The sequence below is a fragment of the Aegilops tauschii genome, chromosome 2 (genome assembly GCF_002575655.3).
Source record: "Aegilops tauschii subsp. strangulata cultivar AL8/78 chromosome 2, Aet v6.0, whole genome shotgun sequence".
Lineage (NCBI taxonomy): Eukaryota > Viridiplantae > Streptophyta > Magnoliopsida > Poales > Poaceae > Aegilops > Aegilops tauschii.
Window position 1 is genome coordinate 287,957,995 of NC_053036.3, and position 72,089 is coordinate 288,030,083.

Genomic DNA, 72,089 nt, shown 5'->3' on the forward strand with positions numbered 1-72,089 from the left:
GCTGACGTGGTCGTTGACCGGACCCACCTGTCCGTGAAACTAATGACGCCGGGTCACTGACCAGTGGACCCCACTGGTCAGGTTTGACCCTGGTCAGCCCCAGTTGACCCACTGACGTCAACGTGATGTCATGCTGATGCAGTAAATCATTTACTGGATTTTTTATTTCTAAATAACCAGAAAAATCCAGAAAATGATTTGAACTTCAAAAAATCATAGAAAATAATCTATAGCTCAGAATGAAATAATTTATATATGAAAAATGATCAGAAAAATCCAATCTATCCATCTGTACCATTTTCATGCATCTCAGAACTTATGGCTGCTGTTTAGGACAAATCATATAAAGGGCATCTAAACCTTCACATATGGAGTTTGAATTTGAAACTAGGGTTCAGACCAACTTCATTTAACTTGTTGCTAGTTGCATTAGCCCAATCAACAACATATTGCCATGTCACATTCATGCATCATATTGTAGCATTGCATTGATTGTTTTCTTTCTTGTTTGCCGATATTTGTCCCCTCTCGGTAGACGTGGTTTCGACGATATGATCGATGACACCGATGAAGAGCTATACTATCTTCAGAAGTGCCAGGCAAGCAAAACCCCCTTGTTCATTCTGATACAATCCCACTCTCTCGCTTCTGCTCTCTTTTACTGCATTAGGACAACAACGATTCAACTGTTACATGCTGTGGTAGTTGAACCCCTTTCCTCTGCATGACCTGTCATTGCCACAGTAAATAGACGAAACCCACTAGCATGAGTAGGAGTTGTTTGAGCCCTGATGTGCCTACTCATTCATGCTTGTTGTCATGCCTGCTACTGCTTAGAGTTGAGTCAGGTCTGATTCATCGGGGATGAATTTGTCGGATTTCGGGTTCCGGCAAAACCCTTGAGGTTCGAACACTGGGGTGTGCACGAAGATCTCTCCTCCCCCTTTGCACTCTCCCTCACCGCGATCTCAAGGCTCAGCGCGTCCAACTCGCAGAGCAAAGGGACACAAGGTTTATACTAGTTCGGGCCACCGATGTGGTGTAATACCCTACTCTAGTGTGGTGTGGTGGATTGCCTCTTGGGCTGAGGATGAACAGTTACAAGGGAAGAACAGCCTCCTGACGAGAGGTGCTCTTGTGCTTGGTGAGTTGGTGTGGTTGAGGATGATCTGAATGGCCTCGGATCCGTTGCCTTCTACTGTGGTGGCTAGCCCTATTTATAGAGGCCCTAGTCCTCTTCCCAAATGCTGGTGGGAAGGGATGCCACAACGGCCAAATTTGAAGGGGGGCAACTAGTACAAGCTAGCCTGACTAAACGTGGTGTTCTCCTGCCAAAGGCTCTGTTGGTGACGCCGTCTTGGGCTCCACGGTGACCTTCGTCCTGCCGTCCTACTGGTCTTGGTCTCGTTGCACCGATATGGAAACCTTTGCCTGATGCCTCGGGACTCCTCGCCTGCGCTTGCCTCTTTAGCACCAAAGAGGAAACAAGGACACTGCGCGCTGGCGCCCGCTTGGCCCCGGTCGTCATGGCTTGCGTCACAGGAACCTCGCGAGATGCCCCTTGCCTTGATCTCTCTGCCCCTCGCGAGCCAGCCTGGTGAGGCCGCCCCCGAGGAGGTCTTGCGTCGTCCGCCTTGCGAGGCTTGGCCCCTCACGAGGGTCTTGAGTGTTTGCTAGTGAAGATGGGTCGTACAGGGCCGCTGATGGGGCCATGCCATGGGCCGCAGGCAGGCAAGTCTGGGGACCCCCGTTCCCAGGACGCCGACAGTAGCCCCCGGGCCCAAGGCGCGCTCGGACTTAGCTTCGAGGCGAAGCCAAGGGGCAAGTGCGGAGCACCGCGGGCCCCAATAGCCTGCGGCCTCGGTTGACGCATGGAGATTGATGGGACATGGGCGTCTCCGCTTCCCCACGCTGCCTCGGCAACTGCCCGACTGACAAAAGACTGGTGCGGACTGTATTTGCCTTCATTGCCTTCCTTCGCCTTGCTCCAGATCCCCTTCCTTGCCCTTCGCTTCCAGAGACTCCAGATCCGCCCAGATCCTCCTTCGAGCTTGCCGTCGATGGCGCCCAAGAAAGCTCGGGCTACTCCTCCGCCATCCTGGTATGAGCCCGCGCTCGACGCACCAAGCGTGTCGGAGAAGAACCTTTCCGCCATGCACCTCATGACGGCGAAGGGCGACGAGAAGAGGAAGACTGTGCTCCGGGTCGGCTTCGCCGAGCCTGAGGCTTCTGGCAGTACTTTCTACCCCTTCTTCATGAGTAGCATCATCGCCGGGTTGGTTCCCCCTTCTCCGACTTCTTCTACTCCGTCCTCAGTCACTATAAGATCCACGCTCTCCATCTTCACCCCAACTCCATCCTCCTCCTGTCGATCTTCGCATTCTACTGCGAGGCATATGTTGGAGTGATGCCATCCATGGCGCTGCTGCGCCACTTCTTCTTCCTTCAGATCAAGGAGGGCTACCGCTCTGGGTGCGTTGGCTTCCTCGCGGCCAACAAGACCAATGCCATCTCAAAGGCCGTGAAGAAGGCCGAGGGCTTCAGGAGCAAGTGGGTCCTGATGGACGCAAAGTGCTCCGACCCCCGGCTGGTGCTACCGACAGAGATGCCTGTGTCCCAAGAGGGATGGATTCGCGCAAAGCTTACCGACCCTCGGGCGACGCAGGTGCTGGAGAGGATGACTGCCGACCTAAAGCCCAGAGACTCGAGGACGGCGAGGCTGACGGGGGCCATGATCGCCAAATAATTCATGGCGCAGCGCGTGGCTCCCCTCCATGCGCGTGACTAGATCTATTGTATACCCTACCACTGAGTTTGGCAAGGGAGTACAATAGTGATCTAAGAGTAGATCACTGGACAACGGTCAAAGTTATCCTTAGTGAAATAAGGATATGTTTCTCGATTATGGAGGTGAAAAAAGGATTCGTCATGAAGATTTACGTCGATGCAAGCTTTGACACAAATCTGGATGACTCTAGGTCTCGATCTAGATACATATTAAAAGTGGGAGCAATTAGCTAGAGTAGCTCTGTGCAAGAGGATTGTTGACATAGAAATTTGCAAAATACATACGAATCTGAATGTGGCAGACCCGTTGACTAAACTTCTCTCACAAGCAAAACATGATCACACATTAGTACTCTTTGGGTGTTAATCACATAGCGATGTGAACTAGATTATTGACTCTAGTAAACCCTTTGGGTGTTGGTCACATGACGATGTGAACTATGGGTGTTAATCACATGGTGATGTGAACTAGATTATTGACTCTAGTGCAAGTGGGAGACTGAAGGAAATATGCCCTAGAGGCAATAATAAAGTTATTATTTATTTCCTTATATCATGATAAATGTTTATTATTCATGCTAGAATTGTATTAACCGGAAACATGATACATGTGTGAATACATAGACAAACAGAGTGTCACTAGTATGCCTCTACTTGACTAGCTCATTGATCTAAGATGGTTATGTTTCCTAGCCATAGACAAAGAGTTGTCATTTGATTAACGGGATCACATCATTAGGAGAATGATGTGATTGACTTGACCCATTCCGTTAGCTTAGCACTTGATCGTCTAGTATGTTACTATTGCTTTCTTCATGACTTATACATGTTCCTATGACTATGAGATTATGCAACTCCCGTTTACCGGAGGAACACTTTGTGTGCTACCAAACGTCACAATGTAACTGGGTGATTATAAAGGTGCTCTACAGGTGTCTCCGAAGGTACTTGTTGGGTTGGCGTATTTCGAGATTAGAATTTGTCACTCCGATTGTCGGAGAGGTATCTCTGGGCCCTCTCGGTAATGCACATCACTTAAGCCTTGCAAGCATTGCAACTAATGAGTTAGTTGTGGGATGATGTATTACGAAACGAGTAAAGAGACTTGCCGGTAACGAGATTGAACTAGGTATTGAGATACCGACGATCGAATCTCGGGCAAGTAACATACCGATGACAAAGGGAACAACGTATGTTGTTATGCGGTCTGACCGATAAAGATCTTCGTAGAATATGTGGGAGCCAATATGAGCATCCAGGTTCCGCTATTGGTTATTGACCGTAGACGTGTCTCGGTCATGTCTACATAGTTCTCGAACCCGTAGGGTCCGCACGCTTAACGTTTCGATGATAGTTATATTATGAGTTTATACGTTTTGATGTACCGAAGGTTGTTCGGAGTCCCGGATGTGATCACGGACATGAAGAGGAGTCTCTAAATGGTCGAGACATGAAGATTGATATACTGGAAGCCTATGTTTGATATCGGAAGTGTTCCGGGTGAAATCGGGATTTTACCAGAGTACCGAGGGGTTACCGGAACCCCGCGGGGGCTTAATGGGCCGTAGTGGGCCTTTGTGGAGAAGAGGAGAGGCGGCCAGGGCAGGGCCGCGCGCCCCTTCCCCCTAGTCCGAATAGGACAAGGAGAGGGGGGCGGCGCCCTCCCCTTTCCTTCCTCTCTCCCTCCTCTTTCCCCCTCCACTCCTAATCCAACTAGGAAAAGGGAGGGAGTCCTACTCCCGGTGGGAGTAGGAATCCACCGGGCGCGCCCCTCCTGGCTGGCCGCACCTCCCCCCTTGCTCCTTTATATACGGGGGCAGGGGGGCACCCCTTGGACACAACAATTGATCGCTTGATCTTTTAGCCGTGTGCGGTGCCCCCTCCACCATAGTCCACCTCGATAATACTGTAGCGGTGCTTAGGCGAAGCCCTACGTCGGTAGAACATCATCATCGTCACCACGCCGTCGTGCTGACGAAACTCTCCCTCAACACTCGGCTGGATCGGAGTTCGAGGGACGTCATCGGGCTGAACGTGTGCTGAACTCGGAGGTGTCGTGTGTTCGGTACTTGATCGGTCGGATCGTGAAGACATACGACTACATCAACCGCGTTGTGCTAACACTTCCGCTTTCGGTCTACGAGGGTACGTGGACAACACTCTCCCCTCTCGTTGCTATGCATCACCATGATCTTGCGTGTGCGTAGGAAAATTTTGAAATTACTACGTTCCCCAACAAGATTACACTACGGTGGACCAGTAAGTACTCTTGTCCTGTCTTGTATCTGCTTCAGCTACTGACTCTTGATGCTTCTTTGCTGCGCCAACAGGCCTACACCCGCGGCGAAGAGGAGGAAGGAGGAAGCGGTGGTATTGCTCGGGACCCCATCGCCTGCGGCGGCTGCGCCCCCCTCCACGGGGAAGGGTAGTGACAGCGCTCGCGTTTCTCTGGCCCGATTGTCCTCGTGAGGCTTGGGGGAGCGTCCTCAAGAGGAGGTGGCCCCTGGTGCCCCACTGGCTCCGGAGGTGCTAACGCCCAGCTCGGTTGCTGGGGTCCCCAAGGCTCAGGAGCCCCTAGCCTCCCAGGCCATGGTGGCGACGCTGCCTCCTCCTCCTCCTGCCGCACTGTTGACATCAGATCCTTCTGCCTCCCCTGACGTTCTGGAGCGCACTCTTTCTGCGATGACCCTGCTGCGAGAAGATCTTTAGGGCGCCGACCCCCGCCTGGCAGCCGAGCGCCTGGAGCTGGTCTCTGGCTGGCTTCACTCAGACGTGTCCGTTCGGGCGGCGCTGAGCCGGGCGGCAGCAACCTCCGAGATGGACAAGCAGGCCGCCGCCCAGGCCGCAGCTGTGATAGCCTGGCTTAATAGGGATGATAGACTACTCATATCAATAAGGAATTCCTTCTTTTCCAGAAGCCCATTCGGACAGAACTCCAAAGTTAAGCGTGCTCAGCTTGGAGTAATTTTAGGATGGGTGACCGACCGGGAGGTTGCTCCCGGGTGCGCACGAGTGAGGACAGAGTGCGCAGAAAAGACTAGTATTGATCTGTGAGGCCAGTCTAGATCCCGCCATGAGTAACGATCACCGGCGGGTGTGTCTGGGGCGTTACAAGTTGGTATCAGAGCCGACCCTCGCGGTTACACGGATGTTTGCGGACAGGTGCGCGGTCATGTTGTTCATGCCGTTTGTGACCTGTCGTGGCACACGGCATGGCACATGTACCGGACTCAATGCACAGACGTATGTGCCAATAGGGAACGTTCCTGTGGCCCGACGAGGATGTCGGTTCCTTTGAGTGGGGGTGTATGTGATAGCCTGGCTTAATAGGGATGATAGACTACTCATATCAATAAGGAATTCCTTCTTTTCTGGAAGCCCATTCAGACAGAACTCCAAAGTTAAGCGTGCTCAGCTTGGAGTAATTTCAGGATGGGTGACCGACCGGGAAGTTGCTCCCGGGTGCGCACGAGTGAGGACAAAGTGCGCAGAAAAGACTAGTATTGATCTGTGGGGCCAGTCTAGATCCCGCCATGAGTAACGACCACCGGCGGGTGTGTTTGGGGCGTTACAGCAGCCGCTCGCGAGGTGGTGCTATAAGATGCTGGGGCCGCCCAGGATCGCTGTCAGTCGCTGGAGGCCGAGCTGGAGACAATGCGCAACGAGCGTGCGGCCGAGGCGCGAGGCCGCAAGGCGGAGGAGGAGAAGATGAAGGCCCGAGAGGACGCCGTCAGGGGTCGCGACGCCGAGCTGGAGCAGTTAGGGAAGGCGCAGGCCACAGAGCGCAGCTGGCTGGAGAAGCTGAAGCGGAGGATGGAAGCAGAGAGAGCCGAGCTTGACGCCAAGGCGAAGGTCCTGGCCGAGGACCGCGCGGCCTTCAAGTCCCTCGAGGAGAGGTCCCACGTGGCGCTACGGGCACTCTACGAGAAGGGCTTGGAGGAGCCGCTAGCCATCGTCGATGAGGGCCCCACCCAGCTGCTTCCTCATCTGGTCGGGGCGCTTGAGGAAGTCGTAGGCAGAATCGGCCCCTTGGTGGAAGGAGAAGCTCGCACACTTTCCTCGGCCCCGCTGACGCGCGTCTTCAGCCACCTCTATCTTCGTGATCCTACCACCAACCTCGACGTGCTACTAGAGCATGTGGACGACGAGCACTGTGTAGCCGCTGCCGACGCCGTGAAGGGCCAGGTGGAAGCTTTGCTGAAGAAGTTTCGCGCCTTCGACCCTGCACCCCCGACAGGTGGTGCTGCTGAACCTACAACTCCGGCAGGCGGCGTAGGTCAGGGCAACATTGCCGTCGAAGGGGCATCTCCTGCACGCGACGGCGACGTCCAGGGATGATTTGCTAGCGACTTCTTTCCTGCTTTGCATCTGCAACACGTACCATGCCTCATGGGGGCATATAAACTTATGCTTGGTTAAACTTATGCTTGGTATTTGGAGAACAATATGTTTTGTAATATTTATTTGAGTTCCGCGATTTCCTTCCTGTCTGCTTTACGTTCTACGTCCGTAGCGCCCGACCCCGCGCATACCTCAACCGCCGTCGGGTCGTCCGGATCACCAGGACGAGACCAAGGGGTGAGGGGCTACGTGGCCAGTTAGGCTCCTGAGTCGCGATGCTCAGGAGTCCCCCTTGACGCGCAAACAGCTTACAGGAAGGAGACGCAGGAGTAGGTCTAGTGTTCTACGCTGGCAGAGCCTGACCCCGCGCATACCTCAGCCGCCGTCGGGTCATCCGGATCACTAGGACGAGACCAAGGGGTGAGGGGCTACGTGGCCAGTTAGGCTCCTGAGTCACGATGCTCAGGAGTCCCCCTTGATGCTCAAACGACCTTCATACCTTTTCCCTCGCCAAGGCTCGGCTCGGGAGGGGCGTGCAACGACCAGGTCCGGGGGACCTGGTAGGGTGGCGTACGCTTGGGCGTGACCCGAGCATCGCCCCCGTGCCCAGCCCCCTCGCGCGACTCTCCCGAGGGGAGGCGTTGCGATGAGGCCAGACACTGAGCCCTGAGGCTCCCCGAGGTTGACACGGCCATGGGGCTGCACTCAGTTGTTTATCACCAACGTGGAGCATAGTGCTTCCGCACTTGCACAGGCATAACCGCTCCTCGGCCATGTCGACTGCCAGCGCTGAGCATGGTGCTTCCACTGGTGCGTGGGTGAGGGCTCCCTCTGAGTGGAGCCCCCGGGGCGTGTACAGCCCCGCCCTGACACGTGGCTTCCACGGCAGGGCTAGACGAGGTGTGCCTGGGAACTCGTGAGCCAGCGCGGGACTCACGAGGCCCTACCTCAAGGCGGGTTGCGCCTGGTCTTGGTTCTTGCGGATTGCGGTAGTCCTGCGAGATGGTCAGGCAACCTGCGCCGAATGAATCTCCTGAGGTTATCGCATGAGAAGGCCAAGCACCAACGACTTCAGGAGGTGACATGAATGTGGCTGGCCCGCCAGACAGAGCTCAACCGTTGGGTTTATTGACACTGCAGGGACGGGCTCGAGCACAGGCGTCGTGCCTAGCCTCCTCATGCGAGGGATCCTGAAGAAAGATAATCGGCGCGCGGCTCCCGTGGTGGGTGATAATTAAGCAAGTGATAACCATAGATAGATTATGCAAGGGACAAACTAGCTTAGATAAATGCAAGAACGATACATGCCACTGGGTCGGACCCTAGCAGCCTGGGGATGATGCGGCCCGAGGGGCGCCCCCCAGCAGAGTAAGCTAAAGACGTAAAAAGGATACATGCCGCAGGGACAGGCCCACGCGGCCTGGGAATGATGCAGCCCGGGGGGCGCTCCCAGATAAGTAAACTTGGAAAATGTCACCTGGTTCCATTGTTGAAGGGATGTTGGGGTAGCTGAAGATGCGTGCCGAAGGGGTTGCTCCTCATGAGCCTCCGAGACCCTGAGCCTCGGGAGGTTCTGGGGGTCCAGGCGCTTCCTTGAGGACCGTCTCCATCTCCGCCAGGACTACGTAATGCTGGGCCTCCTGGGTCGCCAGGACGCCCTGCAAGTTGCACTGGAAGGCGGCCGCCACGCTCGGCAGGCCGAATGGCATGCGAACATAGCTGTGAGGTGGGCCCTCGCAATGTCCCATGCGCGAAGGCCAGAAGCGCTCCTGAGATGCGGCCCTGTTGAGCCCTGGGATGTCGATGCAGACGCGCAGCCCGCCATCCTCGCCTGGATGGGGAGCTGTGCCAGGTGGGCGGTGGTCGCCGTGCATGGCTCTTGCATTCTGTAGCTCCTGAGTGGTCTTGGCGATGAACTCCTGAGCGCCGGGCGCTCCTCGCCCGTTGTCCTCCTGAGGGAAACGTGGCGCAAAGCACACCTCCACATGGTGCCCGAGCGCCTCCCTCATGATGTTGGCTAGGTCTGAGGCCCTCTAGAAGAGAGCCCCCGAGCCCTGCCCGAGGAGGGCGCCGGGTGCGCCTTCCTATGCGAGGGAGGGAGGCGCCCCAGGTGCTGGCGCCGATCCTGATGTGGCACCGCTAGAGGCGCCGTTCCCCTGAGGCCCTGCGCGGAGTAGTTGCTTCTTCTTCTTGGGGTGGCCTCAGGAGGGTACGCGCCCTTGCTGTCAGGGTCTTTGATTGCTGCGGCTTGGAAGGCACGCTCGAGGGAGCACACCACATCTCTTTCTTCGCAGGGGACTGTGATGATCCCGCCGCTTCCTGGCATCTTGAGGACATTGTAGCCGTGGTGGGTCACTGCCATGAACTTGGCCAGGGCCAGATATCCGAGGATGGCATTGTACGGCAGACGGATGTGAGCAACGTCAAAGTCGATGAGCTCGGTGCGGTAGTTGTCGCGCTGTCCGAAGGTGACCGGGAGGAGGACCTGCCCTATCGGGGTGGTGGAGCCGTCAGCCACTCCTGAGAATGGCTTGGTGGGCTGAAGCTGATCGTATGGCACTTGGAGGTTGTCGAATGTCTCGACGGACATGATGTTAAGCCCTGCGCCGCCGTCGATGAGGGTCTTGGTGACTTGTACGTTGCTGATGATGGGTGAGTAGAGCATCGGGAGGGCGCCAGCTGTGGCCGCACACTTGAGCTGGTCCGCCGAGCTGAAAGTGATGGCGCACTTGGACCACCTGAGCGGGCGCGTGGCCTCAAGCCTAGGGAGGGCTGCATTCACCTCGCGAGCAAACTGCTTGAAGATACGTTGAGATGCTGGGGCCTAAGCTCCGCCCAAGATGCAGGCGATAGCACGCGGTTCCTGGAAGCCCCCGGCCGCCTCGTCCTGATGGTGGTCGTCGTTCCTTCTTGGTGGCGGCGGTAGTGGAGGAAGACCGGCATTGCCCTGAGGGCGGTCCTCGCGGGGCTGATCCCTCCAGGCGCCCTCACGAGGTTGGTCCTGCCAGCGGTCCTTGTGAGGCCGGTCGCACCACTCCTGGCGGGGGCCGCGATCGTCCCCGCGTCCTCCGCCTCCTCCTCCTCCTCGACCGTAGCCCCGGTCGTTGCGCTCGGGGCGTCGACCGAAGCGTCCATCTCGAATGGCCCTGAGCACTTGACAGTCATTGGTGTTGTGGCTGTGTACGTTGTGGAAGGCGCAGAAAGGTCGGTTGCTTTTGGACGACTCGGGAGGGTCCCAGCCGCGCTTTGTATCTGGCTTCGCTACGAGCACGGCCACTCCCTTGCGCTTCACGTCCTTGGCCTTGGCTTTCTTCTCCTCCGGGTCGGTAGCAGGGAGCTCGAGGAGGGAAAGGCGCTCCTCCTCAGCTCTTGCGCACTTGGTTGCCATGTTGAACAGCTCCAGAGCCGTGCATAACTCCTCGTGGATGGCGAGCTCCTCCTTCATCTTGACGTCGCGGACGCAATCAGAAAACGCGGAAATGATGGCCTCATCCGTCACCTTGGGGATCTTGAGACGAACGCTGTTGAAGCGCCGGATGTCAAGGTCTCTCCTGGCTGCTGCTTGATGCGGCGCAGGTCACCCGCGACCGAAGGGTGGTCGCGAGTGCCCTGGAAGTTGGCAACGAAGCGGTCGTGCATCTCATCCCAAGAGGAGATCGAGCCTGGAGGCAGGTTCAGGAGCCACGAGCGAGCTCCATCCTTAAGAGCCATAGGGAACCAGTTCGCCATGACTTTGTCGTCGCCGTTGGCCACCTCAATGCTCAGCTTGTAGAGCTGCAAGAACTCCACAGGGTCGGGGGTGCCGTCGTAGCGAGGAGGCAGGTCCGGCTTGAACTTGCCCGGCCAGACGACGCTACGCAGTTCGGAAGTGAAGGCGCGGCAGCCTGCCGTGGCCACCGGAACCCTTTGCTGATGCGGGGCCTGGCCTGGATGCCCGTGCACCGCCACCGCAGGCGGCACCCGGTCTTGTGGCGGTGGCGCTGGGAGCGCGGGAGCGTTTTCCCACGGCCAAGAATCTCTTGGCAGCTTCCTTCTTCTCGCGCGGGCGCCCGGCCCGGTAGGTCACACCAGGGGCCGCGCGCCTTGGCGTCAGAGCGCCGTCTTGGTGCAGAGGTGGGGGAGGCGCTCCGTGAGCTACGTCGCCCGCAGCTGGCGGAGGGCGAGGCAGCGAGAGGGATGGTGCGGGGGAGCCCCCTGCGGCGCTGAAAGCTTGGCGATGCGGTCTAGCCAGTCCTCATAGAGATTGTCAACCGGGCGGTAGCGCAGGAGCTCGCGTGCCATGAGCAGCATGGCCATGGGCGCACGGCGAGCATGAGACAATGAGCCCGCCGGGGTCAGCGATGGAGTGGCGGTGCGGCCGTCCCGCCACACAGAAGGGTGTAGTGAGGACGCTTGCTGCTCGTTTCCCGCTGAACCGGTCGCGGCGTTGGCGGTGGGTGACGGGGAACGACGGGGAGGCCCGCCGACAAGGGCTGTCTGAGCGACACGGGCGGCGAGGGTGGCCTGGCGCTCAGCGCGGGCTCGACGCGCGTCAGCCATCGATACGGTGGAGCGGTGGGACGTGGATCGGCGGGAGGAAGGCTTCAGCGCACCCCTACCTGGTGCACCAAATGTCGGATTTCGGGTTCCGTCAAAACCCTTGAGGTTCGAACACTGGGGTGTGCACGAAGATCTCTCCTCCCCCTTTGCACTCTCCCTCACCGCGATCTCAAGGCTCAGCGCGTCCAACTCGTAGAGCAAAGGGACACAAGGTTTATACTGGTTCAGGCCACCGATGTGGTGTAATACCCTACTCCAGTGTGGTGTGGTGGATTGCCTCTTGGGCTGAGGATGAACAGTTACAAGGGAAGAACAGCCTCCTGAGGAGAGGTGCTCTTGTGCTTGGTGAGTTGGTGTGGTTGAGGATGATCTGAATGGCCTGATCCGTTGCCTCCTACTGGGTGGTTAGCCCTATTTATAGAGGCCCTGGTCCTCTTCCCAAATGCTGGCGGGAACTGATGCCACAATGGCCAAATTTGAAGGGAGACAAATTGTACAAGCTATCCTGACTAAAGGTGGTCTTCGCCTGCCAAAGGCTCTGGTGGTGACGCTGTCTTGGGCTTCACGGTGACCTCCGTCCTGCCGTCCTGCTGGTCTTGGTCTCGTTGCACTGATATGGAAACCTTTGTCTGATGCCTCGGGACTCCTCGCCTGCACTTGCCTCTTTAGCCCAAAGAGGAAACGAGGACACTGCGCGCGCTGGCACCCGCCTGGCCCCGGTCGTCATGGCTTGCATCACATGAACCTCGCGAGATGCCCCTTGCCTTGATCTCTCCGCCCCTCGCGAGCCAGCCTGGTGAGGCCACCCCCAAGGAGGTCTTGCATCGTCTGCCTCGCGAGGCTTGGCCCCTCGCGAGGGTCTTGAGTGTTTGCTTGTGAAGATGGGCCGTACAGGGCCGCTGATGGGGCCACGCCGTGGGCCGCAGGCAGGCAAGTCTGGGGACCCCCGTTCCCAGGACGCCGACAGAATTGGAATGTGGTGAACATGTCTTACTGTTGAGAGCTAAGTGTGTGATCACGATTTGGTAAAGGTAGCGGTGAGAGGCCATGTAGGAGTACATGGTGGGTTGTCTCATTGAAACCGTCCTTAGGAACTGAGTTCTGTGTCTGTGATCCATGAATAGCTACTACCACACATTGGGCTCCGGACACTTCAAGCTCTCTCGACTTATTAATCAACCTGATCTCTGTCCAGGAGTTGCAACTAGTTTCTGGTGTTGGTAGGTAGTGCTAGTAGTCTACCAAGTGGCACCCGGTACAGGTGGGCTTGGGACAGACTAGGTGCAGTGGCACAGTGTACCAAGCGTCACCCGTTTGGTGGGCTTGGGAACCCTGCTCACATCGTTTGGGGCCGTGAGCGACACCCCGGCCGGATCTCCTTCCGGATGGAACCCGAATAGGCGATAAACCTGGACTAGAGACTTGCGTGGTTAGTCAGGTCGTGGCCGACACCCTCGCCAGGCTTCCACTTGAAGGTTACCGAGATACATGACGTGTACATGGCGGTAAGTGGCGAGAGCGTGTGTGAAGAAGTACACCCCTGCAGGGTTATAAATGATCTATTCGAATAGCCGCGTCCGTGGTAAAGGACCTCTAGGTTGCTTATACAGTTCATAGACAAGTGAAACTGGATACTCTAAAATGCGCAAGATAAGCATGTGTGCTATGGATGGCCTTCTCATAGGGAGACGGGAGCGGATCCATAGTGGTGTATTGATATGGTGAATATGTGGACTCGTGTGCGCCACCTCAAAGAGTTACCAGCAGTCGTAGTACATGATAGCCACTGAGTCAAAGCTGGCTTGCTGCAGTTAAACTCCACCACCCCTTTGTTGATACTGATGCATATATATGTAGTTAGTTCTGATGTAGGTCTTGTTGGGTACATTTGTACTCACATTTTCTTAATTTATGTTTTTTCAGAGAGACTTCAGTCTCACTAGTAGTTTCGCATGGACTTCGACGTTCAGCCTGTTACCTCAGCTACGATCTTGTGCCCTCGGCAGGGTCTTGTAGATAGTCAGGCTTCTCAGCCTTTTTCATTTGTAGTTGTCTGTACTCAGACAAGTTAAGCTTCCGCATGTGCTTATTGCTTGCATGACTTGAATGCTGGGTCATCAGACCCATGTTTGTAATATCTGGCTCCTCGGAGCCTAATGAATAAATACTTTGAGTCATAGAGTTTTGTTGTGATGCCATGTTGTATTTGCACATATCGAGCATATTGTGTGTATGTTAATGAAATGCTTGGTATGTGTGGGATCCGACAACCTAGTTGTTTATTCTTGGTTTCCTCTCTTACCAGGAAATGTCTCCTAGTGCTTCCACTGAGCCATGGTAGCTTGCTACTACTCTGGAACACTTAGGTTGGCCGGCATGTGTCCTTCTTCATTCCTGTGTCTGTCCCTTCGGGGAAATGTCACGCATTGTTCCTTTAAGTCCTTGTAGCTTGCTACGACTTGGGTTCATACGTTGATGACCGACACGTTCGTTGTGGGGTCATGTATGCCTGTCCCTATAAGTTAATGCCACTTTGGATTCACGACTAGTCATGTCGGCCCGGGTTCTCTATCATATGGATGCTAGCGACACTATCATATACGTGAGACAAAAGGCGCAAACGGTCCCGGGCCAGGTAAGGTGGCACCCGCGGGAATACCGTGCGTGAGGCCGCAAATTGATATGATGTGTTACATGCTAGATCGGTGTGACTTAGGATCGGGGTCCTGACGGGTTTGACCGATAAAGATCTTCGTAGAATATGTAGGAACCAATATGAGCATCCAGGTTCCGATGTTGGTTATTGATCGGAGATGTGTCTCAGTCATGTCTACATAGTTCTCGAACCCGTAGGGTTCGCACGCTTAACGTTCGATGACGATTTGTATTATGAGTTATGTGTTTTGGTGACTAAAGATTGTTCAGAGTCCCGGATGAGATCACAGACATGACGAGGAGTCTCGAAATGGTTGATAGCTAAAGATTGATATACAGGAGAAGACAGAAATTTATAGTTGCCCATCTTGATGGAAACATCCGGAACCATGGAGCTTGCATTCATGAATTTACCCAGAGAGACAACTGATAACGGTCTAGGCAAATCTTGATAAACTAACTCATGCTTAAATGCAAATGGTCTTGATATGAAAGAAAGCGATGCACCAGTATCAAAAAGAACTTTTGCAGGAATGTCATTAACAGGAAGATTACCCATTATCACATCAGTAGATTCCTCCGCTTGAGCTGCATTCATCATGTTCACCTTTGCAGACTTTGGATTATGCTTGACCACTGCATTGCTGGAAGATCTGACAGGAGGAGGAGGAGGAAGGCGCCTTTGGTTGAAGCACTTGTTAGCATAGTGACCTTTCTGCTGACATTTGTTGCAAGTCACCTCTGAGAGTGGACGGTGATAAGGAGCATTGGACTTTGGAGCTTGATTCTGAGACTTTGTTCTGATAGCCAGAGTTGGAAGAACCATGGCCACCTTTGTTCTTCTGCTGATAAGGCTGACGAAACGGAGGAGGAGGCAACCAGAACTTCTGTTGCTAAGCTGTCACAAGTGAGGAAGAAGAAGACTGAACTGCGTCTCTGACTCTTTTCTTAGAAGCCTCACACTTGAGCTGAGCAGCCTCTTGCTTCAGTGCCATATTGTAGAATTGATCAAACTGAGTAGGCTCAACAAGAACGAGAGCTAACTGCAGATCCTCTTTAAGGCCACCTCTGAAGTGATAGATCATGCTCTTCTCATCATGAACGTCTTGTTTAGCGAAGCGAGCAAGTTTCTGAAACTGAATGTTGTATTGATACACAGACATGTTGCCTTGCTTGAGATTGCGGAACTCCTCACGCTTGCTCTCAACAACACTTTGTGGAATGTGGTGCGCTTTGAAGTCCCAACAGAAGTCAGTCCAAGTGATCACACGACCTCCTCTGGAATCTTTGTATTGTTGATACCAATCAGCAGCTTGGTCCTTGAGCTGGAAAGAAGCGAACTTGACATAGTCCTCAGGCCTGACGTTGCTACATTCAAAATGCTTGTTGATGTCCACGAGCCAATCATCGGCATCCGTGGCCTCAGCACAGTAGCTGAAAGACTTGGGCTGATTTGCGAGAAACTGGTTGAGTGTAGCAAAGTTAGGCTGATTGTTGCCTTGACCTTGATTGCCTTGATTGCCTTGCCCTTGAGTACGTTCTTGCAAGAGTTGCAGAATCATCTGAGCATTGGCGTTGGTGGCTGCCATGATAGCTTGCCATGCCTCCGGAGGCGGAGGTGGAGGCGGAGGGTTCGCTTGACTCCCTTCATTACGATCCGGATTCTGACGCGTTGGCGGAGCCATCCTGAAGAGGGTGACATCCGTTAGCGTCTTGATAGACAAATAGATAAGTAGAATCAACGGACAGAAATTGCAACATATAGTCTTCACAATAAACATTCGAACGAACATGAACGAATGAATTTCATAGTAAATCATCACACTTCCATAAGTTGAGAAGCCACTTAGAAAAAGATATGGAATCAACGTATGACTTCGAAGCAACTCGAATACCACAATACAAAATAAAACAAAGTATTGGCTTGCAGAATAAGCCGGAACACACATATGATAGAGATTTCGTCCGAAGTTTTCGTGGTGGGGCCCACACAGGCTCAATCGTACAGCACCATCATGTACAAGGCTGTGCACATGACATACGAAGCGTCCCCGAGTCGGCATAGCCAAGGACTCTTTAAGACACTACGAGACCACTGTAAAACCAACCGTGTACAGGCGGACCACTAGACGTCGAACCCCAATCTCATATCATGCGTCTGTCGGAAAGATATCCTAAGGCTACTAGAATTCCCACTTATAAACTCCAGAAACTTTCTGGTTATGCAATCTGGTGTAGGGGATACATGGGACACAAAATATATCACCCAAACTAGCAATCCCTAGATCCAGCTGTATCCATCCGTCAACACATAACCAAGAAACCTTCGGAAATCGTTTACCTCAACCTTCGAAAAGCATCCGTTATACAAGTTATGGCAATACTCCCGAACTCCCGCCCCAGTACTGGGTGGCGTCGAGGTGATCTCACCAACAACTGCATTAAAAGAGATTTCGATGTCGGCGAAACTCAGGTATTCCAGAACTGCAACGATAAAATTGTGACGACAACACCTCGGAGCTCAACTCCCCGGGACACTGCCACAACCCCTAAATGTCAGGAGGCACCAAGAACAATGTTATCGTCACAAAACCATCGGAACGATTCCAAGATACCCGCGTGATCCTAAAAAAAATTTAGTGAAATTTGAGGAGAGAAGAGTCAAAACTTCTACGTCAGGAGACCTCACCAGAGCGACGAAGGGACTGAGGAGTAAAAAGAATCCTACTCTCCGATATATATAATCCTAAGACTCAAAACATTTTTGTTCTAGACTCAACAACGCCAGCGATTCGATCAAGCAGTGGGCTCCTAAGTCGGGGATGGCTCTGATACCAACTTGTAACGCCCACGATATGGCTATATCTCCCACGTGTCGAGGCACGACTTAGAGGCATAACCGCATAGTGGTTTTGTCGCAAGAAGGGTCATCTTCACACAATCCCATGTAATGAACAAGAATGGGATAAAGAGTTGGCTTACAATCGCCACTTCACACAATACATAAATATAATTCATACATCATCCAAAATACAAACATATAGACCGGCTACAGTCAAGATCCAGATGAAAATAAGACAACCCCAAATGCTAGATCCCCGATCGTCCCAACTGGGCTCCACTACTGATCATCAGGAAAAGACACATAGTAACGACCACGTTCCTCGTCGAACTCCCACTTGAGATCGACCCCATCATCTGCACTGGCATCATCGGCACCTGCAACTGTTTTGGTAGAATCTGTGAGTCACGGGGACTCAGCAATCTCACACCCGCAAGATCAAGACTATTTAAGCTTATAGGAAAGGATGGTGTGATAAGGTGGAGCCGCAGCGGCAATAAGCATAATGGTGGCTAACTTGCGCAAATGAGAGCGAGAAGAGAAGCAACGGAACGGTCGTCATCTAGCAATGACCAAGAAGTGATCCTGAACTCCTACTTACGTCATACATAACTCAGACCGTGTTCACTTCCCGGACTCCGCCGAGAAGAGACCATCACGGCTACACACGCAGTTGATGTATTTTAATTGGGTCAAGTGACAAGTTCTCTACAACCCGACATTAACAAATTCCCATCTGCCTCATAACCGCGGGCACGGCTTTTGAAAGATAATACCCTGCAGGGGTGTCCCAACTTAGCCCATCATAAGCTCTCACGGTCAACGAAGGATAAACCTTCTCCCGGAAAGACCCGATCAGTCTCGGAGTCCCGGTTTACAAGACATTTCGACAATGGTAAAACAAGACCAGCAAAGCCCCCGAATGTGCCGACAAATCCCGATAGGAGCCGCACATATCTCGGTCTCAGGGCACAACGGATGAGCCAGACGTTGGGTTGGCATAGACCCTGGTTGCCCAGGGGGCGCCAGACATCGCTCGGTTTGGGCCAGCACTCGAAGGAGCACTGGTCCGGGGGTTTAAAATATAGATAACCCTCGGGCTCGCGAAAACCCGGGGGAAAAGGCTTAGGCGGCAAATGGTAAAACCAAAGTTGGGCCTTGCTGGAGGAGTTTTATTCAAGGCGAACTGTCAAGGGGGTCCCATAAATCACCCGACCGCATAAGGAACGCAAACTCAAGGAACATAATCCCGGTATCTCAGTAACTAGGGCGGCAAGAGTGGAACAAAACACCAGGCATAAGGCCGAGCCTTCCACCCTTTACCAAAATATATAGATGCATTAATTAAATAAGAGATATTGTGATAACCCAACATATCCATGTTCCAACATGGAACAAACTTCAACTTCACCTGCAACTAGCAACGCTATAAGAGGGGCTGAGCAAAAGCGGTAACTTAGCCAAACAACGGTTTGCTAGGAAAGGATGGTTAGAGGCTGACATGGCAATATGGGAGACATGATATAGCAAGTGATAGGTAGTGTAGCATGGCAATAGAGCGAACAACTAGCAAAGCAAAGATAGAAGTGATTTCGAGGGGTGGTCATCTTGCCTGCAAGGTTCTCAGAGTTGTCGAAAGCTTGATCCTCGTAAGCGTACTCAACAGGTTCCTCATTCACGAACTCGTCTCCCGGCTCTACCCAAGACAAGAACACAAACAAACGGAACCACAATCAACCACGAGAAATGCACAAGCAACATGATGCAGAACATGTATGATATGCAAGATATGATATGCGATGCATATGCGTGCTCCGGAAGGTAAATGATGAACAAGACAGTAACTTGGCAAACCAAGCATGCCGCTGGAAAGATGAGATGATTTCGGTCGAAATCGATATAAAGATCACCAGAATCGGATGCACGGTTTGCAAATGGCAAGCAAAACAAGAATGACACGAATCTGCGATTAACAGCATGATAGCACTTAAAATGCAACGAGTAAGAATGCTACAGCACCCCAACATAGCAACAAAGCATATGACAGTAATCTACATGAGATGCTTGACAAAAGATCAACACTGAGCTACGACTAGATCACAACATATCAAGCTCAAACAAGCATGGCAAAAGAGCAAAAGATAACAGGATCACAGACTTAGTGAAAAACTGGACATGGCAGAAAACAGCATCAGGTAGCAATGTTCAGAGCACGAAATCAACATGCTACAGGAACTTAACATAGCAAAACAAGGCATGGCAGTGTTCTACTAAATGCATATGACAAAAATCCCTTACTGACCATAAGCCAAAAAGGACCAGAAGATATGATGGCAAGCATGTGAATATAGCAAGTTTCGTTATCAGGTTTCAGACTTAGCAGAAAACAGAGCATGGCAGAAACAATAATATGTAGGCCACTTTGTGAGCTTGATTTACTCACTGCAGAGCAGCGCATGACAAAACAAGCATACCTACAGAAAGATGGCATGTTTATGAATCTAACCATGGCAAGAGCAAATACATAGCATGCATGGATCAACTACAATAAGCTTGGCAAAATTGCATATCATGTTAAGAATCTGCCAGAAATATTTCATAGCAAAAGTAGAGCAAGATTGAGTCATACTATGCTACTCCATAATTGCAAACAAGGGAAGGAATGGATCAATTACAACTATAGCTACAAAACATCCTTACTGAACATCACCAAAATATGCATGGATCTCTCTGTAGCATCAAGTTTACATGGCAACAAAATAACAGCAGGCAAAGACTTAGAGAAATTACTAAGTCCCTGAAATCAGAAATATTACGGGGCCTACTTTGCATGCTTGTGCTAGTCACCACAGAGATCACAAAAATACATGGCATACACCCTTGGAGATATGGCATGGCATACAAGCTCATGCTCATAAGATGCACAGAATAAATGATACAAAAATGACAAATTTCCAAGTTCTGATAAGAACCAGGAGATAACAGCAACTAGCCCTCTTCCAACAGAGATTTGGGCATCAAGATGACCTCTAATGAACATGGTTCAATTGAACGAAATGTAGAGCATCACGAGACGAACAATTTGACATATTACACGCGCGAATCGGAGCTACGTGCAAGGAGTTATGCAATGAGAAACAGGGGCATATAATATGAAGAATGCAAAAACTTAGGAAAAAGAGGGGGCTCGAGGTCAACCGCTACAGTGGCCCGATCGGATCTGGCCGGGCTCCTCGAGCTCGTGCTCGTCGCCGGCGGTGGAAGAGAAGAAGGAGACGGCGGGCCGGCGGGAGGAGGAGGACGCGGCGGCGCCGGAGGGAGAGGACGCGGCGGCGGCGGTGCGGTGCGGCGACGGCGGCGAGGTCCGGCGGCGGGGCCGGCCGCGGCGGGGCGAGGACGGCGGGGCCGGCCGGCGAGCACGGCGGCGCCGGCGGCAGCGAGGCGAGGCGCGCGGCTCGGGCGGAGCCAGGCGGCGGGGCTCGGGCGCGCAGGCCGGGAGGGCTTGCCCCGGGCCCGGGCGGGCTGCGGCGGCGGCGGCGGACGGGTGCCACGTGGCGGCTCGCCACTGGCTCGGGGCGGCGGCGCGGTTCGTCCGGCCGACGGCGGACGCGTCCGGCGGCGCGGAGGGAAGTTTTTTAGGGTTTCGTCTGCGATTCGTATACGGGAGGGGATGGAGTTTTATAGGTAGAGGGAGCTAGGAGAGTCCAAAAGAGGTGCGGTTTTCGCCCACACGATCGTAATCGAACGACCTAGAGCATGGAAGAGAGTTTGATGGGTTTTGGGCTGGTTTTTAGGGGGGGTTTTGCTGGACACTCAAATGGACTTTGCGGATGCCCGGTTAACCGTTGGAGTACCAAACGACCTCCAAATGGAACGAAACTTGACCGGTGGTCTCCGGGTGGTATAATAAGGCCACTTGACAAGCCTCGGTCCATTCCGAGAATGTTTAACACCCGCTCACAAAAGAAAACAAGAGGGGTGCACCAGAGGAGATAGGAGCGCCGGATTGCAAAACGGACAACGGGGAAAATGCTCGGATGCATGAGACGAACACGTATGCAAATACAATGCACATGATGACATGATATGAAATGCATGACATGAACAAAATACAAAACGAAAAAACAAAACCCGACCACGAAGGGAATATCATAGCACATAGCCGAAAATGGCAAGAGTCGGAGTTACAAATATGGAAAGTAACATGCGGGGTGTTACAAGAAACTAACTCTAACCTCTAGCTAATTTAGAGTATCCAAACAGTGCCATTGTTAAATCAAATGGAAAGGCGTGTTCAATACTCCCTCCGGTCCTTTTTACTCTGCATATAAGAATTGTCTGAAGTCAAACTTCATATAGTTTAAGCTTATTTATATGAAAAAATATCAACGTCTACCATGCTAAAGTTATGCAATATGAAATTTTAAGTCATGACACATGTACTGATATTTATTTCATATTTTGAATGTTGGTATTTTGTTCTATAAAGTTGGTCAAACTTTATGAGGCTTGACTTTAGACAAATCTTATATGTGAACTAAAAAGATTCGGAGGAAGTACAACATGCTTAACAACAACCAAATATAGTCATTCATAGAGCTATTGTTAAATTTGGTATTGTTGAAATTTAACTGCACAGTTCATACTAGCACATATAGAACACACACTGTTAATAGCTGAAATAAACAAGGCATACTACGAACAACCAAAGATGGCAATTGAAACTGGACATATGCTAACTACAAACAGCCGCACAGCCATAAACCGTAGAAATAAACAAGGCGTAATGCAAACAACCAAATATAGCAATAAATACTGGACAGGTTCTCACTACAAAAGGGGTTCGAGAAAACAAATCATGGGTTCCCTCACTTGTCACAGATTGGCTCCTCCTCGTGGTTGCCGTCGATGAGGTCTGACTTGCCAGCTGAGGATCCCAAGCCAGTGTCGCAGAACGTGTCCTTCAGAAATGACAAAAGGGGCTCCATGGCGATGAAGGATGGCAAATTGTTCATAACGACCCGCAGGAGATCAGCGGTAGGGCCATCGATGAGATAGACGACTGTCGAACCTGAAGGGTTGGGGTTGGGAAACTTAACTTGTGACATAACCCGCGTCAAGCCGTTGGTGTCGACGACCTCGATGTCATAGCCGGCATCCGCGACATGCCAGAATACTCTAGCCCACTGATTGAAATGCTCAATCCAGGTCCAGTCATCGTCGTTAGCTTCCTCGGCGGCCACCTCGCCGACGCCGGGCGAAGAGCCCACGGTAAAGCTCTTTTGGGCCATTCGCTCCTCGAGCTCCCCGGGAAGCGTAGCCGGGCTTAGGCTGCGATGCTCTAGAGTGGGGTGATACGTCTCCAACGTATCTATAATTTTTTATTGTTCCATGCTATTATATTATCCATCTCGGATGTTTTATATGCTATTTTATATGATTTTTGGGACTAACCTATTAACCTAGAGCCCAGTGCCAGTTTCTGTTTTTTCCTTGTTTTTGAGTTTTACAGAAAAGGAATACCAAACGGAGTCCAATTGACGTGCCAATTTTTGATGATTTTTTATGGACCAAAAGAAGCCCCTGAAGTAAAATAGTTGGGCCAGAAGAGCCCCGGGCCATCCATGAGGGTGGAGGGCGTGCCCTACACCCCTGGGCGCGCCCCCTACCTCGTGGATGACTCGGAGACCCCCCTGACGTGAGACCGACGCCAAAAATTCCTATAAATAAAGAAACCCCCTAAAAGAAACCTAGATCGGGAGTTCCGCCGCAGCAAGCCTCTGTAGCCAACAAAAACCAATCGGGACCCTGTTCCGGCACCCTGCCGGAGGGGAGAATCATCAACAGTGGCGATCTTCATCATCCCGGCACTCTCCATGACGAGGAGGGAGTAGTTCACCCTCGGGGCTGAGGGTATGTACCAGTAGCTATGTGTTTGATCTCTCTCTCTCTCTCGTGTTCTTGATTTGGAACGACCTTGATGTACCGTGAGCTTTGCTACTATAGTTGGATCTTATGATGTTTCTCCCCCTCTATCTCTTGTAATGGATTGAGTTTTCCCTTTGAAGTTATCTTATCGGATTGAGTCTTTAAGGATTTGAGAACACTTGATGTATGTCTTGCGTGGGATACACGTGGTGACAATGGGGTATTCTATTGATTCACTTGATGTATGTTTTGGTGATCGACTTGCGGGTTCCGTGACCTCGGGAATCTATGCATAGGGGTTGGCACACGTTTTCGTCTTGACTCTCCGGTAGAAACTTTGGGGCACTCTTTGAAGTTCTTTGTGTTGGTTGAATAGATGAATCTAAGATTGTGTGATGCATATCATATAATCATCCCCGCGGATACTTGTAGTGACATTGGAGTATCTAGGTGACATTAGGGTTTTGGTTGATTTGTGTCTTAAGGTGTTATTTTACTACGAACTCTAGGGCTATTTGTGACACTTATAGGAATAGCCCAATGGATTGATCAAAAAGAATAACTTTGAGGTGGTTTCGTACCCTACAATAATCTCTGCGTTTGTTCTCCGCTATTAGTGACTTTGGAGTGACTCTTTGTTGCATGTTGAGGGATAGTTATATAATCTAATTATGTTATCCTTGTTGAGAGAACTTGCACTAGTGAAAGTATGAACCCTAGGCCTTGTTTCAACGCATTGCAATACCGTTTTCACTCACCTTTATCATTAGTTACCTTGCTGTTTTTATAATTTCAGATTATAAAAACCAATATCTACCATCCATATTGCACTTGTATCACCATCTCTTTGCCGAACTAGTGCACCTATACAATTTACCATTGTATTGGGTGTTTTGGGGACATAAGAGACTCTTTGTTATTTGGTTGCAGGGTTGTTTGAGAGAGACCATCTTCATCCTACTTCTCCCACGGATTGATAAACCTTAGGTCATCCACTTGAGAGAAATGTGCTACTGTCCTACAAACCACTTCATTTGGAAGCCCAACAACGTCTACAAGAAGAAGGTTGTGTAGTAGACATAATGGGGGAGGGGCGTGGGGATAGGGATCTCTGGGAAAGGGGGCGTTTCACAGGCGTCATCTAAGAAACTCAGGGCGGCGAGGGTATGTATATCGGTGGGTAAACTACACGGGAAGACCGGCAGATGTTGACGATGGAGGCGGCGCGGCGGCGGCTGCGACCTAGCTAGGTTTGGAGCGAGGGAGGGGTGGTGTGTATGTGCGTGAGCAGGGGATTTGGGATATGTGTGGAGGGGGTTCAAGGTGGTGTTTGAGGAAATGCCGCGGGTACTGAAAATCTTATATTTACTAATTGGAGGCACCATACGAAACACCACATTAAACTGTGAAATTAAAGAAAATGAACGTCTAATTAATATATAATGCGTGTATAGCCGTTGGATGAAACATGCAGAGGCGAGACGACGTGCTCTCCTATCCCATGAGTATTTCTCCACTTGGAGTCCCCTATCCCACGTACACGAGCCTTCCTCCACTTGGACTCTTTCCTTTTCCCTTTAATAATCAGAAAGAAAAAAGAAGAAAATATGTGATTTGTTATGCACAAGACATCCTTCCATCGGTACCTGTCCATGTCGTGTCTCTCACGTTAATCCTAGGGAAAAAGCTGTAGAATAAAAATGTTGGCCATGCAATGTAAGATTACAACAGTGCTCACCGTGCCCCCACCTAACCAGCCACTTGCACCGAAGTAAGGAATCCTTGCATGCAACGTAAAATTACTACATTAGCAACTGTGCTTCACGTGCGTTTTGTGACTCCTGCATGAGCGATGTAAAAAAAGAAATTCCATGCTAGCCTATGCGTGTGTGCCTCGAGTTCAGCAAACTGCTGGCCAACTTAAGAAAATTAGGAGATTATGGACACGTTGTCCTAGTGACAACCACCCATGAAAGGATCTTGGCCGCTCGTGTAAGAAAATGGTAACCAGCGGAAGAAAAACAAGACTTGCAGGAAACCACTAATTGAACCAGCCAACATGAAAAAGATTGGGACCCGTTGTGAGAAATTGAGAGCTCACGTAAGAAGAATATCAGTAACACGCCGTATAATACTAAACTTTATCAACGCAATTATTTTATGGAAGATCTTCAACAAGGTGGAAATTCTCGTATTTCTTGTGTACATGTTCCTGAACACATAATGCATTTGTACGTTAATTAAGACGACCGATGTCTTGGCATGAGTAAATATAAGAATTCATTTTTATCATAATGCTTGACAATTCTAAAAAAATCATGATGCTTTACATCAAGAAGATGGAAGAATAAACAGATTCGGAAAGCAAATAACTATGATTCATTTGTTTCTTCCAAGAAAGTACTTCCACTGACCACTTGGCTTTGTTTCCATGGGCTTTTAACTATTGTGTCCAGAGAAGATGGCATACCATCAAACCACGCATGAATTCACAGCCAAAAAAGAAAGAAAACAATTCACACTGCAGCCACAATCTAGTGGACATCCAGCCAGATCAAGTGTTGTAGCCAGCTGAATCAGGATGGAGTCACTAAACAGGGATGCCTTAAATCTGGGACATAATGAGTTGGTATGTTTTGCTCATTTACCATCCACGACATCAAAAGCCTACAAGCGAAGTAACCATGTTAAACTTACAAATCCTAAACTGACAGTGATAAGAAGGGTTGGAAACATAAGGAAAGCAAGATCACATTATAAGTTTACCAACTACATTAATGGTATAGTCCACACAAAAAAACTACATTAACGGTAATATATTTCTGATTCACATTAGACAAGGTAGCGGTTCAATCAGCTCTAGAACAAATGTGTTAAGTATGAAAGTATTTTTCATAGTATTTGCATGTGCTACATTCTAATTTTTCTAGTGCAGGTGGCTCACTTCCCACCAAGACTAAATAGTAAGATAGATACTAAATATTCAGATCTAAATTTGTAGAGTGAGTAGCATGCCACAATAGGACATACAGATTACATTAAATCTCAAGTATTTATGCTCGTTTCAAGAGTCAGGGCCGTCTGCAGAAATTCGGGGCCCCGGTGCGAAATGTAATATGGGGCCCAAAAGTTTGCAAAACAAATGTATAACTAATATTACTAGACATAATTTCAATTAATTACATAGCTTCGATATGTGTTATTTAGTAAAGTATTTAGAAATAGATCATATAGTAATGCCAAAGAGTAAACATAGTACTAATTTTATTTTATTGGCGAATTGTACTGAAACAGTAAAATGACTATGTTGTACTGAAAAGCATCTTCCGTCTAGTATTTCTTGAAACAAATCTGTAAATCCATTGAGTCTATTCTCATAAAATAAAAATCGATGGAGTGTTTCTTGTAATGAAATATACTAGTAATGTACCAGAAGAGCCAAAGACGAAGAATTAGTACTAGAATTAAAAATTAGATCAGAGGTAATGTGTTTATCATATTAATTTTGATTAAAATCGAGTACGTGCCTAATTGAGCAGCACTACTGTACAAGTAGGGATTGCAGTGGATATGATATGGCAACAGCAAAAGAGAACCAGAATTTGTATCAGAAAATAGATTACCCAACCCTAAACAAAAGAGATTACCCTAACAAGTTTTTCGTCCATCTATTTTGATTCCCAGCTTATGGTTTACGGCTTACCTAGGAAGATATTCGGGGATGACCAAATGAGGCTGCCGCAGCAGGGATACATCCGGCGACGGAGGGCAGTACAGCGGACTCGCCGTGGCGTTCCGCCATCCATTGGCGGCTCGTCCGTTCTTAGAAGCAGGTAGACGGGTCTCCCTATTCGTGAAGTTGTTTTTTCCCAAGACAGAGACATATCTATTTGATCTCGTACATCCGGCTGGGCCCTATTGGCTGCGATTAGTGGAACTAGGGGCCTCAACGTAATGAGTTTCCGCTTCTGGTGCATCCGTCTGCAGTTTTGTTGCGATAGGATAACACGAGCCAGCTAAAAAACCAGCCATCCAGCGCATGAACCGGATCGTATATGTTTTTTTCACCGATCGGGGCCCCTACGATTTTGGGACCTGTGCGGTCGCACCGCTCGCACACCCTTCTCAACGGGCCTGTCAAGAGTGTGCCAAAACATAAGTTAAATCTTGGTAGTGACTGAAGCAGACTATTGGAATATAAATTCAAGAAGTAGGATTCTTCTGCTTTTAGTAATAAATGGCTGGCATGAATATCTTCGTAGCGACTATTGCATCACGTACTATGTCACATCCCTAGCCTTGCTATGCACTAGGCTAGCTTCATGTGTGCATCATGTTTAAATTTTGCCTAAACTTGAAATGGGGATGTTCAAACCCTAGCACCAAATGAAATCCAACTAGGATCACAATGAAATATTTTCAATGATCCCAAAATGCTTGGTAATGTTCATCATTTCTGATAAAGGTAAAAACCTCTGCCAAAAATGATAAACATATTTCTAGGTCATTTCTGGATTTTTGAATTAAATCATAAGTATTTGAATTTGGACTTTTGAATTCTATAAAATATCTTAACTGTCCAAATAGTCTTGAAAGCATTTGAGGGCTATTGGAGATATTTTCAAAAGTGCCCACAATTATTTTCAGGATCTTACAAAACGAATTAGTATTTCTTTTACTAATTCAAAACAGAGAAATAAAATAGGAAACAGAACAATTAAGAAAAGAGAGAGAAAGGAGTCTTACCTGGCGCTTACCTGGCCTGGCCCAGCACGGCCCAGCCCACTGGCCTGGTGCCAGTCATCGCCTACCTCTGCCAGTAGGTAGAGGAGGGACACCGCGACGCCGCCGCGCGCGCCACGGCGTCACCTGCTTGCCGCCCGCGCCTCTGGAGGATCCGGACGACGCCCACGTCGCCCGCTCGACCCCCTCGCTCTCTCCCTGGACCCCCTCCCCCTCCTCTGCTCCCTCTCGCGCGCACTCACCCGAGCGCAGCCGCAGCCGCCGCTCGCCGTAGCCATGGCCACCGGCCACCCCTCGCCCTGCCGATGAGTCCACGAGCTCCGCCTCGATGCCTTGAAGCTCCCCCTCAACGAGAGCATCGCCGGACGCCCTGTCGCCTCGCCATCGACCCGTCGTCTCCGCGCACGGCCGTGCATCGCCGCCGTCAAATCCGTCGCCGTCCGTGCCTTCCGAGCTCGGCGAGAAGCTCTTCGTGACCGCGGTGAGCCCCGGGTCATTTCCCCCCTAACCATGCCCCCGTTCGGCCGCCGTAGCCGTCGCCCCCTTGCTTACCATAGCCATCGCCGCACGGGCTCGTCGTCGGCGAAGCCCCGGGGACCAAATGGCCCCGCGTGTGCGTCCGTTGCACTCGCAACGCCCCGTGGAGCAACACTAGCGCGACAGCCAGCTCGTTTGCATGCCGCAGCGCTAACCCCGCATGTTCCCGAACTCCGGCCGCCGCCGCGAGCTCGTCTCCGGCGAGTACAGCGCACCCCAGTCGCTGCTGCCTACTCCGTTGGATGCGGACGAGCATGGGCTCCCTCCTGGTGCCCTCAGCGCAACCAGCCGCTGCCCCTAGCGCCACTCAGCGAGTCGCCGCCGCACTGGATGGTCGCCGGCGACCTAACTCCGGCTGTGCCAACGTGGCACGGCCATTAGGCGCTAACCCCGCTCCTTAAAACTGCCCACAACCACTGACAGTGGGGCCCAGGCCTGGTCAAACCTCAGTCAGCGCTGGGTTTGACCGGGATTAGCCCTGTGTCGCTGACGTGTGGCCCCCACACGTCAGGTTTGACCTGGGTCAACCCAGTTGACTGCTGACACAGGCATGACGCAGTGCTGACGCAATTAATCCTTTTCTGGATTTTCAGGAAATTCCAGAAAATCCTATAAACTTCTAAAAATCATAGAAAATCAACCATAACTCCAAATGAAATAATTTATATATGAAAAATGATCAGAAAAATCCAATCTATCCATCTGTACCATCTCCATGCATGTTAGAACAACTTATGACTACTGTTTAGGACAATTCAATTAAATGGCATTTAAGAAATCACATATGGAGTTTGAATTTGAATCTTTGATTCAAGCCAACTCCATTTAACTTGCTGCTAGTTGCATTAGCCCAAACCACAGCATATTGCCATGTCATGATCATGCATCATATTGTGCATTGCATTGATCGTGTTTCTTCTCTGTTTGCCGGTATTTGTCCCCTCTCGGTAGACGATGTTCCGGCGTTGTGATCGTTGACACTAATGAAGACTCAATGCTATCTTCAGAAGTGCCAGGCAAGCAAAACCCCCTTGCTCATTCCGATACAATCCCACTCTCTCGCTCATGCTCTCTTTTACTGCATTAGGACAACAACGATTCATCTGTTACTTGCTGCGGTAGCTGAACCCCTTTATCCTCTGCATGACCTGTCATTGCCACAGTAAATAGATGAAACCCACTAGCATGAGTAGGAGTTGTTTGAGCCCTGATGTGCCTACTCATTCATGCTTGTTTGTCACGCCTGCTATTGCTTAGAGTTGTGTCAGGTCTGGTTCATCGGGAATGAATTGGAAAGTGGTGAACATGTCCTACTGTGTGAGAGCTAAGTGTGTGAACACGATTTGGTAAAGGTAGCGGTGAGAGGCCATGTAGGAGTACATGGTGGGTTGTCTCATTGAAGCCGTCCTCAGGAACTGAGTTCTGTGTTTGTGATCCATGAACAGTTACTACCACGCATTGGAATGCTTAAGTGCCCCTCTCGACTTATTAATCAACCTGATCTCTGTCCAGGAGTTGCAACTAGTTTCTGGTGTTTGTAGGTAGTGTTAGTAGTCTACCAAGTGGCACCCGGTACAGGTGGGCTTGGGACAGACTAGGCACCGTGGCACGGTGTACCAAGCGTAGATCCATCTGTCGAGGTGGGCTTGGGAACCCTGTTCACATCGTTTGGGGCCGTGAGCGACACCCCGGCCGGATCTCCTTGCGGATGGAACCCGAATAGGCGATAAACCTGGACTAGAGACTTGTGTGGTTAGTCAGGTCGTGGCCGACTCCCTCGCCAGGCTTCCGCTTGAAGGTTGCCGAGGTACACGACGTGTACATGGTGGTAAGTGGCGAGAGCGTGTGTGACGAAGTACACCCCTGCAGGGTTAATATGATCTATTCGAATAGCCGTGTCCGCGGTAAAGGACTTCTGGGTTGCCTATAACAGTTCATAGACAAGTGAAAGTGGATACCCTAAAATGCGCAAGATAAGCGTGAGTGCTATGGATAGCGTTCTCGTAGGGAGACGGGAGCGGATCCATAGTGGAGTATTGATATGGTGAATATGTGGACTCGTGTGCGCCACCTCGAAAGAGTTTCTTGCAGTCGTGGTTCAGGATAGCCACCGAGTCAAAGCTGGCTTGCTGCAGTTAAACTCCACCACCCCCCCCCCCTTGTTGATACCGATGCATATGTAGATAGTTCTGATGTAATTCTTGCTGGGTACATTTGTACTCACGTTTGCTTATTTTATGTTTTGCAGAGAGACGACAGTCTCGCTAGTAGTTCCGTGTGGACTTCGACGTTTAGCTTGTTACCTCAGCTACGATCTTGTGCCCTCGGCAGGATCTGGTAGATAGTCAGGCTTCTCAGCCTTTTTCATTTGTAGATGTCTGTACTCAGACATGTTAAGCTTCCGCATGTGCTTTGATTTGTATGCTCTGAATGTTGGGTCATGAGACCCATGTTTGTAATACCTGGCTCTTCGGAGCCTAATGAATAAATACTCTGAGTCGTAGAGTCTTGTTGTGATGCCATGTTGTATTTGCACATATCGAGCATATTGTGTGTATGATTGAAATGCTTGGTATGTGTGGGATCCGACAATCTAGTTGTCTATCCTTAGCAGCCTCTCTTATGGGGAAATGTAGTCTAGTGCCTCCTTGAGCCATAGTAGTCCGCTACAGCCCGGTTCACCGGAGTCCTGCTAGCCCAGCACTACTGCTCTGGACACTTGACTGGCCGGCATGTGTTTCATATCGTTCCTGTGTCTGTCCCTTCGGGGAAATGTCACGCGGTGACATCCGGAGTCCTGCCTAGCCTGCTACAGCCCGGGTTCCCGGAGTCCTGTTAGCCCAGTGCTACAGTCCGGATTCGCACGCTGCTGACCGATACGTTCGATGTTGATTCATGTATGCCTGTCCCCATACGTTAGTGCCGCTTTGGGTTCACGACTAGCCATGTCGGCCCGGGTTCTCTGTCATATGGATGCTAGCGACATTGTCATATACGCGAGCCAAAAGGCGCAAACGGTCCCGGGCCATGGTAAGGCAACACCCGTGGGAGTACCGTGCGTGAGGCCGCAAAGTGATATGAGGTGTTACAGGCTAGATCGGTGTGACTTGGAATCGGGGTCCCGACATACTAAGAATAAAAAATTCAAAAATTCCATGTTGGATTTACCTTGATGGCTCAAATATGATGAGGGAACTTGGATTTTCAAAAAGAATTGCAAGTGAACTATAAAACACTAACATCGTTTAGCTCACAAAAACATAGATGAAAAACACTACAGAACCTAAACTATGAAAAGGTTTGGTGGATTCAACATTTAGCTCACCTTAGGCCATACGAGGCTACAGTTTTGAGACAGGCAGTCAAAACGCAGGCTGGGACTGCACCATATGATCATTTTAAGAAGTATTTCTTTCTTATGAAGGCAGACAATCTTTAGGCTACAATTCATTTTACTATGCAATAATAATAAAATCTAACTAGATAGAAGTATATTTCACCATTTCAGGTTCTGGCACCTACAAAGGTTAATGTAATTGAATGGCTATCTTAATAGCTAAAAAACTAAAATACAACAATCAATGAGCGACTCAATGTAACATCACATTCATTCAGGATATAAGCATGCTTGTACAGAGATAACCAGATAGCTCCTCAAACCAAGTAGAACATCACATAGTAGCCAGCCAATTGATTGTACTATATCTATAAGATAGTAGCCCTGAAACATCAATTCAGCTCCAATTCTTAACAAAGTTATCTAAAGTGAATATTAAAAAAATGGAATTGTTGACAAGAAGATTATTTCCTTGACAACACCTAATTTCCTGGCAGAGAAATATCAAAAGAAAACACAATATGTGCACGTAATCTGACATATATGCAGCAGCCAATGTTTATTTTCTAGTTTAGTTAGATACTAAATGTAAGGTGAAACGTCCCATTATACAAGGAAGGATTAATGAACCAGGCAAAGTAAAGAAGCAAAAAAGAAATTTCTCAAAATGCTTCTGAATAGTTTTTTTAGACTATCCTTGCTCAACAACTAAACACTGATGTTGACTTATTTAGTGAAGCTTGTAGCTTCTTTTTCAAGTGTATCTCTTCAGCAACTGAGCTCTTTTTCCTGCAGGCCATGATTCTTTTTAACAAAACACAGGAGGGCTGCCCTTCCAACAATAGAAAAACATTATATCATACAAAAACTTGCCAAGAGCAAGCGCAAGAGAAAAAAACACTAAGCCAATTACTCCAAGAGGAAAAAAGAACTACTCAAATAGTCAAACCTGTCCTCAACCAACACACCAGCTGCCTAATGGAAACAGCAGAACTGTGCATTGATCATTGCCAAACTACAGTTAAAAGTTATTACTCGGTCAAGTAGAAAGAATAAAGAATAAGAGACTGGAAAGATTATACAGTTTTTCGAGCTATCAAAAGACTTCATGTTTACAATGATCACAAATTGTCAGAAAACTCACAAGCAGCTCAAAAAGAATTGACAGGGTCGTAAGAGGAGGGGCTATTGTATTTCACAAAAACTCACCTGTTCCACTCAGGCACTCAGACCATACAACATTGTCAGAAAATCATTAAGGGGTATAAAACTGCTATGGTACTATATACTGTTATGTTGCACCGGTAGCTATATAGATTGAAAGGTGGCACGCCTAGGGATGGCTCTAGCGATATAATTTCTACTGCAAAACTAATGACATAATTATCCTAGTTTTTATGTGAAAATTAATGATGACACACAAGCAGCTCAAAATTGATAGGATTCCTACAAGTACGTGAGTTATTTAGTTCCAACTCCCACATGAGGTATATCTACTTTAAATCAAAACATAGATGACAGGGAAGACAAATGCAATGTAAGCAGAAATCAATCACATCACTGTAGCCCACACATCATTTTTTTATCTCTAGAAGGAAATGTTAGCAGCACCTCCAGAATCATTATTGAGTACATAGTAACAGACTAATGATGTTTGGAGTAGCTAATAGATACAGTAAGTATGGCCTTCAGTGATAGGGCAAAAGCTTTTCTGAATAGTAGCATATGGTGCATCTGATGAAACAAAAGTACAACCAAACGGTAAACTTGAAATAACACTCTGCAAGCTCTGAAAATTAGAAATCCGACAAATAGGACTATTTGTTCTAGAAACAAATGGTGATGTGTGTACGACAAGAATGATTTTTTTTCAATAATTCAGTGCACGAATGATGAGAAAATGGTTTGATGACGTGAAGCAGCACATGAATCGACCAAAAATTCAACAACCGGGGGGGAGGGGGGCAAGATTCTACTACATGTACGACTGCTACGAACCAGATTGGGGACTGAAGCAAATGAAAATGATTGGGGCAGGCAAGTATGGCTACATAGTAGTACATACCCATGTAACCCACGTGATGACCGAATGATTAGTAGTAGAGCTCGAGGACGGTGGTTCTGGTTGCCTCTCGCTTGCCGGTCACGTTGTTAGCCACTCGGGTCCCTTCAACACCACCATCCGGAGAACCCAGATCCATCGGACATTAGACATTAGTCCAATTGGGAGCTCGTGGGGCACCTGAGCGAGAAGATTCGGGTCTGTCTCGACTGATTTAGCGGCATGCAACTGAATATGGAAGGATGGATCTGGGGACGAGGAGGACGGATCCGAGGAGGCCGTGCTCGAGGAAGCTGTCGACCATGACGGCGGCACATCTCACCAGCGGTGCACACCAGGCCGCCCCAATCGCCCAGCGACCACCCCAGCGTCGACACCACGCCGCCGAGCAGCACGGCGCTCCGCGAGCAAAATCGCGCCGTGCCAAATCGCGGAGCACCACACCGCCGTATCCCTGCATGTTGTTCGCCGTCGATAATCTCGAACCGTTGGCAGCCTTTTTTTTAACTCAAGAAAAGAAAAGGACGTGGATGGGAGGTGGACGGGAACGTGGGCATATAAACGTAAAATTAGATAGATACCGGTGTAATTTTACAGCCTGGACGCTGGCCGGTGCGGCTTAGTGCGTGGCCTCCGGCTCGGTAGATGGACTAGGGTGAGAAATAAGTAATTCCTCACCCAGGGTGTCTAATAGAGTATCTATATATATATCTATATATATATATGTATATATATATATATATACACACATCACGTGCGCATTGGGTGATTTTTATTCTCCAGGTCATCTCCTTGACGTGAGGCCATCCCATAGATCGTAATTCCTCTCGCACGCGTCTCCATAGATCGTAATTCTTCTCGCACGCGTCCCCAGCTTCATGCTGCCAACAGCCTATACAACATATCTCATTGTCCGCAGCGGATAGCCCCTTCCATCGCTTCCGTCAGGAACGGGTTGCCGTCGTTTCCGACCAGCTCTAATCACACAGGTTTGGACAAATAGCTCCCCTGTAAAAGTAACAATCTCATAAGCATCGTCATACGTATTCCTAACTATCTTTTTGATTTTGCAGTTCGATGACGAAGTCTTTCATGGCATACAAAACCTTTTGTCAGATCAATACTACCACTAGAGGAAAGGAAATAACAATCAAGGCAAGAGTATCAAGACTATGGGATTCCATACTGGTCAGTAATGGTGAAATACTTAGTCTAGACATGGTCCTTATTGATGAAGAGTTATTATGGTTCTCTCATAGAAATTGCATCCTTTCTTGAATTATTTTGATAATTTAGCTTCAATCTACATGCTAATTACAAATACAATTGAAGGGGACAATGTTGCATGGAGTTATCAATAAGGCATATATCGAAAAGTTAAGGTCATTTATTCAAGAAGGCAATGTGTACCTCGTTAAAAATGTGAGAGTCATTCCAGCAGCAGCAAAATTTCGACCTGTACAAAATGATATGATGATCAACTTCTTTCCCACAACAAATATAGAGGAAATTGAAGATAATGAAGACATTCCAAAGTATGGTTTCAACTTTTCAAGCATGAAGGTACTCTCCCCAAAAGTAAGCATTGACACTTTTCTCTCAGGTATGATATCATTGAACTTTTTATATACAGTATGCCATATTTTTTCATGTCATGTATAGAATGCCATCTAAATTCATGTGCTAACAGATGTTATTGGAGTTGCAACACACATAGGACCAATTGAAGAAACTAAAACATATCTTGGGGTCTCTAGAATCCGTGATATTTTCCTTCTAATCGAGTAAGCCAAAAAATACATCTTATTTGCAGCCAAGATGCTCATGTCATGTCTTCACAATTGTTTTACTCTTTGTTGACAGAGACCAGGAAGTGAAAGTTAGATTATGGGGTGACAAAGCTGATCTAATTGATGTGAAGTCAATAGGGAATGTCATTATAATTACATCAACAACATTGAGGAAATTTGGCAGTATGTCTTCTTTCAAATTTTAATCACTTATTTTATTATCTCTCTGCTTGGTTTTACATAGAAAAATTATTATTTGAACCACTATGCAGGATATTCTCTATCGTCAAATAGTGCAACTCAAGTTTTTATAAATTTAGATATTCCTGAGACTATGGATGTACAAAACAGGTAAGTGAAATTCCTACAAACATTGCCCTTTTAATGTCAATGTGAGTACTACCTACCCTGGCTCATATCTTTGTCTCCAAATAGCATTTGTTCCAAGGAAAAAATTATCAAAGAACTACATGTTGAGGAGAACCATCTAAAAGGTACACTGGAAGAGCAAATGCGCTACAATAGAAAAACTTTAGAAGAGTTAAATGGCATTCTGTTAGATTCATCAAATCAGGTTCGTAATCCAGCGATAATAATGAATTGTTTTCTCCCACTCATAAGCATAGATATATTTATATTTACTCTACAGGGAAGGATATTTACCGTGAAAGCAGTAATTAATGATGTTTATACAAGATATGGTTGGTACTACATATCATGCAGCGAAAATAATTGCAGGAAGCTACTTCAAAAGAGAATTGATTGCTACTATTGTACCGAATGCGATAGGAAAGCTCAACCCAAACCACGGTAAAGAGTTTAACAGATATCTACCTTAATAGTTTTAATAGAATTTTTTTAAATAAATTCATTACATATTTTGCAGATATAAGATTAAGCTTCAAATCAGTGATTCGACTGCATCTGCATCTTGCGTACTTTTTGAAAAAGAAGCTCAACAATTAATTCATGAGTCGGCAGAAAACATGGTTGCATCAATTTGTAACGAAAGTGACAAGCTTCCAAAACCAATCCAAGAGATTTGTGGTCAGACTGTAATTTTTCAGTTTAGATTGACAGACTACAATTTCACCAGTTGTAGACCAGACTACACAGTCTCAAGACTATTCTTTCTAGACACCGGTAGTTCATCTTTGAAGAGTGACAACAATGAAACGATATGATATTTACTGATTTTCCTGCATTCCATTATATTTCTCAAAGTTAATATTTGCGTCAAAAATTGAAACAAAATGAAAAATAACAACATTCCTAATTATCTGTAGATTACACTCCCTTATACATCATCTATTTCATAATATACCATATTTTAGACACAATGGAACTGACCTGATCTTTTGATGCTTTTGTAGAGTAAGCCGAAGAATTTTTCAAAAGCTGGTGTCATTAAACCTGGGGTAGATGAAGAGAGTCAATCTGTTCAAATACATGATAAAAACAATGATGAAATATGCAAAAATAAAAGCACAAGGTGGAGAAAGCTGAAACGCTATGAAGATTCTAACGAGAAGATAACTATTGTCACTTGATCCTCCAAAAGATGAAGGTATTCAAAAAATATATGGAGTTCCTCATTCAAAAAATCATATTTCAAGACAAACAAATTGGACTAACTCTCTTATTATATCTAGGGTAACTTGAAGAAATTTCCAAAAGGTGTCATCATTAAAAAGGAACCAAAAGAAAATATTTTAGATGATATACACGAAGACAGTGGTGATGAAGAAGAAGAAGAATACAGAGTGATAAGAAGGAGTACAAGAATTAAGAGACAAGTTGTTGTTCTTGAGGACGATGAAGACTCAGAAGAGCAATTCAACACCCAAAAAAAAAGCGCGAAAGCATGCACAATGCCTTGATGATAAACAACAACCTTGCAGATCACGACGGGGCAGGAAGAAATAATTTGTAATATTTAGAATTCGATTGTTAGAATACGAACTATAGATCTTTAGTACTTGATGACTATGTAAAATTTTCATATTTTTTCTATCATGTTATATAACCGAATATTCATTCATATACTCCCTGGCCATGCATGAATCAAGTTGAGATAGTTATCAACCATTAATTAATTTCAGTTCGAATAGTTTCTTACTGAACTCATGTATGAAAATGGTAACCACTATATATTGTTGTACTCACTGATGGGGTAGTGTAAAGAAGAGGAAGGGCAATGTCAGGTTTTGCCGTCCGGTGTAAAAATGGCTACCTACAAAGGCGATGGCGACACAACATGATGATGTGCGAGGCAGGACGAGACCGCTGCCTACTCGATTCTTAATGCACCCAACTTATTTTAGCATAAATTCCTTCAGTTAGACCCATGTTTGCAACCCCAAGAGTGGCCAAACAATAAAGACACAGGCCACTTTCCCAATTTCCTACTTGCATTACCCTTTTGACTATGTGTGAAGACAAGTTTACTACTAAAAGTTTGCTTTTTCATACCACTGATTTCATTTTTCCGAAAGTTTCTTCAAATGAATGTTTACAATCATGACAAATAGTCAAACATGAATACTTTTTATTTAAAAAAGGCATATATGACATTTCCCAATCGAAGAGACACCATCGTCGACAGAAGCATGACTAATTATAGACATTTTGATCTAACAAAAGGTAGTAACATTTTCCCCCAAAAAAAGAAAAGGTAGTAAAAATGAAAAAAAAAAACCAAAGCCACACGGACAAATTAACATATTAATTTTTTTTACCAAAATAAGCAACTTCATTTTGTGCGGCCGGCTAATCAAACTATAAAAATAATATAATCGTGTGCCACCAGAATATATCTAAAAAGGAACGAGCAGGTTGTTTCTATTATTAGGAATGACCATGGGACACGGCTTGGTATTATATTATTTAATACAGTCCAGAATAAACAAGACCTGCAAAGTCCAACTCGAACACAACTTCCTTTATATAAGGGCATGCATACACACGATTTACACATAAACGATCCGGAGCTTCCGCGTCTTCAAACGATCCAGGGCTTGCAAAGACACGGAATAAAGAGAAAAAAGAGGTATGATCGGCTTTTTAACATATTACTTCATGCCTACTCTCGATGATGTTGTTTCTATTAAGTATTAATTTCTATGATTTTACTAAAACCTTCACTAGGTGCGAAGAAGACACATAAGTCATCTGTTGTTTCAGAGGGTCGATCTGAAATTGACAAACCCATAAGCACTAGCCTCGCCCACCATGTCAAATAATCATGTGCCTGTGATCCAAAAGGGGGATAAAAACGCCAAAAGGTAGAATAGATAATAGTGACCATGTCTATTGCAAATAATGGTGTTCGACATATGATTTTTAGCAATATTCGAGCTATTTCCTTTCCATATTTGAAGTAAAGAGTTCAGATAGTGCCTTGCAGCAAAACCAATTTGAGTTTATATTTAAACTATTTCTAATAAGACTACATACCATTTGCAGGGATATCATCTTGGGGAAAAAAGACAAATTACCTGACGAAAATAAGGTACAAACTTTACTACAACACTTCTATCCTATTCTTATAACAATGTTCCATGCACCCTTGAATATATTGACCTGACTATCCGAATAAAATTTTCAGCAAATTAGAGTGGAAGGGAACAACCTGTATGTTATGACACAATTTACTGCCTCTAGCACATCTACAGTCTAACTAACAAATGAAAAAGCATTACATTATAATGCAAATAATATATGAAAAAAATGAACGCAGACAAGCTAGGACAAAGCAAAGTCAATCTCCAAACCAAACAAAAGAAAGCAAGCGTCAGAAGTTATTAAGCATGATTGGTGACCAGTCGGATATTCATGCCCAACAAGACAGCCTACACCATCAGAATGAAAGGTACTGGCTTGCATTATACATTATTACTTATTAATAAACAAGAAAATAGCTCAATACATGTACCTATAAAAATAACTGATCATGAAATAAATATATTACATGTTATTCACATGCGTATATACATCCACTGCCGTTGTAGCTTGCCAGGAGAGTAAAATGGTAATTGTTAGAGTTATAATATAAGTCATGTATACCCCTTTGTATTTATCCCGTTGTATAAGGGGTTTCCTGCATATTTACCACACCTGTACATGTATATATATCGGCCTATGGCCTCATGGGAATACAAGTTGCTTATTCCTAACATGGTATTAGAGCTAGGTCAATTTTTTGCACGCTGCAACTCGTGCTATTGATCCGTCCCGATCGCGTCTGGCTCGTCTTCCTCCCGCTCGAAGCCGCCGTCGCCGTGGCTGCTCCCGCTCGAAGTCAGCCGCCGCCCTCCCGCTCCCGCAGCTGCTGACGCCGCCGAAGCTCCCTCCCGCCGAAGCTCCCTCCCGCTCTCCCGCCGAAGCTCCCTCCCGCCGAAGCTCCCTCCCGCTCGCAGTCGGCCGCCGCCGAAGCTCTCCCCGTGCTCGGCCACCGCGACCCGCGGGATTTCGTGCTCTCCCTCGCGCGCCCCCGCACCGCGCTCTCTCTGCCCAGATCTGCCAGGAGCCCCTCACGCCAGGCGCCGTTGTTCGCCCCTCCCGCCCGGACTCGTGGTCACGCATCCACTTCCGGCGGCCGCCGTTCGCGGTGGTCTCCCGTGGTCTTCCGCCTGCCGTCTGATTACGGGTCTCTCCTAAAAAAAAATGTCTGCTACATCGGGCTATGTCTCTGTCCCTCGCTGTCCGGTGATCTTCGATGGTACTAACTACACCGAGTTCGCTGGCTTCATGCGCATTCACATGCGTGGCATCCGTCTCTGGGGTGTTCTTTCTGGCGAGGTCTGCTGTCCGCCACGTCCGGTTCCTCCGGTGGCCCCTACTCCGCCGACTCCACTGGTTCTTCCTACGGATGCTAATCAGGCCGCCAAGGATGCGGCTAAGATTGCTGATGAGGCTGCTGATCGTGCCTATGATGAGAGGGCTTTGGCTTATGAGGAGGCTCTTCAGACGTATCATGGTGCTTTGTCTGTTTACACTCAGTGGCTTGATGATGATGCTCGTGCTGCAGCTGTTCTCACTGCTAGTGTTCTGCCTCAGTTTGCTTCTGAGTTTCTGGGTCTTCCTACTGTCTTCCAGATGTGGACCTGCCTTCGTCAGCGCTATGAGCCCTCTGGTGATGCCTTATATCTTTCTGTGGTTCGTCAGGAGCATGCTCTTCAGCAGGGTGACTCTACTGTTGATGACTTTTATGCACAGAGTTCTGCTATCTGGCGCCAGCTTGATTCTCTCCGCAGTGCTGGTTGTCGTACTTGCCCCTGCTGCCAGGCTGTCCAGGCCGATTTGGAGTTTCATCGCGTCTACGAGTTCCTGTCTCGGCTCCGTAAGGAGTTTGAGCCCCGGCGTGCTCAGTTGTTTGCTCGTGGCCGTATTTCTCTCATGGAGGCGCTTTCAGAGATTTGTGCTGAGGAGACTCGCCTACGTGGTGCTGGTTTGCTGGAGGTTCCCTCTGTGCTCGCTACTCGGGTTTCTTCCACTCCACCTGCTGCACAGCCCCATTCTCGCTCGAGTGCTCCGCCGCTCTTGCCCACTCCTTCTGGAGGCTCAGGTCGGCCCCGTTCACATTGTGACTACTGCAACAATGATGGTCATATTGAGTCCCAGTGCTACACAAAGCGGAAACACCTGCGCAAGGCGCGATCATCCTCCTCCGGGACTTCGTCATCTCCCTCGCCAGCTTCAGCCATTGCTTTGACTGAGCAGGATATTCTGAGACTTAAGCGTCTGCTCGCGGCTTCAGGTTCTTCCTCGACGGGTACTGTTGGTTCTGTGACTGATGCTTCCCGCACTGAGCACCCGCCCTCTACACAGTCAGGTACATCCCCATGGGTTCTGGATTCTGGAGCTTCTTTTCATATGTCTTCTCATTCTTCCGCTTTGTCTTCTCTTCGCTCGCTGGATTCTCCTGTTCATGTCTTCACTGCTGATGGTACTCCACTTTCTGTTGCTAGTAGAGGCCATCTTTCCACTCCTTCTTATTCTGTTCCTGATGTTGCTCATGTTCCTCGACTTACCATGAATCTGTTTTCTGCCGGTCAACTTACTGATTCTGGTTGTTGTGTCATCCTTGATGTTGACTCTTGTTCTGTCCAGGATCGTCGCACGCACACTCTGGTTGGGGCTGGCCCTCGCCGCCGTGATTCTCAGGGTCTTTGGGAGTTGGACTGGCTTCATGTTCCTTCCGCTGCCACCACCATCGCCAGTCCCTCCGCTGTTGTCGCCTCTGTTACTGGTTCCTTCAAGCAGTGGCATCATCGACTTGGTCATCTGTGTGGTTCTCGGTTATCGTCTTTAGTTCGTCGAGGTCTTCTGGGGTCTGTCTCAGGAGATGTCTCTTTAGAGTGTCAGGGTTGTCGTCTTGGCAAGCAGATTCAGTTACCATATTCCCATAGTGAGTCAGTGTCTAAGCGTCCTTTCGATTTAGTCCATTCTGATGTATGGGGTCCGGCTCCTTTCGCTTCGAAAGGTGGTCATAAATACTATATTATTTTCATCGATGATTTTTCTCGTTACACATGGCTTTATTTCATGACTTCACGTAGTGAGGTGTTGTCTATTTATAAGCGTTTTGCTGCCATGGTTCATACTCAGTTCTCTTCACCCATTCGTGTTTTTCGTGCTGACTCCGCTGGTGAGTATATCTCTAAGATGTTGCGTGGTGTCCTTGCTGAGCAGGGTACTCTTGCCCAGTTCTCTTGTCCTGGTGCTCATGCTCAGAATGGCGTGTCTGAGCGCAAGCATCCTCACCTTCTTGAGACGGCTCGTGCCATGATGATCGCCGCCTCTCTTCCGCCTCATTTTTGGGCCGAGGCTATCTGCACTTCCGTCTATCTCATCAACCTTCAGCCATCTGCTGCCTTGCAGGGTGGTGTTCCTTTTGAGCGTCTTTTTGATCGTTCTCCCGATTATTCGATGCTTCGCTTGTTTGGTTGTGTTTGCTATGTTCTTCTTGCCCCTCGCAAACGCACCAAACTGACCGCTCAGTCTGTTGAGTGTGTCTTCTTAGGCTACAGTGATGAGCATAAGGGCTATTGTTGTTGGGATCCTGTCGGTCGTCGGATGCGTATCTCTCGAGACGTGACTTTTGATGAGTCTCGTCCTTTTTACCCACACCCATCTTCCTCGTTTTTTTCCGTGGAGGATATCTCTTTCCTCACTTTTCCTAACTCCCCTATCACTCCCGTCGCGCCTGTGCCTATTCGTTCCACTCCCTCTGCTTCTCCACCCCTCGTCGATTCGCCGCCACCATCTTCCCCGGTCTCCTCACCTAGCATGTCACTGGATTCTACACCTTCATCTCCGGTGACTTCTTCGTCGTCACCCCCTGATTCTACCTTGGTGATTCCTCCTTCTCTTGTTCCATCTCTTCCTCAGCATTACACTCGTCGTTCACGACCTGTGGATGCTTCCTTGGATGAGTCGTCCTCTTCCTCTCAACCTACTTATGGCTTGCGTTCTCGTCCTCGTCCGCCTATTGATCGCTTTGGATTTCCCACCGCTGGTGCTGCTGTTCTTGAGCCGACTTCTTACCGTCAGGCTGTTGTTCATCCTGAATGGCAGTTTGCGATGGCAGAGGAGATTGCTGCTCTTGAACGCACTGGTACCTGGGATCTTGTTTCTCTTCCTCCCGGAGTCCGTCCCATCACTTGTAAGTGGGTCTACAAGGTTAAGACTCGCTCCGATGGTTCTCTTGAGCGTCACAAAGCTCGTCTCGTGGCTCGTGGTTTTCAGCAGGAGCTTGGTCGTGATTATGACGAGACTTTTGCTCCTGTGGCCCATATGACCACTATTCGTACACTTCTTGCCGTTGCCTCTGCACGCCACTGGTCTATATCTCAGCTTGATGTTAAGAATGCCTTTCTTAATGGTGAGCTGCGTGAGGAGGTGTACATGCAGCCACCACCTGGGTATTCTGTTCCTGATGGCATGGTGTGTCGTCTTCGTCGCTCTCTCTATGGCCTTAAGCAAGCCCCTCGCGCCTGGTTTGAGCGTTTTGCTTCTGTGGTCACTACTGCTGGTTTTTCAGCAAGTGCTCATGATCCCGCACTGTTTATTCACGTTTCTACTCGTGGCCGGACTCTTCTTCTTCTCTATGTTGATGATATGGTCATCACTGGGGATGACCCCGAGTATATTGCCTTTGTAAAGGCTCGTCTTAGTGAGCAGTTTCTTATGTCTGATCTTGGACCTCTTCGCTACTTTCTTGGGATTGAAGTCTCTTCTACCTCTGATGGCTTTTTTATATCCCAGGAAAAGTATATCCAGGATCTTCTTGCTCGTGCTGCTCTTTCCGACGAGCGCACTGTTGAGACTCCTATGGAGCTCAATGTTCACCTCCGTGCTACTGATGGTGATCCTCTCCCTGACCCGACGCGTTATCGTCATCTCGTTGGCAGTCTAGTCTATCTAGTTGTCACTCGTCCGGACATCTCTTATCCGGTTCATATTCTGAGTCAGTTTGTCTCTGCTCCCACATCGGTTCATTATAGTCATCTCCTTCGTGTTCTCCGATATCTTCGGGGCACGATCTCTCACCGTCTCTTCTTTCCTAGCTCCAGTTCTTTACAGCTTCAGGCCTATGCGGATGCTACGTGGGCTAGTGATCCTTCTGATCGCCGTTCGCTTTCTGCTTACTGTGTTTTTCTTGGCGGTTCTCTCATTGCCTGGAAGACGAAGAAACAGATTGCAGTTTCCCGTTCGAGTGCTGAGGCTGAGTTGCGAGCTATGGCTCCTTTGACGGCAGAGGTGACTTGGTTACGGTGGTTACTTCAGGATTTTGGTGTTTCTGTCACTACCCCGACTATGCTCTTATCTGACAATACAGGTGCTATTAGCATTGCGCGCGATCCTGTGAAGCATGAGCTCACCAAGCATATTGGTGTTGATGCTTTCTATGTGCGCGCTGCTGTGCAGGATCAGGTCATTGCTCTTCAGTATGTGCCTTCCGAGTTACAGTTGGCGGATTTCCTGACGAAGGCCCAGACTAGAGCGCAACATGGCTTTTATCTCTCCAAACTCAGTGTTGTTCCTCCACCATGAGTTTGAGGGGGGGTGTTAGAGTTATAATATAAGTCATGTATACCCCTTTGTATTTATCCCGTTGTATAAGGGATTTCCTGCATATGTACCACACCTGTACATGTATATATATCGGCCTATGGCCTCATGGGAATACAAGTTGCTTATTCCTAACAGTAATCACGTATTTACTATCTCTTCAAATTCCTTTTATTGTGCTATGCAGATAAAGTTTAACTCCTTTTATTTTCAGGAAATACCCAATGATCGTGGTGCAGTAAACAAAGAGCAAGAAAGGTGCCCCCTTTAACGACATAATCATGGCCGTTAGCCCATGCTTGATATAATGGACTAACAACTGCCAAATATATTTGTTACAGGATTTCACCGGGTCCAAATAAACAAAAACCAAGAAAGAGGAAACAGATAGTCCATGGAAATCAGAGCAACAAGTGTGCAAGGTTGGTTCAAAGAAAACAAAATTGTGAAACTGAGTCTGCTTTGAGTACAACAGCTGGTGAACATGCTTTAGAAACATCAAATTTTGCTAGAGGCTTAGCAGATACCGATTTGGTTAGAAGAAAGGAGATAAGTAAGTTGCATCGAGCAAATAGAAAAAAGTTACAAGCGATGAAAAAATGAGGTAAATCTCAGAGCTCTCCAAGTGAGGTTTCAAATTTTGGAAAACCAACATGCATATGTCCATTCTGCAATGCTATAATGTGGCATCAAGAGAGAAGCAAGCATAACACAAACAAGTCAAGACCAACATTCGGTCTTTGTTGCAAGGAAGGCAAAGTCAAACTGCCACCATTAAAAAAACCTCCAGCATACCTTCAGCAGCTACTGACATCTAATGAAAAAGGGAGAATCGTCAAATTACAGAGACAATATCAGGAACTATAATTCAATGTTTGCATTTACTTCGATGGGTGGCCAGGTCGACTACGAGATAAACAAAAAAGGTGGTGCACCATATGTTTTTCGCTTGAATGGCCAAAAGTATCATCAAATTGGCACGTTGCTACCTAAAGATAATGGAGATAATGCTCTCAGGCCAAAGTTTGCTCAATTGTACATTTTATGATACAGAAAATGAGGTCAGAAACAGAATGCAGGCTTCAACCTCAAAGGGAAGGAAAACACAACTTGATGAAGGCATTGTGTCTGGATTATTGCAGATGCTTGATGATCACAATGAGTTACTGAAATCATTCCGTATGGCAAGGGATAGATACCGAGAGTCGGATCTCGAAAATGTTAGGTTGCTATTAATTGGTACAAGATCCAGTGATGGAAGACAATACAACCTACCAACTGCATCTGAAATAGCTGCACTCATTGTTGGGGAACAGACAGGAGAAAATGTTGAACGTGATATAATACTATAATAGTAGAAAAGAAAGACAAACAACTCCAGCGAATTTCGGAACTGCATCCAAGCTTTCTGTCTATGCAATACCCGTTGTTATTCCCATACGGAGAAGATGGATTCAGACCAGAAATAAAATTAGAAAAAACAAAAGGTGTCGAAGGAAAGAGAAAGTATGTTACCATGATGAAGTATTATGCATATCGCATACAGCAGCGACTGAACCAGTAAGTAGTCTCGCAAACGAGTGGAAAATTGTTCCTTCAGTTCATCGTAGACGCAGCAACATGCATTGAGCAATGGAGGCTGAATTGGTACAGGATGCATCAAGGGATGCTTAGAACAGAGCTATCTAGCGGTCTGCAAGACGCAATTGATAATGGTGATACCAGAACTGATCAAGTAGGTAAAAGAATTATACTACCTTCATCATATAATGGAAGTCCGAGGAATAAACAGCAGTACTACCAGGATGCAATGGCCATATGTCGGTGGGCTGGATATCCAGATCTGGTTATCACTTCCATAGGCAACCCAAAGTGGACAGAAATACAGACCATGTTGGACTTCATACGAGGACAAAAACCAGTAGATCGTCCAGACATTGTCAATAGAGTATTCCTTATAAAGCTGAATGAACTAATAGAAGACATATACAAAAAGAAGCGGTTTGGAAAAGCAATAGCAAGTAAGTCAACAAAGTTTCGGCCAATTCATACATATCATCACAACTAAGTTTGTTATGTACCTTATATTCATATACCTCTATAAATTACTACCCAAACTCAAAACATGACTAATGAAATTATAATGTTTTGTTGCAGTTGTCTACACCATCGAGTTCCAGAAAAGAGGTCTACCTCATGCACATATACTATTATTTTTGGATCCAGATGACAGGGATCCTAGCCCCCAAAATATTGACCAGATCATATCAGCAGAGGTGCCAGACAAGGATGTTGATCCAGAAGGTTACATGGTAGTTGAAAATTTCATGATGCATGGACCATGTGGCCAGGCATGCTACAAGTCACCATGCATGATCAATGGGAAGTGCTCAAAACATTTCCCTAAGATGTTCTGTGAGGAAACAAGCATCGATGAAGGATTCCCAATATATAGAAGAAGAAATAATGCCAGGACAGTAGAAAAAAGTGGAGTACAGCTAGATAGCAGGTATGTTGTTCCATACAACAGGGACCTAATAGTCAAGTACCAGGCCCATATAAACGTGGAATGGTGTAATAAATCAAGATCCATAAAGTATTTGTTCAAGTACATCCACAAAGGAGAGGATAGAGCAACTGTAATTTTGGATGCGGGAAATAACTGTGACGAGATACAAATGTACCTTGATGCACGATACCTATCTGCAGGTGAAGCATCTTGGCGTATCTTTGGATTTGAACTTCAGCACCGGCAGCCTTCTGTACAGAGACTGCAATTCCACCTTCAAGATGAGCAAATGGTCGTGTTCCCGGACTCAACTGATATCGAGAAAATTGTACATAGACCTGGCATAGAGGAAACAATTTTCACCGAATGGACGACCGCTTATCAATTGTATGAGGAGGCCCGTAATCTAACATATGCAGAATTCCGCACTAAGTGGACGTGGCATGCAAAGGAGAAAAGATGGAAACCAAGGAAAGGCGGGAAACGGTCTATTGGGAGGATCTACTATGCCCATCCAGCAAGTGGTGAGAAATATTACCTGAGGATTCTGCTAAATACTGTCAAAGGTTGTAAATCATATGAGGACATCAGAAAAGTAAATGGTATTGTACACCCAACCTATAAATCAGCATGTTATGCCGTTGGATTACTCAATGATGACCAAGAGTGGGATGATTGTATTAAGGAAGCATCGCATTGGGCTTCTGCCCAACAAATGCGACAACTTTTCTGCACAATACTCATTTTTTGTGAGGTCACAGATCCAGGGAAACTATGGGAATCTACATGGGAATTACTCTCAAAGGACATACAACGACGTCAAAGGAAAATCTTGAACTTCGATGAACTACCGCTTAATCCTGAACAAATAAAAAATCTCACACTTATAGAGATAGAGATTTTGCTAAGGAGAGGTGGAAAGTCACTAAAAGATTATGAAGGAATTCCATTACCAGATAGCAACTCACTACAAGGTCTACAAAATAGGTTGGTAAGTGAAGAGCTTAACTATGACAGACAGTCTCTACAAATAGAGAAAGTGGCACTACTTGCAAAGTTAAATGGAGAACAGAAACAAGCTTTTGATGCAATACTACAATCTGTAAATAGCAAACTAGGCAAACTCATATTTGTCAATGGATATGGTGGAACAGGAAAAACATTTCTGTGGTAGGCAATCACGACATCACTACGATCTGAAGGAAAAATAGTTTTAGCAGTAGCATCCAGTGCAATAGCAGCACTTCTTATACCTGGAGGAAGAACTGCAGATTCAAGATTTCACATCCCACTCAACATCAATAATGAGTCCACATGTGACATCAAGCAAGGATCCTATCTTGCAGACCTGCTAAATAAAACATCCTTAATTATATGGGATGAAGAACCTATGGCGAACAAACATTGCTTCGAAGCATTGGAAAAGAGCTTGAGAGACATCCTAAGCTTCACAAATGCAAGTAGTGCAGATAAAGCATTTGGAGGGATGACGGTAGTGATGGGAGGTGACTTCAGAGAAATCTTGCCAGTAATACCGAAAGGGCGAAGATCTCATATTGTAGATGCATCCTTAAAACGTTCCTACTTATGGAACCACTTTGAGGAATTCCAGCTCACTCAGAACATGCGCGTTTCTGCACTAACAGATACTCCAGAAGAACAAAAGAAGACCGCAGATTTTGCGGTCTGGATTCTAAATATTGGAGATGGATTAGTTGGAAATAAAGAAGAAGAGGCATGGGTACATATACCGGAGGACTTACTACTGCAGAAAGGAGAGAACCAATTAGAAACTATCATCAACAGCACCTATCCAAACCTATGGACAAACTACATGAACCGAACATACTTAGAAGAGAGAGCCATCTTATGTCCAAGAAATGAGATGGTCGATGAGGTAAATTCTTACATCAAGGGTAGAATAGAAGGTGAAGAGGTAACCTATCGAAGCTCAGATACAGTGTGCAAAGCAATGTCAAATTCAGAAGATGGAGACCATTTGTACCCAACAGAATTCCTAAATAGCTTGAAATGCCCTGGAATACCAGACCACGGAATACGGCTGAAAGTTGGACTGCCGGTTATGCTGCTACAGAATATCAATTAAAGCGAGGGCTTATGCAATGGTACGAGACTAACTATAACACAGCTAGGCAAATGGTTCATAGAAGCTCAGATAATAACAGGGACAAACATTGGAAACAAGGTATATATTCCAAGGATTATTATGTCACCAAGTGACTCAAAATGGCCGTTTCTGTTAAAAAGGAGGCAGTACCCAATATCAGTTTGTTTTGCAATGACAATAAATAAGAGTCAAGGGCAGTCGCTAAAACATGTGGGGCTATATTTACCAAAGCAGGTGTTCACACAAGGCCAACTCTATGTAGCGGTATCAAGAGTCACAAGTAGAGATGGACTTAAAGTTTTAATTTCAGATGAAGAATCTAAGGAAAATAATTCGGCAAAAAATATTGTGTACAAGGAGATCCTTTAGTCAAGAGACCTTAGAATATTTCTATTTTACTCTATGTAACCTTCTTTGAAAAGGAACTTCATACGGATTTCAGATGAATCAGGTATTTCTGCGGACACACATGACTATGTTTGCAAATTTGAAATAGCACTAAAACAATCTGTGGTCTGTGCATTGCATAATCAGTATTAAAAAAAGAACTAGATGAATCATGAATGTGTACCTTCAGTTTACTAAGTATCCGCAGTTTGGATCTCACGACTCATGCCCTGATCTGTCTCATAGCTCTGACATGACCATAATATAATTGAATGTACATCTGTCAATACAAAATAAAAGATCCATCAACATCTCTTCATTGGGCATGATCGAGCACAAAGTGGCAAGATTTTCGTGTTTCTATGTAAATATACTTGGATGATTTCATTAATGATGATTCAGGTCGTACATCCGACCAAGCAAGGGCTAGATTTGATTATTATTTTCATAATATGCCAAGATCAATTCTGTCAATGGCAATCTGTGTGGTGTCATTAAGCATGGAGCGGTTGGATCTTGATTCCACATTATATGCCTAAATGGTGACGAATGTGGTCTGCTCTACAGGTATGACGGCGAACACATATTACATGTTAGATCCAACAAATTCAAACAATTTAGCTCAGGCAAAAAAACACAAAATAAGCTAACACACGTGTATCGATTCAGCTAAAACAGTCTCCTTGACGACTCCTCTACCACCCATCTCTACACCACACATACATCACCTCACTGCACATCTACACGGACCCAAAAGGGAAATAAGGCATCCCTGAAAGCAAGTTTCCAATTCTTAAGATAATACATACACAAAATCAAATGATTTAACCACGCACCTGATGTATCCCATAGTGGTTGCTTAGTAAGATTTATCGCTAAGAAACTGAAGGACTGGGAACAAAATATATGACCAGTGGCTGGATCGAAGGCTTCATTTTGGGGGAACGGCGAGTGGGGAGAGGGAGGGTAGTCGGCGCCGGGCGTGGGATTTGAACTAGCGGCAACTGGGCTACGCACCCCGGCGGATTCCTGGATCAATCTTTGCCATGGCTGAAGATGTCCATTTTTGGGAGATAAGGGAAGAAATGGCGCTAATTTTTTTTAAATAATACATTTTTTTTAATTAAATTACACAAATATTACGCCGAAAAAATATTTTTCACAAATAATACACCGTCAGCCCGCAGCGGGCCGACTGGACCTAATCGGCCCACAGCAGGCCGATCGGCTTGCTGCTGGCCGACTGCTGGCCCGCCTGGCACGCGTCGGCCTCGGATTGGGCTGGCCACGTCGCGAGGGGGAGGGAGGGAGCTGTCGGCGCGTGCGTGCCCCTGTCGGCCTACCGCGAGCCGATCGGCCAGCTGCTGGCCGACAGGGTGTGGCCCCACCTCGCGTGCGGCTGGCCGGCTCCCTGCGGCCTTATCCTCCCCTTCCTCCCTTCTTCTTCTGTTCTTCTTCTGTTCTTACCTTCTCCTCTCTCTACACAAAAATGCCACTAATTTATTGTAACACCCCGAGAATCATGCTACAGTAACTCTCTGTGATTAAGCTAATCATGTTGCTAAACAGGGCTTGATCACATTTGAATCACATTTCTTTTCAAACTCCTAATTCAAACTTCAATTAAATTTAAAGTGGAAAATAAAAGTTTTCAAAAATTTAAACAAAAATGTTCGGCCCATGCCAGATATTGCACTGATAATTATTGTGGAGAAAACACATTTTTATAAAATGCCTAAATACTTTTAAATGAAATAAAACAGAAAAGAAAATAAATAAATAAAAAGAAAATACAAAAGAAAACAGAACAAACAAAGAAAAAAAGAGAAGGAGAAGGCCCCCCCACTGGACCCTGGCCCAACTGGGCCGACCCCAGGCCCAGCCGGCCTAGCCCACCTCCCCGGGTCGCCCTCCCCTTCCCTGTTCCCCCGACCGGGGTCGGAACAGGGGCAGGTCCCCGCCGCACCCCCTCGCCGGCGACGGGGGAGGATAAGGACGCCAGCGCCCCCCCGCCCCCTCGGGCCCCTCTCCCACTCGCCCCCCCCCCCCCGCTCACCTCTCGGCCTCTGCGCCTCTCCCTATCCCCCAGATCCACGCCGCTCCCTCCTTCCCCACCGCCCGAGCGCGGTCGCCGACGTGCCGCCGTCGTTCACGCGGCCACCGAGCCCCGTTGCCCTCCCCGACGTGTCCACGAGCTCCGCCGCGTCGAGCCCGTCCTCCCCGACCACCTGCTCGAGCCGGGACCCCCCTACATCACCCCCGACGTCGCCGTCTCCCTCCTCTGCTCCGACAAGCTCCGCCGCCGCTCTTCACCAACTCCGGCCGCGCCCCTGCAGCTACTAAACCCCCAAGGGCCACCGTGTGCGCCGCTCGGTGAGCCCCTGCTTCCTCCTCTCTCTCTCGTGCGCCCTAGCTAGTTGCCGCCGAAGCGCCCGAACGCGGCGCCGCGGAGCTCGTCGCCGGCGGGTCTCCGGTGACCTTTTGGTCACGGGCTCAAGCCCGTTGCACTCCCCACAGCGCGTAGATGCTCCCCAGCCCCTCCGCTTGCTCGATAGCACGCCGTAGCCCCGTTTCCGTCGGGCACCCGTGCACGCCGCCGCCTCCGCCGCTCGCCGGCGCCGATTCCGGCCAAGTCCGGCGAAGCTACGGCCACCACTGGATACGGCGCTGCGAGCTCCTTCGAATGAGCCTAGCCCCGCTCCTCCCCGAGCCCCGTAGCGCGATTCCGGCCAACTCCGGCGAGGGGCCGCCTCTGTTTTGGTCGCCGGAGTCGCTCCGGCGCCGGCCGCCGACGTGGCTGGCCTGGGGCCACCCCAGAGCCACTGCCAGTGGGCCCAGTGGGTCCCAGTTGACTGGGTTGACCCAGTCAACTGCTGACTGGGCAGGCCCCAGCCACTGACGTGCGGGCCCCACCACTTAAATAACTAATTAAAATGATTTTATAATTAAAAGTAATTAGTTTAGCTAATTAGTCACTGACATGTGGGACCCAGCTGCTAATTAACCACGTTTAATTAAAATAACCCACTGTTAGCCCTCTCTCTATGACATGTAGGACCCACTGGTCAGTTTGACCTGGTCAGCGAGTCTGTTGACTGCTGACGTCATCAGCACGTCATGCTGACGTCATTTTATCTTTTCTGTTAATTCAAATAATTCCAGAAATTCAAATAATCTTTGAAAATTCATATCTTTTAAACCGTAACTCGGATGAAAATGTTTTCTACATGAAAATTGCTCAGAACGACGAGACGAATCCGAATACGCAGCCCGTTCGTCCACCACACCTCCCTAACCTATCGAACTAGCAACTTTCCCCCTCCAGTCCGTCTGTCCGAAAACGCGAAACATCGGGAATACTTCCCGGATGTTCCCCCCCTTCGCCGGTACCACCTACTGTCGCATTAGGACACACCTAGCACCGCTCATTGTCATGTCACGCATCGTCATGCTTATGTTTGCATTGTATTTACTGTTTCTTCCCCCCCTCTTCTCTCCGGTAGACTACGAGACCGACACTGCTGCTGCCTAGTTCGACTACGGAGTTGACGACCCCTCCTACTTGCCAGAGCAACCAGGCAAGCCCCCCCCTTGATCACCAGATATCGCCTATTCTTCTCTATACTGCTTGCATTAGAGTAGTGTAGCAAGTTACTGCTTTCCGATATCCTATCCTGATGCATAGCCTATCCTTGCTACTACTGTTGTTACCTTTACCTGCAATCCTACATGCTTATTATAGGATGCTAGTTTTCCATCAGTGGCCCTACATTCTTGTCCGTCTGCTGTGCTATACTATCGGGCCGTGATCACCTGGGCGGTGATCACGGGTGTATACTTATATACTATATACATGACACATGTGATGACTAATGTCGGGTCGGCTCGTAGGAGTACCCGCGAGTGGATCTTTGTGGCGGAGCGATAGGGCAGGTTGAGACCGCCTAGGTGAGAGGTGGGCCTGGCCCTGGTCGGCGTTCGCGGATACTTAACACGCTTAACGAGATCTTGGTATTTGATCTGAGTCTGGCCATTTGGTCTATACGCACTAGCCATCTACGCGGGAGTAGTTATGGGTATCCCGGCGTCGTGGTATCAGCCGAAGCCTTCGTGACGTCAGCGACTGAGTGGCGCGCGCCGTGTTGGACCGCTTTGACGTAACCGCCGTGATCGTGTGGGTTGCTAGGTCTGCTCGCGGCCGCGTTCGCAACGTGCAGGTGTGCATAGGGCGATGGGCCCAGACCCCTGCGCGCTTAGGATTAGACCGGCGTGCTGACCGCTCTGTTGTGCTTAGGTGGGGCTGCGACGCGTTGATCTTACGAGGCCGGGCATGACCCAGAAAAGTGTGCCCGGCCAAATGGGATCGAGCGTGTTGGGTTATGTGGTGCACCCCTGCAGGGAAGTTTATCTATTCGAATAGCCGTGTCCCTCGGTAAAAGGACGACCCGGAGTTGTACCTTGACCTTATGACAACTAGAACTGGATACTGAATAAAATACACCCTTCCAAGTGCTAGATACAACCCGGTGATCGCTCTCTAATAGGGCGACGAGGAGGGGATCGCCGGGTAGGATTATGCTATGCGATGCTACTTGGAGGAATTCAATCTACTCTCTTCTACATGCTGCAAGATGGAGATGTCCAGAAGCGTAGTCTTCGACAGGACTAGCTATCCCCCTCTTATTCTGGCCTTCTGCAGTTCAGTCCACTGATATGCCCCTTTACACATATACCCATGCATATGTAGTATAGCTCCTTGCTTGCGAGTACTTTGGATGAGTACTCACGGTTGCCTTTCTCCCTCTTTTCCCCCTTTCCTTCCTATCTGGTTGTCGCAACCAGATGTTGGAGTCCAGGAGCCAGACGCCACCGTCGACGACGACACCTACGACACTGGAGGTGCCTACTACTACGTGCAGGCCGCTGACGACGACCAGGAGTAGTTAGGAGGATCCCAGGTAGGAGGCCTGCGCCTCGTTCGATCTGTATCCCAGTTTGTGCTAGCCTTCTTAAGGCAAACTTGTTTAACTTATGTCTGTACTCAGATATTGTTGCTTCCGCTGACTCATCTATGATCGAGCACTTGTATTCGAGCCCTCGAGGCCCCTGGCTTGTATTATGATGCTTGTATGACTTATTTATGTTTTAGAGTTGTGTTGTGATATCTTCCCGTGAGTCCCTGATCTTGGTCGTACACATTTGCGTGCATGATTAGTGTACGGTCAAATCGGGGGCGTCACAAGTTGGTATCAGAGCCGACTGCCTGTAGGAATCCCCCTTTCCACACTCCTTGGCCGAAGTCGAGTCTAGACATTACAAAACTTTTAATAACATGGCTGTGTGTCTTACGGGCCCACGTCGCCATTGGGTGGTACTAGGATCTTTTACTCCTCGACCTTTACTCTGGGACTCTGAACTCCCTTCTACTCGGGTTAAACGAATTTACTAACTTTAACACTAGGATCCCGTGACCGCATTCACCCCAAAGTTGGATAAGCCATAGTTGTTTCTTAGAATAGTATTTTGAACAATTCACACACTGTCATTTGACTCCTTTGAAACGTCTTTGCTTTCAGATGGAACCCACGAGGCAGGTCGTTCGCCACACGATGGCCATTGGTGCCTCGGGATCACCTGCGGTGCTAGCTGAGATGATGACCTATCTGGGTTATCGCTGGCACCCTGAGTACACCGTCTACGAGGAGTACCAGGACTTCAACCAGGAGCAGTACCGTGCCATCGTCCACCTCTACTCTCGGGAGTACGACTCCACTACTGTGCTGCACACCGCACATGGTGTTGGTGTGACCATCGATATGGCTGTCCACGATGCTGCCTATGCTGCTCTGACACGTCTTCGTGGAGAGTATCGGGAGTTGGACACCTCCCCTTTCAGGCATATTGCTATCGCATCTGATGTTGGTGCGGAGGGATACTATACTACTGCCTACTCCACTGTCACCCGAGAGCCCTTCTACCATCAGAACCTGGTTCTGCATGCTGATGGGCTGGATCGAGCTAACCGAGCTCTTCGCCACGAGATGTACACCACCCGTCAGCACCTTTACCGTGCTCTGACGCTGCTGCACCCCTTTGTCCGATCTGGACAGGTACCGCGTACTGCGATCTACCCAGCCAGGACCGTGATGCCCCACGGTGTCGGTTGGCCAGAGGTGGGAGGCTACTCCCCTGCACTTGGTCCTCTTCTGCCACCTGAGCGTCGGGCTCTACACCTGAGTATCCGTGGCCCCCAGTCTGCTGACGTGGAGGGCTATCCGTTGCCTCACTACCAGCTGCCGGGCTACGATTACCTCCACAGTACCTCTTGGGACTGATGTAGGCTTGCTTGTAGTGTTAGATGCATTCGCCGCGAGCCTGTGTGCCGCCTATGATGTTTTAGTCTATGTACTGAACTCTGTGTACTGAACTCTATGCATGACCCCTTCTGTAAGTTATGCCGACTACTATGTAGTAGCTATCGTGCTCCTTTCATTATGCATGTTTCATCATGAATGATCCTTGTCTTTGCAAATTTCTCAATGCTGAACCCCTATTATATATTAGCAGGATGGTTAGACCAGGTGGTCGTGGTCGTGGTGGCAATGCCCCACCACCACCTGAGTACATGGCGGGTATGATCCAACAGTTTGAACTGAACCGCCAGTTCATGGAAAATATGATGGCTCAGTTTCCTCGCCCCAATATGAACCAACAGCCAGCCCAAGTGACTCTTCAAGATTTCATACGCCTCAACCCAACCATCTACCGCAGCTCAACTCAGCCTCTGGATGCTGATGACTGGCTCCGTGACATCACCTATGAGATGGAGTCTGCTGATGTAGCCCCTGCCAGCTATGTCACCTTTGCTTCCTTCTTCTTGAAGGGACCCGCAGCTCAATGGTGGGACAGCCACAGGCGTACTCTGCCAGCTGGAACAATCATCACCTGGCCAGACTTCCAAGCTGCTTTCCGTGCCCGCTTCATTCCTCAGGGAGTCATGGACCGGAAGAAGCGTGAGTTCCGCAACCTCACCCAAGGCAACAAAACTGTCGAAGCTTATCAGCGGGAGTTTCTGGACTTGTCCCGCTATGCTGAAGAAGACATTGCAACTGATGCACGCAGACAGGAGAAGTTCCGTGATGGACTACAAGCTGACATCAAGCTCGCACTTCTAGTGCATGACTTCGCCGATTTCGCCACCTTGGTGAATAAGGCCATCAATGTCGAGACTGGTCTGCAGGAATACCAGAGCTCTCAGAGGCGCAACCGTGACACGGGCTCATCTTCAGGCTCGCCCTCACAGAAGCGTAAGATATGGATCCCGAACAGCATGTATCATCCAAATGCACCTGCTCCAAGGAAATCTTATGCTGCACCGCGTCTGCCTCCTCCACCATCTAGGCAGTCAAAGCTACCAGCTCCCCCACCTGGGGCTCCTGTTCCCACTCCCGATAATGGTCTGTGCTTCAAGTGTGGTCAACCGGGTCACTTTGCCAGGAACTGCTATCAGAACCAGAATCAACTGGCCCTTCCAGCAGCTGGCCGTGGTAACAACCAGCCCCGCAACAACAATGCTAAGTCTTATGGTCGTGCTCATGCCAACCACGTTGATCTCAGCGAAGCTCAAGACCAGCCTGCTACTGTGATGGGTACACTCCTCGTAAATTCAGTACCAGCATCCGTTTTATTTGATACAGGAGCATCCCATTCATTCATATCAGCAGAATTTGCATTCCTGCATGGCATTAATTACGAAGAGATAAACACTCCGCTAGTGGTACACACCCCTGCGGGCCAATGTCAAACCTCTATGGTTAGTCACGATGTTACTGTTGAAATTGAAGGACTGGAATTTCTTGTCTCTCCCATCGTACTGAAGTCCTGTAGCATTGATCTCATTCTGGGAATGAATTGGTTAAAAGCGCATACTGCTTCAATCGTTTGCACCACTAAGACCGTCCATCTGCTACACCCTTCAGATGAGATAGTTACTTACCAAGCCCATCTGGTGCAAAATGCCGAGGCAAGGCTCTATGCATTGAATGCATTGAACGCTGCACCACTCGAGGGCATTGAAAACATTCCCGTCGTGCGTGAATTCCTCGACGTCTTCCCTGAAGAACTTCCAGGGATTCCCCCTGCTAGAGCTGTCGAATTCATCATCGACTTGAAACCAGGCACCACTCCTATAGCCAAGCGACCCTACAAAATGCCGCCGCATGAACTCCTTGAGCTTAAGGAGGAAATCGACAAATCTCTTCGCAAAGGGTTCATTCGCCCAAGTTGCTCTCCTTGGGGAGCACCTTCTCTCTTTGTCAAGAAGAAGGATGGGACTAACCGATTGGTTCAAGACTACCGTCCTATAAACCAAGCTACCATCCAGAATAAATACCCCCTTCCTCGGATCAATGATCTGTATGATCAACTGGCGGGTTCGTCAGTGTTCTCTAAGCTCGACTTGAGGTTGGGCTACCACCAGATCCGTGTTCGCGAAGAGGATATCCCAAAGACCGCCTTCGTGACTCGCTATGGTTCATACGAGTACACCGTCATGTCTTTCGGTTTAACCAATGCTCCAGCCACCTTCTCTCGTCTGATGAACTATATATTCATGGATTACCTCGACAAGTTCGTCGTGGTTTATCTGGATGATATCTTGGTATTTTCCAAGAATGAAGAAGAACATGCTGAACATCTTCGACTTGTGCTGGAAAAGCTACGAGAGCATCAACTATATGCCAAGTTCTCCAAATGTGAATTCTGGCTACCGGAAGTAACCTATCTTGGGCATGTCATCTCTAAGGATGGTATTGCCGTCAACCCCGAGTGAGTTCAGGCTATTCTTGATTGGACTCCTCCCAAGAACATTAAGCAAGTCAGAAGTTTTCTCGGTCTCGCCAGCTATTGCCGTCGATTTGTCGAGAACTTCTCTAAGATCGCCAGGCCTCTGACTAACCTGTTGCATAAGGGTGTCAAGTTCCAATGGACAGACAAATGTCAGGAAAGTTTCCAGGCACTCAAAGACAAGTTGACTTCTGCTCCAGTTCTAGCTCCACCTGATACTAAGGAGGACTTCGTCATTTACTGCGACGCTTCCCGTCAAGGATTAGGCTGTGTCCTAATGCAAGACCGCAAAGTGATTGCTTATGCCTCTCGGCAATTGCGCCCTCACGAAGAGAACTACCCAGTTCACGACCTCGAACTTGCTGCTGTCATTCATGCGCTGAAGCAGTGGCAACATTACCTTCTCGGTAATCGTTGCGAGATCTTCACTGACCACCAAAGTCTGAAGTATCTGTTTACTCAGCCAGACCTGAACCTCCATCAGCAGAGATGGATGGAGCTTGTTGCAGACTTTGACTTGGGTATTTCCTATACACCAGGCAAGGCTAATGTAATGGCTGATGCCTTGAGCCACAAGTCTTACTGCAACCACCTCCAGGTTCACAAAGTTCAGCCCTCGCTTGTTGAAGAATTCAGGAAGCTGAACCTCCATATTGTTCCTCCGGGTGCACTCGCTCCCCCTCCTAAGGAGTTTGGCAAGGTGAACCTCCACGTTGTTACCCAGGGTTCCCTCAATACCCTAGTTGCTAAACCAGATCTCGAGGACAGCATCAAAAGGCTACAGAAGTATGACTCTGAAGCCCACAAGATTATGCGCTACCTCGCAGAAGGAAAGCCCTCATTCTTCACCATTGCTGAAGATGGCACCTTATACTTCAAGGGCCGCCTAGTGGTGCCATGTGCAGAGAAAAACCTGGATATGACACAGGAAGTTATGAAAGAAGCTCATGATACGCCTCTATGTATCCACCCTGGTAGTACAAAGATGTACCAAGACATCCGTCAAAGATTCTGGTGGTCTAATATGAAGCAAGACATTGCTCGTTATGTTGCTGAATGTGACGTTTGCCGTCGTATCAAAGCAGAACATCAAAGGCCTACTGGAACTCTGCAACCTATCTCTATTCCTGAATGGAAATGGGACCATGTTGAGATGGACTTCGTCACTGGATTTCCCAAGTCACAGAAAGGTAATGATGCTATTCTTGTCGTCATTGACCGGCTTTCCAAAGTTGCACATTTCCTGGCGGTCAAGGAAACGATCACTGCTAGTCAACTGGCAACGCTCTATATGTCCAGGATTGTTTCACTCCACGGTATTCCATTGGTTATCAGTTCAGACCGTGGCAGCTTATTCACTTCAAGATTCTGGGCAAGTTTCCAAGAAGCTATGGGAACTCATCTGTCATTCAGTACTGCGTTTCATCCTCAATCGCAAGGGCAAGTTGAACGCGTCAACCAAGTTCTCGAAGACATGCTTCGAGCTTGCGTTATTTCCTTCGGCAAGAAATGGGAGGAATCTCTCCCGTATGCTGAGTTCTCTTATAATAATAGCTATCAAGCTAGTCTGAAGATGGCCCCCTTCGAAGTGTTATATGGACGAAAGTGCCGAACCCCTCTGAACTGGTCAGAAACTGGGGAACGTCCACTCTTCGGTCCGGATATTATCCAAGATGCCAAAGAACAAGTCCGCATTATTCGCGAGAATCTCAAGACTGCTCAGTCACGTCAGAAGAGTCAGTATGACCGTCATCATAAAGACATGGTCTATCAACCTGGCGAAAAGGCTTATCTTCGAGTCACACCTATGAAGGGTGCTCACCGCTTCGGGATCAAGGGCAAACTAGTTCCTCGCTATATTGGCCCATTCACTATTCTTGAAAGGCGTGGAAAAGTGGCATACCAACTGGAGCTACCGCCGAACCTTTCTCAGGTTCACGATGTGTTCCATGTGTCACAGCTCCGCCGTTGCTTCAAGGACCCAATCCGAGCTGTGGATCATGAAGTGCTCGAATTGCAGCAAGACTCTCCTATAAGGAGCATCCGGTCCGCATTCTCGACCAAGCTGAACGCCGCACACGTCAGAAGGCGATCAAGTTTCTCAAAGTCCAGTGGTCGCACCATTCTGAGGATGAGGCCACTTGGGAACGAGAGGATCGTCTGCGCGAAGAATACCCCGCACTGTTTCCTTCTACCTCCTAAATCTCGGGACGAGATTTCTTGTAGTGGAGGAGATTTGTAACACCCCGAGAATCATGCTACAGTAACTCTCTGTGATTAAGCTAATCATGTTGCTAAAAAGGGCTTGATCACATTTGAATCACATTTCTTTTCAAACTCCTAATTCAAACTTCAATTAAATTTAAAGTGGAAAATAAAAGTTTTCAAAAATTTAAACAAAAATGTTCGGGCCATGCCAGATATTGCACTGATAATTATTGTGGAGAAAACACATTTTTATAAAATGCCTAAATACTTTTAAATGAAATAAAACAGAAAAGAAAATAAATAAATAAAAAGAAAATACAAAAGAAAACAGAACAAACAAAGAAAAAAAGAGAAGGAGAAGGCCCCCCCCCACTGGACCCTGGCCCAACTGGGCCGACCCCAGGCCCAGCCGGCCTAGCCCACCTCCCCGGGTCGCCCTCCCCTTCCCTGTTCCCCCGACCGGGGTCGGAACAGGGGTAGGTCCCCGCCGCACCCCCTCGCCGGCGACGGGGGAGGATAAGGACGCCAGCGCCCCCCCGCCCCCTCGGGCCCCTCTCCCACTCGCCCCCCCCCCCGCTCACCTCTCGGCCTCTGCCCCTCTCCCTATCCCCCCAGATCCACGCCGCTCCCTCCTTCCCCATCGCCCGAGCGCGGTCGCCGACGTGCCGCCGTCGTTCACGCGGCCACCGAGCCCCGTTCCCCTCCCCGACGTGTCCACGAGCTCCGCCGCGTCGAGCCCGTCCTCCCCGACCACCTGCTCGAGCCGGGACCCCCCTACATCACCCCCGACGTCGCCGTCTCCCTCCTCTGCTCCGACAAGCTCCGCCGCCGCTCTTCACCAACTCCGGCCGCGCCCCTGCAGCTACTAAACCCCCAAGGGCCATCGTGTGCGCCGCTCGGTGAGCCCCTGCTTCCTCCTCTCTCTCTCTCGTGCGCCCTAGCTAGTTGCCGCCGAAGCGCCCGAACGCGGCGCCGCGGAGCTCGTCGCCGGCGGGTCTCCGGTGACCTTTTGGTCACGGGCTCAAGCCCGTTGCACTCCCCACAGCGCGTAGATGCTCCCCAGCCCCTCCGCTTGCTCGATAGCACGCCGTAGCCCCGTTTCCGTCGGGCACCCGTGCACGCCGCCGCCTCCGCCGCTCGCCGGCGCCGATTCCGGCCAAGTCCGGCGAAGCTACGGCCACCACTGGATGCGGCGCTGCGAGCTCCTTCGAATGAGCCTAGCCCCGCTCCTCCCCGAGCCCCGTAGCGCGATTCCGGCCAACTCCGGCGAGGGGCCGCCTCTGTTTTGGTCGCCGGAGTCGCTCCGGCGCCGGCCGCCGACGTGGCTGGCCTGGGGCCACCCCGGAGCCACTGCCAGTGGGCCTAGTGGGTCCCAGTTGACTGGGTTGACCCAGTCAACTGCTGACTGGGCAGGCCCCAGCCACTGACGTGCGGGCCCCAGCCACTGACGTGCGGGCCCCACCACTTAAATAACTAATTAAAATGATTTTATAATTAAAAGTAATTAGTTTAGCTAATTAGTCACTGACATGTGGGACCCAGCTGCTAATTAACCACGTTTAATTAAAATAACCCACTGTTAGCCCTCTCTCTATGACATGTAGGACCCACTGGTCAGTTTGACCTGGTCAGCGAGTCTGTTGACTGCTGACGTCATCAGCACGTCATGCTGACGTCATTTTATCTTTTCTGTTAATTCAAATAATTCCAGAAATTCAAATAATCTTTGAAAATTCATATCTTTTAAACCGTAACTCGGATGAAAATGTTTTCTACATGAAAATTGCTCAGAACGACGAGACGAATCCGAATACGCAGCCCGTTCGTCCACCACACCTCCCTAACCTATCGAACTAGCAACTTTCCCCCTCCAGTCCGTCTGTCCGAAAACGCGAAACATCGGGAATACTTCCCGGATGTTCCCCCCCTTCGCCGGTACCACCTACTGTCGCATTAGGACACACCTAGCACCGCTCATTGTCATGTCACGCATCGTCATGCTTATGTTTGCATTGTATTTACTGTTTCTTCCCCCCCTCTTCTCTCCGGTAGACTACGAGACCGACACTGCTGCTGCCTAGTTCGACTACGGAGTTGACGACCCCTCCTACTTGCCAGAGCAACCAGGCAAGCCCCCCCCTTGATCACCAGATATCGCCTATTCTTCTCTATACTGCTTGCATTAGAGTAGTGTAGCAAGTTACTGCTTTCCGATATCCTATCCTGATGCATAGCCTATCCTTGCTACTACTGTTGTTACCTTTACCTGCAATCCTACATGCTTATTATAGGATGCTAGTTTTCCATCAGTGGCCCTACATTCTTGTCCGTCTGCTGTGCTATACTATCGGGCCGTGATCACCTGGGCGGTGATCACGGGTGTATACTTATATACTATATACATGACACATGTGATGACTAATGTCGGGTCGGCTCGTAGGAGTACCCGCGAGTGGATCTTTGTGGCGGAGCGATAGGGCAGGTTGAGACCGCCTAGGTGAGAGGTGGGCCTGGCCCTGGTCGGCGTTCGCGGATACTTAACACGCTTAACGAGATCTTGGTATTTGATCTGAGTCTGGCCATTTGGTCTATACGCACTAGCCATCTACGCGGGAGTAGTTATGGGTATCCCGGCGTCGTGGTATCAGCCGAAGCCTTCGTGACGTCAGCGACTGAGTGGCGCGCGCCGTGTTGGACCGCTTTGACGTAACCGCCGTGATCGTGTGGGTTGCTAGGTCTGCTCACGGCCGCGTTCGCAACGTGCAGGTGTGCATAGGGCGATGGGCCCAGACCCCTGCGCGCTTAGGATTAGACCGGCGTGCTGACCGCTCTGTTGTGCTTAGGTGGGGCTGCGACGCGTTGATCTTACGAGGCCGGGCATGACCCAGAAAAGTGTGCCCGACCAAATGGGATCGAGCGTGTTGGGTTATGTGGTGCACCCCTGCAGGGAAGTTTATCTATTCGAATAGCCGTGTCCCTCGGTAAAAGGACGACCTGGAGTTGTACCTTGACCTTATGACAACTAGAACTGGATACTGAATAAAATACACCCTTCCAAGTGCTAGATACAACCCGGTGATCGCTCTCTAACAGGGCGACGAGGAGGGGATCGCCGGGTAGGATTATGCTATGCGATGCTACTTGGAGGAATTCAATCTACTCTCTTCTACATGCTGCAAGATGGAGATGTCCAGAAGCGTAGTCTTCGACGGGACTAGCTATCCCCCTCTTATTCTGGCCTTCTGCAGTTCAGTCCACTGATATGCCCCTTTACACATATACCCATGCATATGTAGTATAGCTCCTTGCTTGCGAGTACTTTGGATGAGTACTCACGGTTGCCTTTCTCCCTCTTTTCCCCCTTCCCTTCCTATCTGGTTGTCGCAACCAGATGTTGGAGTCCAGGAGCCAGACGCCACCGTCGACGACGACACCTACGACACTGGAGGTGCCTACTACTACGTGCAGGCCGCTGACGACGACCAGGAGTAATTAGGAGGATCCCAGGCAGGAGGCCTGCGCCTCATTCGATCTGTATCCCAGTTTGTGCTAGCCTTCTTAAGGCAAACTTGTTTAACTTATGTCTGTACTCAGATATTGTTGCTTCCGCTGACTCGTCTATGATCGAGCACTTGTATTCGAGCCCTCGAGGCCCCTGGCTTGTATTATGATGCTTGTATGACTTATTTATGTTTTAGAGTTGTGTTGTGATATCTTCCCGTGAGTCCCTGATCTTGGTCGTACACATTTGCGTGCATGATTTGTGTACGGTCAAATCGGGGGCGTCACATTTATACACCTAAATGAGCAAGTTTTTCGCGATTTTGGCACCGTGAATGGATTCAACTCAGTTAGGGCAGCCAAAAGAGGTCTCGATCTACTGATGGGGTAGCTCGTGGTGGTCGTGGTGAGCATTTTGGTGGAGGTGGTGGTGGTGAAGTTGGGGCAGTGTGGTGGAGGTGAAGCTGCCGTTCGTCGTTCGTCGTTGGAGGCGGAGCACCGGCAGTTTGGTGGCCGCCGTTCGTCGTTCTTCGTTCGCACGCACGCTTCAAGGGTATATTTCAGCAAACATTTTATTTTTCGTTGGTGCTCCGGTAGTATTTGTTAATATGTTTCGATGTGAAATAAATTAGGTGTGCGATTATTGTTATTTGCCCCGGTAGTATACGTAAATATATTTAGATGTCAACTAATTAGTTGTGTAAAAATGTGTAGTTGCTCCGGTAATATTCCATACTATATATGGATGTCAAGTATTTAGGAGTGTCAGTATTTGTAGTAGTTCCGAAAAAAGGTCCGTAATATAGGCAGTCCAGTCAAATATATTAATTTGTCAATATTTGTAGTTGCTACGGCAAATATTCGTAATATACTTGTAGGTGTGTGAATTGTATTAGTTGCTCCGTTAATATTCTGTAATATATAGCTAGGTAATATATAGACATGTCTAATATTTGTTAGTGGGGATATTAAGTTGTTGCTTAATACTTGTATTTCGTTGTTGAAAAAAAATAGGTGAGTCGAGATGTCCGATGTAGTGAAGTTCAGATTTTACTACGGTCCTGGTACTGTCCAAACAACTGAGATGGGAGCAGATCTGAGTGAATTTACTCACATAGAGGTGCCAATGAGCGCACCACAAACATGGTCTGCCAGTCAGTTGAAAGAATGGATTGCGGCAAGTTTAGGTCTTGATACTGAAACACACACCGTCGGTGTTCATGCATTGTGGACACGGTCAAGTTCAATAATTTACTTTTATTTGAGGCCAATAGAGGGAGACTCCGATTGGGTGCGGTGGTTACAAGGTTGTGAACGAAGGGGATGCAATCCTGTTGCTTTAGTGCTTCCCGTCGTGAAGGAGGTCACTGCACATGAAGGCGAGGGTGGCTACGAAGGACAGAGCAGTCAGGTAGAAGGAGGAAATGCTTATGGTTACGAATAAGGACAGAGCAGTCAGGTAGAAGGAGGAAATGCTTATGGTTATGAACCAGGGCAGAGTAGTCAGGTAGAAGGAGGAAATGCCGATGGTGATTACAATGGCGAGGTGGACGCTGACGAGGTAGATGGGCACATGCAGAACCAGATGGAAGAAGAAGACACCGATGTTAAAAGGGGTCATGCCGATGATTCTGACGAGTCAGATGAAGAAGAAAATGCAGAGGAGGTCCCGAATCCTGCATCGTGGAATCATGACTTCTCATCTGCAATGACCGTGAATGATGGACATGATTCAGCCTGGCAATATCACCAGAACAATATTACGACGGGTGCTATGTATCCGAACAAGCAAGCCCTGAAGGATGCAATAATTAATTGGGCAATGTCCACGCAAAGGGTTTTCACAGCTCAGGTGTCCAGTCAGAAATTCCTGACAATGGTATGCAAGAACGCAGATTGTCCCGCCAGGGTGCACGGCTTTCTCCCTAAGTATGGCACAAGTTGGGTGATAAGTGACTTAGTTAATCACACTTGTCTTATTCCCTGCATCCCTCAAGATCATGCCAACCTTTCATCCACGCTTATTGCTCGATTGTTTTACGATGAGATAGTGCAGGGCAAAGCTATGGAAGTGAAGGCAGTCCAGACAAAAGTCTTCGCCAGGTTCAAGTACAGAATTTCTTATGGCAAGGCTTGGAGGGCTAAGCATGCGGTGCTTGAGAGGAGATTTGGTTCTTATTTTGATGCATATGACTCTGTTGTCCACCTCCTCCACACCCTGTAGCAGCGGAATCCAGGCACCTATATCGATATCCAAGACATGTTCATGCCAGAGTTCCCAACTGTGAGGGTGTTGCATCGTCTCTTCTTCTCTTTCGGTGTATGCATCGAAGCTTTCAAGCATTGCCGACCGGTGATATGTGTTGACGGTACTTTTCTCACAGGCAAGTACAAGGGTCAGATCCTGACAGCCATAGGTCTAGACGGCCAAAATCAAGTCGTCCCACTGGCATTTTCTTTTGTGGAGAGTGAGAACATTGAAAGTTGGACATGGTTCTTCAGGCAGTTGAAAATATCAGTTGTGAAGGAGAAGCCCAATGTGTGCATCCTTCATGACAGGCATGTAGGTATACTCGGTGCAATAAGGACACTGACAAACCCAGGCCCTGAGGAACAAGTTCCATGGCAGGACTTGCAGAGCCGTTGGTGCATGCGCCATCTGGGGGCTAATTTCTTCTCGCAGTTTAGAAATAAGAACCTGATGAATCTGTTCAAAAAACTCTGCAAGCAGAACTAGTTATGGAAGTACAATTTGATACGCGACAGACTTAATGTGTGCACGCAGAGACACGTGAGGGACAGGAAAGCTGCAAGAGATGCAGCGGTGAGGGCACATGTTGAAGCAGTAGCTGCACAGTTGGCAACAGGAACAGCGGCCGTGGAGGAGGAGCCTGTTGGGCTATGTGACCTGCCAGGCTTTGACCCACCTGGTACTAGGAGAAGGCTCGGGAGGTCGATTAAAACCTTCGAGCAGTGGATAGAGCATGAGCCTCTGGAGAGGTGGTCTTTGCTACATGACACACATGGAGCAAGGTACGGTGTCATGACAACGAACCTCACGGAAACATACAACTTTTGTCCTCAGAGGAAACCGGGAATTGCCACTTAGAGCCATCGTTGAGGGTATTTTCTATGGCACCGTCAAGTATTTCAGAGATAGACGTCAAAAAGCAGAGCAACATATCTTGAACAACCCAAATACACGGTACTGTGAAAGAGTCACGAAGTACATGGACAACCTAAATTTCCGGGTAATTTCCCCTACCTATTGTCTTCAAGTTATCGTGCATACAGTTTTACAGAAAATAATTGCAGCTTACTAAAACTTTCTCTCCGCTTAATGCAGATCCAGAACTTCCGGGCGCCGTTGACTGCGGAACAGATCACTCGGAGCCTGGAGGCCTACTTAATGTGGCTTTTCGGCAAGGTGATGTTCACGGAGAACCATGTCACCACTATTAGCGCGCTCTACATCCCTATGGCACTCGAGATAGCGAGCGCTCAGACGCCGGATCAGATCAGACAGAGGAGTTGGGGTTCGGTGGTCTTAGCGGCTACATACCGAGGTATGTGCAACGGTTGCCAGCTTACATCGAGAAAGCCAGCCCTTCTTGGATGCCCTCTATTCCTACAGCTGTGGTCGTGGGAGAGGTTCTCTATAGGGCGACCAGATGTACGTGTTCATGAGCCTATAGACGCCATGTTTGATGTTGACGGCATCGACATGCCTACTTTCGGTCTGTGTTGGACACGTCGCGAGGTATGCACCGTGTTGTAGTTTAATGAAACTTTTTTCTGCACAAGAGATAGTTCGATGCTAGCGGCTACTAACTTTTCTTCTGTGTAGAAATGCTTTGCTAGTGATCAGACCAGGAAGGCATACACAGCATTGAACGAGCAGTCCGATGCGTACACCGGGGTCATCTGGCAGCCCTACACGGAAGCAGCCATACAAGAGAGATACCCTGGTGGTATGTCTGTGCTATGCACAAGGGACCGAGATTACTGGATGACAAAATCTAAGATCATCTTCGATGTCTTCGTCGAGGAGATGGCACAACAGAGGGTTATGAGGCAATTTGGTCTTCTGCAGTTGGAGCTACCTCCCCCTATAGAGAACCCGGTGCCAGCACACATCCACAGGTATTAACCAGTTTTTCAATGTTGCATTATCTTTCATAGTACTCCATTCGAAGCTTTAGGTAATTGTTGAACGCACACCACAATTTTAGGACGACAAGGAAGGGCATGACCAGGACAACTGCTGACTGGCTAGTTAGACTAGAGCCGTATGTTATAGAATGGGAGACAGCAAACACAAATCTATGGCACGAGAATCACAATTTCGATCTCGATGAATTCAATCTCTATTTGCGGCGCTACATGACCGGAACACGGTTACGCATCATTGAGTACTCCCACCCAGAGGAGATACCGGATCCTACTCCGTCGGATATGTACCCGAGTTATGATACATCGGGCTCTAGGCAGTACGCGGTAAGATATATTTTCTTTACGTAATGTTGTCACCTACTTTGACCTGCAAGAGACAGACATTATTAATCGTCATGGAAATTTGCAGGCTACCTTGACACGCTAACTCTACGACGACGTGACCACCTTTGGACGATCACTATCGTCTGGACCTCTTCTTCAGCATCGTCCAGTGCTACAGCCCTTCTTGGAAAGAATTCAGAATAAGATACGGACTGTGTACGGGGCTATCACGTGCACCCGGAGAACCGATGTTGTTCAGCACCAGCAGCAGCAGCTGCGTCACTCCATGCACCGACATCAACCACGTCCACGTCTAGCACATCAGCCGACAACCAGGCCACCCCGTCCTGACCAACCTGGCAGTTCTACGTGGCACCCGCAGCACTATGGTCCCACGTCGAGCTTCGTGTTTTCTCCACAGCCACAGCAACACGGTCCCTCGTCGAGCTTCGTGTTATCTCCACAGCCACAACAGCACGGTCCCTCGTCTAGTTTCGTGTTTGAGCCAGAGCAGCCGTCACAGCCAGCAGGTATGTGTCTTCATATTTATTGTTTTCAATATTAATTGACGCGACCTCATTCTTCATGATGAAACGTTCCATCGCGTAGGAGCCTACGGATATCAGGCGTCTATGTCGGCATCACATGATACGTCGGGGAGTGATCAACATCCCGAGGAGAACATACAGGCTCAAATGTCGCAGCACACCCAGTGGATGAACATGTTTTCGACTCCTCCACCAGGCCCCACACAGGATACACAACATGACGAGGGAGAGTTTGAGATTCCTCCTTGTCACATTAGGGCACCCGACAGGTGGGGATGGTCGCCGCTTCCAGATCCGCCTCCCCGCCAGGCCATACGTCATCACTGACGCTTCTATCTATCAGTAGAGACATTACCATCTATTTCTGTGTGAGACTTATGTCTATTCTATGTATGAGACAAATGACTATGTACTTATGTATGAGACATATGCCTACTCTATTTTAGTACTCTGTTATCCGAACTACAAGATCATATTTAGATAGAACATAATACTCATACAACAAGACATTACAAACAACTAGATAGAACTACATCTAAATTAAATGGTACGTAACTGAACTCACAACATACAGCATAAAAACTACATGAAGTCATCATCGTCATCCTTGATCGATGCAGAACTCTTGCCCTTCGACGATGAAGAACTCTTGCCCTTCGATGATGCAGAAACCTTGCCCTTCGATGATGAAGAACTCTTGCCCTTCGACGATGCAGAACCCGGAAGCGGCGGCATGAAGATATCATCTTCGTCCTCGCTCTCCTCAGTCCATAAACATGGATTATTTGCTGCAGTCCTTCTGAAAGTTTCACTCTTCGGCACCACTACCTTCTTCCACCTGTCATGCAACCTAAGAATTTCTTTACGTACCTCCTCATAGGTCCTTTCAGGCCACCCAGACCTACGTAATTGGTGAGCCAACTCATTCATTATGGTGTCACTACCGGTGAGTTCGTCCCATGGAACTATCCTATTATCCATCCTGAAATCGGTAGCTAGTCTCAGAAGAGTTCTGCTCATCCCAGGGTGAAAACTACGATCGAAAGGATAATGGGACATCTCAACTACACTACACTGGAATGCTTATCCACCTCCGTCTGAAGGGGGTTTTATAGGTAGAGAGGAGAAAATGGCGGGAAAGAACGACTGCGGTATGGCGGGAAAGGGTTGGCGGGAAACGGGTGGAGGGAAACGGGTGGCGGGAAATAGTTGGCGCGAACATATGGTGGAAAAGAGTTTGCGAGAACATATGGCGGGAAAGGGTTGTGCGGAATACGTCATAGTTTAAAAAAAAACCGGGGATCGTTCGGGAAAAAAATGGTGGCATGCACCAGTCGGCCCACAGCAGGCCAATTAGTCCTTGTCGGCCCACTGCAGGCCTATCGGCCAACTGCAGGCCGACTGGACTTGATCTGGTGGCCGACAGCCCAATCGGCCAGCAGCAAGCAGATAGGTCACCAGTCGGCCTGCTGTGGGCTGACTAGGCTCAGTCGGCCTGCAGCGGGCCGACGGTGTATTATTTTTGAAAATTATTTTTTCAGCGTAATATTTGTGTAATTTAATAAAAAAATGTATTATTTAAAAAAAAAGCAGAAATGGCAGGAGGAAGAAAGTATAGCACGCAATCCACTCAAGATTATTCGACAACCTTTGCCTTTCTTTATTTACTGGACACGTGGGTCGCAGTATAGCAGGATTATAATACGCTACTATATATTTCTTTAACTATCTGCTACACCGCACATGTGAGCCCCAAGAGGGGAGTATGGATAGCACAAACATGTGCATATTCACGTTGCACACAAATATCAGATGTACAGTGAACGACTAAGAAGAAAAACATGAAAATAAAAATGTTATATTAAACATTAAAAAAATGTACTCGCACTAAAAAATATCTTTTCAAAATTGGAGTTAGAAAGCTCTAATTTTGTTGATTTAAGTAATTATAAATAGCTGACATGTTAAATATGCAAGAAAAATAAACATCAGTATTTACGTGCTTGTTAACTATAATAAATAATAATTGCTTTCCCTTATGTCTATATCTTTTATGTTGGCCTTGGCCCTATAAGAACGAGGAAAAAAAACTTCACAAACAAACATCAAATAGAAATACCATAAATAATGTTTTCCAAGTATCATGCACAAATCAGTAAAATCTAATACAGACAAAAGTCGTATACATATTTCCATTGCAAATATAATAAGATTTCAATCATAAAATCTTTAATAAAAAATTCAATGTTAATCTTAAAAGACGAAACAACAAAAACCTCGAGTAAGAAAGAACAAAAAGTCTAAAGAATTCATCTCAGATAAGTTATCTACAAGAACTACAAAATAATATTGTTTGAAAGCACTATTTATTACCAAGTGACAAAATTGAATACTCGCCTATATATGTTCCTGATCGTACCTGATTTTAATAAATTTCAGATGTCAAGGTATTCCCTTTTTACAAATATACATGATCATATAAGATATTATTAATATATGAAACCAGCCTCAATTCGATAGATATATTGCCTTACTATTGTCAGTGGCACCGTGTGCATTCTGCCTTTTCTTGGAAATTATTCATAATATACTCACGTAATAGTCCAAGGGATATGACTCCTTTTGTCTCTTTTTGTATGTCATGTTTTTAACAATGTACAAAAATATATGTTTGTCTTGAACAGTATTTGCATAAAACCAATAGTAAAAGTTCTAGCCCGTGCTATCGCATGGGTTGATGACTAATTTTACTAGGCGGGAGTAAAATGGCGGGGCTATCGAAAATTTGGATCAAGGGATTGAAGCAGAGCGGGGCTGGAGTAAAGAACATC

At 48.1% G+C, this 72,089-nt stretch overlaps 2 long non-coding RNA genes across 5 annotated transcripts; both read right to left on the bottom strand.

Moving 5' to 3' along the window:
• Positions 1 to 25,397: 25,397 nt before the first annotated feature.
• LOC120974519 (uncharacterized) lies at positions 25,398 to 27,176 on the bottom strand. Its single transcript, XR_005769902.3, has 2 exons — positions 26,796 to 27,176; positions 25,398 to 25,759 (listed from the first exon to the last, which is right to left on the bottom strand). It is a non-coding gene; the product is annotated as an uncharacterized lncRNA (long non-coding RNA).
• Positions 27,177 to 32,244: 5,068 nt separating this feature from the next.
• On the bottom strand, positions 32,245 to 50,716 carry LOC141041647 (uncharacterized). Of its 4 annotated transcripts, none has more exons than XR_012202499.1 (8): positions 50,497 to 50,716; positions 49,845 to 49,940; positions 48,399 to 48,493; positions 47,321 to 47,483; positions 46,152 to 46,535; positions 36,912 to 36,974; positions 35,182 to 35,227; positions 32,245 to 34,779 (listed from the first exon to the last, which is right to left on the bottom strand). It is a non-coding gene; the product is annotated as an uncharacterized lncRNA (long non-coding RNA). The 4 variants fall into 4 exon arrangements; XR_012202500.1 differs by adding an exon at positions 35,969 to 36,760 and having other exon boundaries at positions 46,152 to 47,483; XR_012202497.1 differs by having other exon boundaries at positions 46,152 to 47,483.
• Between the last annotated feature and the right edge of the window lie 21,373 nt (positions 50,717 to 72,089).